The 72,089-nt window shown below is 38.5% G+C and overlaps 3 protein-coding genes across 4 annotated transcripts; all 3 read left to right on the top strand.

The window, feature by feature from the left end:
- Window positions 1–27,754: 27,754 nt before the first annotated feature.
- On the top strand, window positions 27,755–40,079 carry nfe2l3 (nfe2 like bZIP transcription factor 3). Of its 2 annotated transcripts, none has more exons than XM_023959820.2 (5): window positions 27,755–28,728; window positions 31,710–31,787; window positions 32,062–32,169; window positions 37,252–37,726; window positions 37,828–40,079. In XM_023959820.2, the coding sequence occupies exons 1-5, from the start codon at window positions 28,243–28,245 to the stop codon at window positions 38,589–38,591; spliced, it is 1,911 nt and encodes a 636-aa protein (XP_023815588.1). In that variant the 5' UTR covers window positions 27,755–28,242; the 3' UTR covers window positions 38,592–40,079. The 2 variants fall into 2 exon arrangements, with proteins under 2 accessions (XP_023815588.1, XP_078811052.1); XM_078954926.1 differs by having other exon boundaries at window positions 27,755–28,732; window positions 31,714–31,787.
- A 978-nt stretch (window positions 40,080–41,057) lies between these two features.
- On the top strand, window positions 41,058–44,248 carry cbx3a (chromobox homolog 3a (HP1 gamma homolog, Drosophila)). The gene is made up of 5 exons (XM_023959822.2): window positions 41,058–41,229; window positions 41,902–42,055; window positions 42,720–42,876; window positions 42,976–43,070; window positions 43,729–44,248. Exons 2-5 carry the CDS (start codon window positions 41,910–41,912, stop codon window positions 43,853–43,855), a joined length of 525 nt encoding a protein of 174 aa, XP_023815590.1. The 5' UTR covers window positions 41,058–41,229; window positions 41,902–41,909; the 3' UTR covers window positions 43,856–44,248.
- Window positions 44,249–44,400: 152 nt separating this feature from the next.
- On the top strand, window positions 44,401–48,257 carry snx10a (sorting nexin 10a). Its single transcript, XM_023959821.2, has 7 exons — window positions 44,401–45,540; window positions 46,151–46,195; window positions 46,299–46,385; window positions 47,210–47,310; window positions 47,399–47,497; window positions 47,584–47,778; window positions 47,861–48,257. The coding sequence occupies exons 2-7, from the start codon at window positions 46,163–46,165 to the stop codon at window positions 47,940–47,942; spliced, it is 597 nt and encodes a 198-aa protein (XP_023815589.1). The 5' UTR covers window positions 44,401–45,540; window positions 46,151–46,162; the 3' UTR covers window positions 47,943–48,257.
- The last annotated feature ends 23,832 nt before the right edge of the window (window positions 48,258–72,089 follow it).

Here is a 72,089-nt window from a genome sequence, read left to right as displayed (position 1 = left end):
TTAACATAATGTTTTCTGATTAAAATCTCCTTTAAACTCTGTATCATTCCGTTTAACAATCTTTTGTATTAAAATATTTCCAATCACAACAAAAGCCTGTGTTTGGAGGATCAGATTCAAAAGAGAATTTAGCTGTGAATCCCAACAAGAGTCACATTGGATACCTCCTGTCAGGTACTACAGAGAGGAGCCAAAATGCAGGCAACTGGACTTTTTATGGCAAATATAAATAAACCTAAAAAAAAAATTGGAAAACAAAAAGCAGATGACCTGACAATGTAGAACTGAAAACCAGACAGTTCTACTCACTGAAAACAATGAACAGAAATGAAGACAGCTGTGGAGGATTAACATTAACCAGGAGTAATTGACAGGGGATATGACCAAAAACACCACTGAAAGACTGAACTTAAATGCTGAATCCTCACAGCTAGAGTATGAGAATAACATAAAATACTAATGATTTCTGCATTCTGGTGATAAAAGTTGTAGGATGTCTGTGTTTAAAGTATTGCCATCTGTAATAAACTTTGTTCATGTTGATTATGCCTGCAGCACATTGTGCCAACATAAATAGCCTCCAGTGTTTTTTAGCTTTGATGTCTTCCAAGTCTGCGATCAAGTTAACAAACTCATGTTGACAATAATTTGTTTACATAAAATAAAAGACAGTTGTATCACTTGCACCTACAGTAGCTGAGCAGTTGTCCATAATTTTACTTAATTTCCATATTGTTTACAGGACAAAAAAGGTGCTTTCAACTGTCTTTTTTCGGACTTTGAGCCCGTCCCCCTTTTAAAATCCTGTTACGTCCCTGCCTGGGGTCATAACATTCATCCAAACACAGCAAGAATCCAGTTTGTAATTTAAAGTTTTAAAGGCAAGGAGGCAGCAACAGGTAAACAGGCAGCTTTAGTAACAGAATATTAGGTTTGAGTGCAACAGCCCCTGGCCTCAATGGTTCAGAAATTAGGAAAATCTGACAAAGACTATGTGAGTGCAGGCTGTATATAAAGGGCATTTTCCAGGTGATAACCTTAACAAGGACAAGAAAAGGGAGACAAGGTGTTAGAGTACAATGGAGTATAACAAGCCTGCATTCACCTTTTGTATCTTAACCCATTTTCAAGATGACTTACTGGATCACAGATGTGATGCTCCCTTTTCTGATTTGATGCCCAATTCATCAAAACCCATGACAGGAAACTTTACATTTTGGTTTAAATGTGTTTTTTCTGTTGTTACAAGAATGCTCAGTACATACCGTGACACATTCTGTGAGCATTTTTCAGTGCTGGAAACATAAACACCCTAGAGAAGAATAGAATAGAATAGAATAGAATAGAATAGAATAGAATAGAATAGAATAGAATAGAATAGAATAGAATAGAATAGAATAGATTAGATTAGATTAGATTAGATTAGATTAGATTAGAATAGAATAGAATAGAATAGAATAGAATAGAATAGAATAGAATAGAATATAACTTTTCTAATTCTATAAGGGGAAATTCAATTCAGAACAAGATCAAATAGTGGCCCCAGTTACTCAAGTGCCACTGTTGGGAGATAGAATGCCTTGCCAAAACTGTGCTGTTTTATTCGTTTGACTCCACATGAATAAAGGAATTTGGGATTCCACTCCGATTATTTTTTGGTCTGTTGTGAAAGAGTTCCCAGAGTTAATTATATTTATGGTGTTTTTTATCTAAAATTAAAAAAAAGGAAAATTGTGCAGTATTCTAGGACATAATTTCTGCAGAGAGGCAGTAGTTCAATAGAAGCTCAAATGTTACTCTCAGTGACCAGCTGCAACATGTAAATAACTTTGACATCATTGAGGAGTAACTGCATGCTTAAGAAATATTACTTTTGAGTGTCAAGCAGCTGTTAAAATGCTTCACATTGGTGTTTGACGAGGTTGCAGCACAGTGACAGTTTACTTGGCTTTAAGTAAATTAACAAAATTGGTTGTCGTTCTTTTTCTTCTTTGCCTATAAAATAACAAACTTACCTACAAAATTTAACAGTACATATTTATCCTGAAATTATTACAAAGCACAGCAAATGCTGCAGCTATGAAAAGACAGACACATGTGGGCGGCTTACCAACCACCCACTCATGGCAATCATTGCCTCCAAAGGCAATTTGGAGGACAGAAAGGATGCTGATGTGAGCAGAAAGCAACCTTGCCTGCTTTGGTCTCTCAACAGACGCATTATGCTGCTGTTAGGGTGAGGGGTGATAGGTTAGAGGCGAAGGGGAAGGCTGCAAGGCAGGGAGGGTGGCTTGCCTCTGGATGACAGCTCTCTCCCTCATCCGCACACCAGCTGCCTACGAAGCGCGCACACACACATGCTGACATTCATGCATAAACACACTCTTCACATTTAACACACTCAAAGACCACCACCACCCTCCGCTCATTATTTTCAACAAAGGCTTTAAAGCCAGAATTATTCTCCCTGTTTCGTGCAGGTGCTTCATGTTTTTTGCCAGATCTGTCCTCGGGTCAGAGTTTGACATTTAACCAGCGTGGAAAGCTTTCACTGATGGCTGACATGTTTTAAAAGAGCACGGGCCTGTGTTTGATGGAGAAGAAACACAGAACAGGTTTGGTTCTTGCCGCAGCTGAAAGTGGCTGTTTGTTATGTTGACAGGGCACCGTGGAGATGCAGTTGCTGCTGAAAGGGTGGAAGAGGTAGAGGTGGGGCGGATGTTAAACACACTGTGAATCAGGGCAGACAGAGCTCAAGACTACTGTCAGAACCTGACATTCCTGATGGCTGTTACAAATTAAACACAAAGAAAGAAAAGTGTTGAGAAAGGATTTTGTTGTCTCAAAAGAACACAGGTCATCCTTCAAGTTTAGACCTCAAAGTGACAAACATCTGCAAGCTGAATCAAGCCTAATCAAGCTGCAATCAGAGATCTGTAAAAAAAAATGCAACTACATGTTTCGAGGTAAAGAGAACATATTCCTGGTTTCTTTCCTGGGGATTTGATGTAGGTCTGAGCTGTCATGGTGATGGAAATGAGCACAGGCGCTGATCCACAGGCCCGATTGACACATGTGCTGGCCCGTGAGTCCTCTGCAGCCGCCTTTTCCGTCATCCCTCCGTCTCTCCCATGGTTTATTATTACAGCGTAATCGCTTCCATCTGCCAGTCAAGCCACCGGGCAGAGGGAGAACGGGAACAAAAGAGCAGGAGCAAGAAGGAGGGATTTACTCTCCAACACAAACACATCTCCTCCCTCTGCTCTCCTCTCAAAGTCTCTCATCAGAACAAACCAAAACGATGCAGCGTCACTTTTCTCTTTCTGTCTTGGATATTATAATTTAGCAAGACTTCTGGACAGTTTAATGCACAATTAAGAATTCAGCTGCTTTAGGCAAGAAAATGTGATTCACATTAGAGCTGTATTACATTACTGCTTACTCGTGAGCTCTCCTTCCATCTCATACAGATTGCCTCGCCAGTGAACATCCGTAAACAGCAGATTCATGGTGTAGAAGTGCTTTTACGCAAAACAGAAAAAAAACATTTTAAAATCAAGTTGCATCATCAGGGATTTTTTTTAGTAAACTTCAGTTGAGATTATTTCAAAATTTGATACCCAAATTCCACAGCAATGACCGGCAGCAATCATGTGTGTTGCAAACAGATACGTTTGATGTGTACATATTGGGTCAGTGAGGGGGCGAGGGAATACTCACTGTGAAACCACACAGGACCCCCAGCTCTCTGATCTTTAATCAGATTAGTCCATTGGCCCAATTACAGCCAATCACAGCCAATTAAAGCCAATTATGGCCAATTATGCATAATTAGAATGCCTTGGAGATTGATAGCTCAGAGGGATGGGGCATGAGGGTGTCACTTTTGGAAAAATTGTCACTGGCCTTTCACTCCATCACAGTCCAAATCATTGTGTTGGGTCATTTCAGAGGAAGCCTGCAGACTTAAAAAAGACTTCTAGATAAGCCTTGAGTCTTAAGCTACAGACACACTGAGAATGTGATTCACATTCTTGAACACGCATTTAGTCCACGGTGTTCACACTGGACAAGCAGGGAGGGTCTTCTTCTTCTTCTTTTTTCTGCTGTTTACCACCACATGCCCGCCACCTACAGTTGGAAGAGGCTTGGTGCGAAATATTGAAGTGGTGCCAATCTGGTGAATTTGGCTGCAGGCTTTTTCTTTCACAGCTCTATTCTAATATATGAAAGACTCTGTGTCATATGATTCCGGTCTAGCACAGACCTCAATTAGACAATTCACCTTCGTGATCACTGTTCAAGCGGTTGGCACTTCTATGAATTAAAAGGACGCCATTTATACATCACTACAGAATCCAAGTCCCTGACTGGTCTAAGTTCGACCTGGTTTGATTTTAATGCGTGTTCAATGGTCACATGTCTCGTACATAAAGCCAAAAAACCTTAATTGAAACTTGCATAGTCACGTGTGAAAGTTGGGGCTTTGAACATGGAAGCCCAAAATGAGCATTTGATTATATAGATTTTCAATGAAACTGGCTGTCTGAACATGCATTGCCGAGGGCAGTGTGAGCGTAGCTTTAATATACACATGACAACAGGCCTTAGCTGCAATCAAGACTCAGGGATTGACTGCTGAAAAGGGAAAAACTGGATAGAATAACCACAAGTCTTGCTGCAACCACTGCAAGCTCAAGATGGTTTTCCCTCCTGCTTGTCTGTGACACATAATCACTTTGATAGTCAGTCACTTACCACAGAACAATCTTCCCTTTTGGCACTTGGGTATTTTGGTAATGTGGTCTACAAGTCATGAGTGGAAGAAACCAAAGGCTTTCATTCCCTATTTCAGATCACTTCCAAAGTACTGTTCTGAAAAGTATCCATGCCATACTGCTGTATTTTCTGGAGTTCCCTCGTCCTGTGTTTTTGCAACAGTTCAAGCCCTCTCACTGGGTGCTGTGGAATGTTTATGGGCCATGTTATTGTATGGCTTTGAGTTTCGGACTGCATGGGTGTTGGTGTTTGACTTGGGTTTATGCTGGGTTGCTGGACACACATTTCCATCTTTCAAAAGCCGCTCTGGTAACCTGGAAAATGAAGACTAGACTCTGGCTGTCATTCTCATGGCTCTATCAAAAAAAAAAAAAAAACAGTCTGTCCAGAAGTCAACCTCTGACCATGTGTTGTCCCACTTCTTGTTACCACAGAAGTAGTTCAAGCTTCGCTTTTTATTTCTTCTTAGCTTCGTTTTTCATTCCACAAGGCGGTTGATGTTATCTTTTTGATTAAAATCACTGCTCAGATATTCCCCTCTAATAGCTGACAGAGTAATGAGGGCCGCTTTCAGAAAAAGTCCTGCCAAGATAAAGTGCACGAGGTACGTAGCATAGTCTTTTACTCTTTTGAGCATTTTGAGCTTTGAAATAATTGCAACAAAGTGCTCACATAAAAGCTTCCCTCTGTTTGACTCTATCAGATAGAGCCTGCAGGATTTGGGGATTTGAGCAAAAAAAGAACCAAAATAAATTTGACCGCAAAAAACTACAAGGTGACATAACTCTGGATGAAACCCTTCACTGACCATCAGATGAAAGTTTTGGAGGATTTTTTTTCCCTCCCCTGTGGTTCTGTCTCTCGTGGGTTATATAAGTTCCTGTAGTGTGTGTCTGAGTATGTTTGGGGAGGAGGGTTCAAAGGAAACATGGGAGGTAAACAAACAAAGCTGTTGAACCGTGGACGGCTCAGCGGTGATTGCGGGGCTTGGTTGACTTTGCCCCGGTTTATTTGTGTATGTCCCTGAGATAAACATCACGCTAAAGTTTTGTCATGAAAAATGAACCCACAAGAAGATGGACACTGGTGAGCAGAGAGCACTCTCGCATGTAGATTTGCACATGCTTTCATGTGTAACTTGCTCAAATCCTTCTAGAAGTTGATAAACGCATCCACACACAGGCACCCACACACACAGACATGCATTCCTCCATGCCTTTCCTGGCCCCTGCAATGAAGAGACTTCTTTAAGAGCTGTCACTCAGTGCTGGTCACCATGGAGGTGTCTTTAGCTTCCAACAAAGACCTTTAAGAGTTTCTCACAAGGCGAAAAGGAAGGCACACAGAGAAAAACAACAAAGAAGAAGACAGAAACAGACAGCATGAGATTTACTGGGAGACAACATCGACACTCACGAGGCAAAGAGATTGACTGACTGAGCGAGTGAGACACCACACATATGAGGACAGATTGAATGGATGTGATGGACAAATGAGACAGAAACATACTCCGATAAGGAGGACTGAAGGAGAGTTGGCATTGAGATGATAGAAGCAAAACAGAGATAGCAGGCAGATTTATTAAAGGCGCACTCTGATGAAAATTATGTTTTTGGTGTTTATAACATGTTCTTGTGGCAGTTTTCTCATGATGGAGGACAAATATAAACAAAAGTAAGCTTGAATTGCATTTCTGAGTATCTATTTATTGAAATCAATTTGAATCAGGAGCAGACAAAAAAATGCTGTTGGAAAAAGCATCGTAATTGTGCCACAAGCTATCTGCTCACTCTTTTCTGATGCATCCACTTGTCAATGACTAGATCCTCATAGGTCTTTATTTTTGTCATCCAAGCTGACACCTGGCCTAAAATTGCTTGGCTGGATAGCTCAAATATTGCTCGCCATTTTTGTTGCACCGGTAATGTTAGGTTGTGGTTATGAGGTGTTTTGAGCTAATAGGAGAACAGGTAAACAGAGGGATGATGGAAAATGGGGGCTTAGTCCACACCAACAGTTCTGCCCACAACTCAGAGGCTAATTTCTAATGAACTACTGCCGCTCAACATAAACTATGTCCTAGAAAAGAACAGTTTTAAAAATAAAACAATTAATAATAATTAAAGACCAACCGGAATGCTTTTAAAAGAGCTCACAAGATGACCAGAGTGTTACTTAAACTGATTTCTGATGATATACACAACATGAAAATATACGATTTATTTTCAATATAGACGTTTTGCACATTTTTTGAGCGGTGACTGAGGTGGCAAACAGAAAAGCCAGAGGGAGCGTGGGACAGTGGGTCAAGAGGTGATGGGTCAGTGGGCGCAAAAGAGGCCAGGGCAATGGGTCCTGTGCACATGGGTCAAAAAGGGAGTGTGGGCCTGAGGCAGAATGCCAGGCTGAAAGGCACTTGGGTGGGCTCAAACTAAATCTACTGGGAGAAAAACTGTAGATAGGGCCAGGCAAATTTCCTGCCAGCTAAGCACTAAAGTAATCAACCCATGTAATGCTTTTTTAAAAGTGAGTTCACCTGACAATCTTTCCAGAGAGAACGGTGCTTCTCACACAGCACTGTGCCCATTTCAACTGAGTCTCAAGAAGTTTTCCATCCAAGTTCTGACTGAGAGACTCCAATGAGGGCCAACGAAGCCGCTTCTTTTAGAGTTAGTGACAGAGTGACAGAAAGCAGCATAGAACTGTGACAGACGGAGGGGAAGGGGAAAAAGAACAGGGTGCGCTGTTAAAAAAAGTGGAAAAGTACCCACTGAGAGAAAGAAAAAGGCATTTTCAAAAGAGGGCAAGAAGAGAAAAAAAGTCAGAGAGCAACAGAGCATGGGAGGCTGAGGGGAAAGAAGAAAAAGAAAATTGCAGTGATGAAAAAGGAAAAAAGAGCAAGTTAAAGAGATTACTTTCAGGTTCAGAGGTGCTCTTTTTGGCTGTTTACTGGCTGTCAGTCAGTGCTTGGCTCCTAGTGGGGAGGGACGGCTGGCTCTCATTGGTGTCATTCACCTGTCAATCTGCCTGACAGGCAAACCATAGGGCCCCATGTTGTGGTGCGGAAGCTGTCTGTCAGCCATGCAGCAGCTGTAAATGACATCATCTGAGATCAGGCAAAACTGTTCATATGACAAAGAACATACACACATGCAAGTTCAATGTGGAAATTTGGACTGTGGAGCCAGCACAACATCAGAACTTTGAGAGTCGCAACATGACTCCCTGTGAACTGCACACACCAGCTTTGTCAGCCTTTTGGCTCTCCTCCCCTCCACTTTGCACCACAAAAGTCACCTTTTTTCTGGCAAAGAAACAACCTAGGGACATCTGCACAGCAGAGCACACACACACTCATATTCATCAGAACATATGACAGACAGACAGCTAAAGAGGAAAGGCAGATTTGAGCATACATCTTGGCTGCAATTAAGCACACACATAAACAACAGAGATGAAGATAAGTAGGCCTGCAGGAATAAACCCTGTCTGGTTTACCTTGGCACACACATAGCTCGCACAGAGACTGCTTGGCAACAAGACAGTCTCCATCTGTTTACAACTAATTTAACATGGTCTCCCAGACAAAAAAGACAATGTCTCTGCCCTGTTAATACTGATGGAGTGACTATCAGCTGAAAAACACTTCTGGCTCTTCTGTGTATGGTTTACTGTGTCTGTTTCAATTGGTCTATAAAGTTCAATGGAACCTTTTTGTTATCGTCTTTGCAAAAATGCCTGAAACACCTGAGAATCAGTCAGATGTCACCCCTTTCTTTGGGCAAAAACCAGACATGAAAGCACAAGGCTGTTAACTTCTACATTCTGATGATTGTTTTCCAAGCGGCATATACTTCTAAATACAAAACTTTGTATATGTCTGGCATAAAATTTGTTTCATGTTTAGAAAGAGGTTTCCTTAGCACGGCACAATCTTTAATGCATTGGAAGAAAGAGAGCAGACAGAAACCTTCATGCAGCACAATCGTGACTCAGGGATGTTTGATCCATTTCGACATAGTTTTTGTGCCACATGAGAAAAAATGAGAACTAAGATAAAATTAATTTAAGAAGAATTTGACTTTTTTTTTGCAAAAAGTTGTGAATTTAACAATACTTACAGGTGAGATAGTTTACTTGAGGTTACATTTTTATGTACATCATTGCTATATTACATTCCACCTCTTTTATACTTCATGCTGTACATGTAGGTTTAAAACCCATTACATGTAGCTAAATACCCACTCGAATGAAATTGTGCTTTTGATGGTTTCAACATATCTTGTATCATTTTTCCCACAATAAGGGACACATATAAAGAAAATTAAGCTTAAACTTGCGTTTCCTAGTTTTTCTTTATTCATAACACTGTGAATCAGGAGCAGACGAAAAAATGCAGTCGGAAAAATGTGTTGCCATCAAGCTCTCTGCTCCACTCCATTCTTATGCATCCACTTGTAGATGACTAGATCCATGTATGTCTCTGTTTTTCTCATCTGAGCTGAAATCTGCTTCAAAGCTGTCCAACTGTACAGTTGGATAGCTCCAATATTGCTCACCATTTTTGTTGCACCTGTAATTTTGGATTGTGAGGGGCTGTAATAGAACACGTAAACAGAGGGATGATGGAAAATGGGACAGGCTTCCTCCACAGTAACAGTTCCGCCCACAACTCAGATGTGAGTATCTATGAACTCCCGCCACTCTGCAGAAATTATGTCCCAGAAAGCAACACAGATTTTTTTTTTATTATGGCTGAAAACAGAATAATAATAATTAGAAGACCTCTGAGAATGCTTTTAAAATAGATCAAAACAGGATTGGAGTGAGACTTAAAGTTCTAGGGAACATATGCCATTTCTGCAATAAACGAAGATATACTATGGAGGATCAATTTTGACCATTTTATCAATCTAGTTGATAATCTAGTCTATTGGATGAATTTTCTCTAGGCAGTTTAAATGCCCAATATGATGTACTTTTGGAGGAATATCCATAAAGAACAACCTTTTTTCCTGTATCCTAATGAAAACAAAATACTCAATGGCCAACAAAGCTCTTGTGCTTATTCTTGAGCTAAAAAAAATATGTAACAAAAAAAAGCGTACTTTTTTTAAAGTTTCAAAATCATTCCAGGTGATTGAGTAAAATGAAGCAGTAAAAAATCACCTTGACCTGCCTGACGTCTCCATACAAAATTCAAAGACAAAACCTGCAGGTGAACAGGTACACTAAATCAAATTCTTCCTCTATCATGTGACATTGTACTATCAATTTACTATTTATGTACATAGGATGAAAACAAAAAGGCGTCCAATCACAAGCTTGCTTTTCCAAATTGGGTAAATTACAATTGCCGGAGGGAGAACCGCAGACTTTGGGAACCCCATGACCCCGAAAGGGATAGAGAGGGTTAAGAAAATGGATGGATGGATGGATGGATGGATGGATGGATGGATGGATGGATGGATGGATGGATGGATGGATGGATGGATGGATGGATGGATGGAGAACCCCAGTGAGAGATGTGTGCACTGTTGTGTTTTTCCCAGAATTTCAAACAACACCTGAATAAATTAAAATAACACACTTTTTTAACCACAAAGAAGAAACAGTCAAAGAGAGCTAAAATGCAGGTTTAATGTTTGAAGCTTCTTTGAAATTTTAATTTTTGCTGCGTAAACTTAAAAGTTCAAATAAGAAAAAAAATAGTTAAAATGCCAAATGAATGACAAATATGTAGATAATAACCATTTAGGTAAAAGAATTGGACTGTATCGTATTGCCACAAAATTAGGTGAATTTTTTGTTTTGATTCGTGGACCATGTATCAGATGCATATCAAATCAAAATATATACACACCCTATTGTACATGAATCACCAGAATTTAAAAGAAGATTAATTTCTGTTACACTTTCGTTTCAGTATATGCCGTTTTTAGAAAATCATCTTCAATTATAGATTGAAAACTGTAACATGATTTATAAGACTAATAGAATTAAGATGAACTTCAGCAGACTGTGCAGTAAGGTGATCTGGATAAACAACAAAACATTAAAGGCGGCTGAGAAAAATGTAAAAACATAAATTGATGTTTGTATCTTAGGTTTTTTGAAGGTACATTAGGTTTTTATAAATTTCCCATTGTTGAAATAACAATTTATTCTCTAAATAAGTTACAAGCTTTTTTCTTTGCAGCCATAAAATCCGAATTGTGTACACAAAGGCAGGCTTACATCTTCTGTGGAAACACACACAAAGCAAATGGGGAATGGGAACTCTTGAACCATGTCACTGTGACAGCTATTATGACAGATGACTGTATCATCTCAGAAAGGAAATCCATTTCTCTTCAGTTCTTCCCACATGTAATGGATTGTGCGTGTTTTTCTTTATTGAGGTCAAAAGGCAACTTTTTTAGAGATTGTGGAAGAAAAACAGATTTAAACATACTCTTTTAAAATTATCACATTGATGAGTTTCAGTTTTTTTTGTTACTTTTTAAAAACCCTTTAATGATCTGGAATAAATGGTAAAAGGAAATAGAAAAAAAAACATTTGTCACTGTATTATACTTGCCCTAGTGACATAAAAGTATAAATATTGTCTTTGTGTAACCCCACCAAGTTTGCACCATCAACCTGAGCATGCAGACATTCTTTATTGACACCGACGAAGTCTGCTGAATGGCCCCGCATGCGTCTTTGATGCGTTTCCTGCTGACAGCTTTATCCATTGGCAAAACAAGCAGGAGGCTGTTCATACACCATGACAGTCCACAGATTCCTCGAGTGCCTTGCACCAGTGCTCAGACAGCCCAGAATGGTTGCTCTCAGTTACATGTCACTGAGATGTGACTGAGCTGTTGCTCAGGAAGAAGCACTCTGGCTGCTAATTTGCTTCTGCTATTTCAAGTAAGGAAGGGATGTTTGTTAGTACCTATTCATTTCATGCTACGGCGTCTGTGGCCGTCCATAATTAGTGTGATGTTGGTTACATTTATGTGACACGCTTACATGTAATTCTGTGACGGTTGTCTCTGTTTTTAACACAGTGAATGGAGTTAAAGGTTTATTTAGATGTATGGAATTCTAAAAAACCCACATCAGTAATGTTAGGAGCAGAAGGAGCTGAATCATATATTCAATCAACTACCAATTAACTAGCTCTGGTAACTTAAAAATATTGCAACTGTTACTAGGAAACATTGTTTGCGATCAACAAACCAACACATCAAACAATGAATGTAGTGGCTGGAAAGCTCAGTTGGTTAAGCGCTGGGAAACCAGAGTTTGATTCCCAGGGGGCGCAATGAGCTTCATCCAATGTGGGTCCTTAGGCAAGACCCTTCACGCCACTGCCTAACTATGTAAGCTTCAGCCTGTGTTCCCCTGTACCGGTCCCCAGCCCGGATACAGGGTAGCCTCAGGAAGGACATCCAGGAAAAAACTCTCTCCAAAACCACCTGTGGTGATCCCTGAAGGAATATGCAGAAAGGTCAACAACAACATCGAACATTGATAACTCCTGGCACAAGCGTGAATGGCAAATATTAATTTTGTGTACTGTTTTCAATGTGCTTAAGTGATATGAATGTCAGCACTAAACAAATTAAGGAAAAAATCAAGTCAAACACATAATGTCTGATTGTTGTGTTTCTGTTGTTTGAGGCATTCTTGCAGTCTCAGGAGGAATTAGACACCAGCTCAGCACAAAAGAATATCATGCATTTCTTAGACTTCAAGATTGTGATTTCCAACAGGGTAGCAGACATCTTTTGTTCTAGGTACTGCACTTTGTTCTTTTCACAAGTGTTTGTCTCTATTTTTTTAAACAACAAACAGTATTTTTCTTCCTTTATGATGATGTTACTTTTTTTCTTCTTTATATATCTTTTATCTTCTGAATTTTCTCGTGTTAATTTGCTCTATTTTCAGAATATATTGGGAAGAAGAAGAGCATGCCTTTAACCCCTTCATTTCAAATGTTGCTTTTTCACTGCTTATCATTTAATCCAGGACTCTACTTAATTAATAATCTTGAATGGAAAAAACAGGCTTTTTTTAAATGATTGGAAATGAAGTCAGCCATGAATGGGTTGAAGACTCAAGTTTTGTTTTCTCATCACGATAAATATTGACAAATCACCGTACGACTCAGTTTCACAAAGTGGAGGGTTTTTTTCTCTTTGTTTTTTATAAAAGGAGGAAAATGTCTTCAGGGCAAGTTTAGGTGAAATCAGGTCACATCTCAGAGATGTTCTTATGAACTTACCCAATTAAATAAATAATATTTGTGTTTATCTACAGAATTTAAATAGCTAAGACAAACTGCATAAAAACGAATTAGATCATTCATCTTTGGATCTATGACAGAAGCGTTAAGTTCATCGGGAATGTACCTCTCAATAGTGGGCAGAATTGTTGGCATGAAGTCAGCCAGCCCCCATTTCCCATTGTCCCTCTTTTCACGCTCTGTCCTGCTAGCTTACAGCCCCTCACACCCCCAATCTAACATAAACGGTGCAACAAAAATTGCGAGCAATATTGCAGCTATCCAGCCGTACAGTTTCGAGCCAGATGCCAGTTCAGAAAACAAAGACAACATGGATCTATTTGTTGGCAAGTGGATGCATAAGAAAGCTTGTGGCCTGCCCAGCCTATTTTCTATGTCACTACTACAATCTTTTACAAAAGCATTTTTTCGTCTGCTCCTGGAACGATTTAAAAAAACAAATACTCAGACATGGAATTTAAACCTTAATTTTCTTCATATATTTTCTCCATGATGAGAAAATCCCACAAGAACATGATTGTCATCAGAGGGAATCTGATGGGGGAAAGGGAAACTTATAATTATTTGTCACATTAGGTTCAAAATGCTTTGTAGGCCGTAATCAAAGGAATGTGATTTTTTTTTAACTCTTCCTTTAGAAAATGTAAATTTTGGTTGTCAGTTCTTGCAACTATTCTTTAAAAAAACAAAAAAAAAAGAATTGCTATGGTATGATCATGTTACTTTTTTCCTGGAAGCCTGTGAAACTTTTACAGAACTCACAATTTTGGCTAAAAATTATTAAATAGAAATCTGGTGGTGCAGACTTTCTTCTGTACTCTATAGTGACCGGCTGTTTTATTCTTTTTGTTTTTGACTTGTAGAGCATTTCTAAATACCTCAAAAATGCTTTTTAGTGGAAAATAATGAAAATGAGTCAGCATGCGGACATCATTAAATCTGCTCAGATCTTTCAAGCTTCACCAAAAGCATCCTGGCCGAGAGAACAATAATACATCTGTGTGTTCATGCATAAAGGCTCCACATGAATGCCTCTGCCTTCGTGCAGATCTTAGATGTGCAGATTTCAAACACATGTCAATATTTTTTTTTTTTAGAAACATCAATGGGAAATTGTATCTAGCACTAATCCAATTTGTGTTACATCTGGTCTAAAAGCAAGACCACATGAGCACACAACAAGCTGAGACTCGGTGTCTGAAGATGGAAATAGGAAGAAGACAAGTGATATAAGTTTTATATTCCTGCTATTTCAACAGTTTTGTTTCACTCAAACAGATAGTCAGTCTGCACAGCACTGCGTGGATTTCCCTAAATCTGCCTCCAGTGTCCTCGAAACAACGCCCCAACAGCAAAGCTGTCAGCCCGTGAGCCGATGCACTAAAACATGAATACAGCCGAACTGTTTGGTTTTATAGCCAACAACTCCCAGTCACAAGCCCTGTAATGCCCCGTTTAACAAGCTGAAAATCCTCCATTTATTCCCTCTCCATCTCCCTTTAGGAGCTCTTCCATTACTGTTCACAAACAAAGAGGGCCTGAAATACTCTCTGTGGCAGAAAGTCAGACAGCCCAGTGTTGCATGGCTGTTCTGTGATGCTAACGCGATTTCTGTGGGAAACCGCTTGAAGGTGTGCTGTCATTTTTGAAATAGCTCAAATGGAAACTCACAAAAAATGTAAAAAATTGTTCATTTGTATGTCTTTTTTTTTTTTTAAAGCACACAGACCAGTCTTCACAATTTTGTAATTTTCACAGATTTCCTCTTTTCTGATGCTTTGTTATCTGCAGCTCTCTTCAAGCTTTCTGGTCTCTTGACTGTTTGGCCGTGTTTTTAATTTTCTCCCTGTGAAATCTCTGCTGAGCTGAGATCAGGTGGTTAAGATTTTACACTACATTTCATTAGCTTTCATTCATTTAACTCCTGTCTTGACTTACAGTGGCCCTGTACATTTCTAAATGAGTCTGCCTGTATCTGTTTTCTGTCTGACTGTCCATAAAACCATTGACCCAGTCAGGGGAAGCCATGCAGGACATGCACTGCTGTGCTTCCACATGTTTCACAGATGACACTGCTCCAAAACAAATGCTCCAAAAAACAAATCTTTTTATTCCTGTTGTTACAGTTTTCTTACAGTTTATTATGTTCATAACTCTTCGAGCACAGATTTTATCCTTTTTTCCTAATGACATTTTGAAATAAAAGAAAGGATCATGGTAATTCAGAATTCTAAATTTCAGAAATAATAAAGCCTCTGTTATTTTAAAGATTTGTTTTTAAATGATAAGGAAAATATTTACCTTGAATTACTTGTAATTAAACATTATGATCACAGGCATGACAGTTAAAAGGGGAAAAAAAACATTTTTTCTGTTTACTGAGATCATTTCAAAAAAGTATTTGTAACTTTTGTCATTTTTTTTGATGATCTCGATATTTCATTCTGACACATTTCCTTAACCACATATTCAGAGCTTAAAGCAGCCGCCTCCAAACACAAATTACTTAGAACAAAGTAGTACATTTAACGTATTTATTTAATTGATATAAAGAAGTTATAGAAATCACGCAAAAGGGTGAAAGGCTGAAATCTCTTCGTTCTTTTCCAGATTGGATGTATTTATTGTTGTATATTTTGTCTTTTTAAACAATGAATTTCCTAAATTATGGAGAAACCACAGCAGACATCATAGGAGACAAAGATTATGGGTAATAATAAAAAAGACCAAATGATAGCTGGTAAAGTCTGGGAGTGTTTGCTCTCTGCTGTCGTAAACACAGCACTGGATGAAGTCCTCATCGGCGTTAAGCTCTTTCAGTCACAGTCCTGTGAAACCAGCACCCTGCCCTAACCCCCAACACACCCTGCCCCCCCCCCCCCCCCCCCCCCCCCCCCCCTTTTGCGGTGGTTTATCTGGTGAAGGTCGCAGGGAGACGGCATGCTCCATCACGGGCATTAGCCATGGAGATCAGTTGCTTTTACCAGGAGATGTGGGGTTTGCTTTTTTCGCCTATCATATAACAACTGCAGGTAAACACATAGGAAGTTTATATTCACCAGATTGACTTCTCTTTGGAATTGCTTTGCAGAGGCAATTATGTAGCTGGCTGTGTGCTACATCCCCGCCCCCCATTTTCATACATTTCAATCCTCTCCAGTTCTATATCACAGCTATGTTTCATTTTTTATCGCAGGTTTCATCACTCTGTCTGGATGTAACGTGTTCTCTTCACTTCATTTCACTTTACAGCATATCCTGTGGGGTGCTGTTTTACCATCTCTGGGAAGGGAAATTAAATCAGTTTGTGAATGCACAGAACAAAACACCAATGACAACAGAGTATTAAGCAAATCTGGCTTAAGGGTTGGGGTTATTTTTCCAGTCATATGCTGTTTTCTTTTTTACTTTGCTGTGTTCCCACCCAAGTGGAAAATATCTGAGCTGTCAAAATAAGCCCTGATCGGTCTGTGAACTAAACTATTTCTCTCTTAAATCACCAACTGTGTTCTCCCAGATTAGCTTGAAAGATCAGGCCTCATCATCATTAAAGTCTGCGTTTGCTAAATCCAGCTATGATCCACTGTAAGATATTATTCCATCAGTGTGAAAAGTAACTGTGGTGAATGTTAAAGCAGTCTGTCAGCTGTCAAAGTGTAGACATTTTTACTGTGAGCCTGAAGTGCAAATCACACTAACAAATCACTCAATGGAAAAAACATTAAAGATTAAAAAAGAAATACAATTAATAAAAAAAGACAATTCTACAATTTAGAGAACAAAGCCCAATTTAAAAAAATGACACAAAATTAAAATGAAACTTTTTAGAAAACACAAGAAATTTCAAGAAAGTAAAACGAAATGTTTAAAAAAAAACAGATACTATGTGACATGCCTGATTGGATGATGGTGTTTGATTTTTGGCCTTTTTATGCATTTTAAAAAAATGCATATTCATTGTCCACATACTTATAAAAGTTTCATTAGTTTACAGCACATCCAGAATCACTTCATGCCAAAGAACTTGTGGTTGAAATAATGGACAAACGTCATCATCTAAGCAGTGATGTCCCATAGTGCCTACCTTTTCCAGTTTCTTATTGTTTTTCATTTTCGAACACTTTTTTGATTTCTGGAAATAACTTTTGATTTTTTTAATAGTTTTAGTTTTATTTCTTTTTTTTGGAATTGTGTTTTGGTTTCTGGAATTTTTGTTTTGATTTCTAAAATATAATGTATTTTTATCAATTGCTTTGCTTTTTAAATTGTCATGATCATTAGTATGTTTTTGCATTGAGTGATTTGTTGATGTGATTTGCACTTCAAGGCCACCATACATAGTGCATGGAGAAGGAAAAACCATTTAGTAAAATGCGAGTTTTCAACTCTTGAAAGAATTGAGGTATTTTTTTTTTCCACTCACGATTTCCAAGGAGGATCAGCCACGCAAAAAGGTTCACTTACACCTCCAAAGTATTTGCCTTGACCGTGTACTTATAGCAAAGAGCGGACATATTTATGTCTGACAGGGCTGAAATCCTCAAGAGTGCCGTGATGTTGACGGGGAAGCCTGGAACTTTCTCCCTCATAAACATTGTACACATTTTCCCCTCTTCTCACCCAGTTCACTAAGAAAACAGCTTTGACACGATCTGTGCCGCACTGCCAGTAACACGAGAGCGGACGAAGAGGAGTGAGGAATCCGTGCGAAAAATGAATCAACCAATGCTGCTGAAAGCACAGACTCATGGGAGCAGGGCAGCAAAAACTGAAAAAAAAACCAGCAACTAATGTGATTTGTAGTGACATCAGTCAAATGTAGGATGCTTTTCTAAATGGAGGCAAAATTCTGCTGTCTTCTCATGGTCACTAAAGTCCAGCCATGCCTCTGTACACATCTGTCAGCCATTGCCTCCCTACTTTCACCCCTCCTCTTCATGCCCTAGCAGTTCAGCCTGCCCTCTGACCCCCAGCAGAAGAAAGAACAACTGTGACTTTCTGCCAGAAATCTAGCAAAGCCTTCAGTTATTTGACAACTACCTCAAAATGGGAGAAAGATTTAGCTGCATGGCTGTATATGGAGAAATCTCTGTTATCATAATAGTGTTACTTGTTTGGCTCATGATTCAAAGCTCAGGAAAGAGGACTTAAGAGACTACAGCTGGATGAGAGCTGATTACAGCAGAATGCTGCAAAATGAAAAACCCCTGAGGTGGTTTGGCCTTTTCAACTGTTTAAATACTTCACAAAATGCCCCAAATTGTTGACACAGACAGGAATACCTGTTTGCCCATTATGACTGAGGCATTATTTAATTCTTCAATGCACATGTGAACACAATTTTGTTTTGCTTTTTCCTGTTCATTTAACCAGTTTGACCAACTTTTCATGCAGTTTGCGCAGTTAAATCTGAGATCTAACATCACAACAACCACTCTAACTTCCACGTCGCACAGATCAGAATCACCATGATTTGTATGACCACTTTAAATCAAATAAATAATTGTGTGAAATGGTTCTTCTCCCCACTGTCACCCTGTAGGATCCCCTTTGGTGCCTTCCAAACCGGGCTCCCAGCAGCCCCCGCAGGCCACAGATCTATGACCCCCCAGGGTTACCCAGTCGGGAAGGCAGAGGTCACTCACCCCACTGCTAACCCAGGCATCTCTCAGAAGTTTCCAGCCTTCACGTCCACAGCCCTGCGGCTGAAGCCCATCCAATCAGGGGAACCAGAAAAGGCCCAGTCGTTTGTGATTAGTGAGCAAATCACTTCAGCGCTTTTTGGGTTCAGTTGTTGTCTTTGTCTGTCAATCGCAAGGTTTGTATTAAGATATACAACATTCATATATCTTGGAGGATTTTTACCCAAACTGAGGTTTAACAGAACTAAAGCCAAACTGATTTTTTTCAGTTTAATCCACATTCTATAAAAATGTATTTGTTAAAAGTTTGGTCCTGCTTGTTTTGACTGGAATCATACAAGTTCATCAAGGTGATGTCAATTTAATTAAAAAAAAGGGAAATATTTCTGTGTTTTTAAGTTCTGCATTAAACTAATAGATTATTGGCTTTTTTTGTTTCATCTCTGTGCCACACATCAATTTTTTTAATGATCTTAAGTTATAAGTTGGCAAACATTTATTGATTTTTTTTATGATTTACAGTGATTTGGTGGCATTTCTCTGATTTTTATTATTGGGAAACATAAAATTTTATATTTGAAACCAGTAATTCAATTCTGCGTTTTTCTTTTATTTTTTTTAAACATTGTTCAAATGAAATATTGATTCTTGTTTTCTGTTGTTTCACAGGCACAAAAACTGTTTTTATATTCAAAGAAAAACATTATCTTTGAAATGTTAAATCCACACATTAAAGTGGACTAAATTGTGCAATTAAATTAAATTATTAACTAGTACTTATAATATAATGAGTTAGTACAAACGTTTTAAAGCAAATCTTTAAAAGGGTTCAGTTGTTTTTTTTAATGTAACATAATTATATTTCTTTTCTGATTGGCAAAGAGATTTACATCAGTTTAGAATGTCACATTAGAATTCAAACTGGAGTTGCTTGAAGAAAATAGTGTTTATACCGAAGGGAAAATATATCTACACTGGTGTTTGGGTGTTAACAATACTTAAAGAGCACATCCTGCTGAATCCCTTTAGAATGGCCCCTGATCAAACCAAACACTAAATGAGGAGAACATTGTCAGAGTCTTCCTGATCTCCCCATGAAAGGCCAGCAGTCAAAGTCTGCATCGCACAAACAGTTACAATAAACAGCAAATTAATGGCTTGGATCGATTTGTTGACAATTGACTTTTGACATGAAATTCTCCTTGCAAAGCAAAGAAGAGCTGTGTTTCTATCGCAGATTCTAGACTCCGTGGTATCAATATCAGACACATTATCTCTAATGGGTAAATCAGAGGGAGCAGGGGAGGGGAGGCACACTGAGGCAGCACGTGGATGGTATCTCTATTGATTCACTCAGAAAGGACCTCCACTCCAGCCACTCCTGTTCAGACATATGGGGTAATGAGGACCACTCTTCCATGCTACCCCACCTCTCCTCTCTTTCTCCCCCCTCAGCTCAACTAGAAAGCCTTTTAATCAGCCCCCGTGGGGATACATGGATATGATATGGGAGAAAAAGAAGGGAAAGGAGACCGGGTGAGAGGAGTCCATTAGTGAAGCAGACACAATAGCTCCAAAAAAGAAAATGAACCGACAGAAAAATGTTTCACACAAACACTGGCCAAAACATGCAAGACATTCTTTAGGTTTTCAGAGATGCCTTGAAGACACATTTCAAACATCTTTTGATCCGTGGTAAAAGTGTCCCCAGTGGTTTTTGTTTGTACCGTTTTTAGCCAAAACCAAAAAACCTGTCATTTCCTGTCATTTCTGTGGAGCGGCAAGTGTTCATCAGAAATTTTCCTCTGAGTTGTGGCAAGGACTGATTGAGGAAGCCCGCGTCACTTCCCATCATCCTTTTGTTTACGGTCTCTACTCCTAGCTTAAACCCCCGTACAACCCAATTTGAACATTACTGGTGAAATAAAACATAAAATAACCCCCCATAACAGTTCAGATCCAGATTCCAGCTCAGACGAGGAAAGCAAAGACATTCATGGATCTATTTGACTACAGGTGGATGCATCAGAATAGGGCAGAGCAGGGGGCTTGGGGCTTGCCGTAGTCGTTTCTAAATCACTTCTTCAAGCTTTTTCCAACAGCATTCTTTGTCTCCCATGAAGTCACAACAATTTCAATAAAGAAAAACTCAGAAATGTAATTTGAGGCTTCATTTTCGTTATATATGTCCTCCATCCTGAGATAAATGCCACAAAAAACATGTTTTCCGTAAGTGGATCTTAAAAATGCACATCTTTGAGTCTTAGCCCATAAAGATGTACATGTGTTTCTTTAACATGCATCAGAGCTAATCCTGTTCAAGAATTTCCATGTCGACTCATACAGGGGTGTTTTTTGAACGGGGCCACGGCCATTTTCTTCTATTTATGTTGGGCCTTTTTGTTTTCTTTTCCAAGAAGGAGGATGCCAATCTCAGCCAGCCAGACCAACTTTATCAAAGCAGCCATCTCAGACTCTGACATCAAATCCGCAACTGTGCTTCATGCTGAAAGGACATGAAAAAAACTGTCAGCGCCTCACCCTTCCACCGGCCTCTGAGTCTCTGGACTCTGAAGAAGTGGTGAGACTCATAAAACGAGAAGATACACATGTGGACATAAATCAAACAAATAAAAAAACTATATATTTATTTGTTTATTATGAGTTTTTCAATATTTGGGGTTTTAACTTTCAATGTAGCAAAGTAGTTTTTATCAGCTGTTGAAGTGAAAACTGAGCCACACTCGGTAAATACTTCAAGAGCAAGAAAACGTTGTCAGCAGCGCCCTCTCGTGGTCAATATTATTTTCCACGATATAAAAACAGAAATCAACATCTTTGAAGAAAGTGTTAACAATTGAGAATTATTTGACTCACGTTTTTTAAATAATAAATGTGCAACGGCAGTCCCATAATACTATCAATAAAAGATGTATTACCGCTGGTAAGGGACCACTTCTAAACGGAAAGCAGTTGCAGCTCCATAACCAGAGGGACACATTATTTAAAACAGTCTGGTAAGCCTGTCAACATTAACACAGAACATGCATTGAAAGGAGGAAGAAATAAAAACATGGACAAAGAAACGCATTCTTCAGTCAAAACGACTCCGTCTGCAAACTGCCCCAAGAATGAAATTCTTTCCATGTGTCCCCACTGAGTGGCGCCACAGACACCGCAACAACTGTCCAGAGTCTTATTTATATTTTATTCTTATGAAGTATTATTTTCAAAAGGTCAAAACAATTTTTATTCTGTATTCAGAACTGTGTTGTATTGTTATAAATGTCGTATTTTTGTATTGTATTGTGCAAATGTGCAATTAAAAAATATGTCCGCAGCCACGGGTTGGGTTCAGGCGTCGTGATTGGCCGATGACGTTTCAAAAGTCGACCAATAGAAAACCAGAATATTGTAGTGCTACATTGATTGGACAAGACGAGGTGTCAATCAATCTCAGAGTAGGACTGGAAGCGCCAGCCCGTCAGTCGGTTGTTTTGCTCTCTGGAGGACGGAGCTCCGCCAGGGAGATCATCTAACACACGTTAGCGGCACGTACATACACACACATAGACACACACGTTATTCAAGAAAATAATTAATAAAAGAAAACAGCAGAAAAATATCCTACATGAATGTCCTTAAGTATAAAATATGTTATTTTAATAGCTTAAAAATAAAATTGTGTGTGGGCAGATTTTTGTTACATTGTATTGTTATGTTTGTGTGTGTTTCATTTATTACTACAAAGACATTTATTTTTATAATTATTTCTGTCATTTCATTAGACACTGGTTTAATAAAATATTTTGTTTATTAAATTAAATATAGGAAAGGGGGGACTAATGTGTGCTTTGAAAAGATATAAAAAGAAAATGGTAAATTGAATACTTACTAAGCCTATAGAATGATGTACTACTGTATGTTGAACGTTTACAGCAGTAGATTATAACTTTTTAAGTAAGAAAACTATATCAAGTCTCAAACAACTATTGCTGCAAAAGTACAGCTCATACCAAACAATTAAATATCCTTTAATTAATATTATTATTACTTTTTTTTTTTTTGCTTTACTTTTAGTCTCCATTTGGAAATTGTAAAACCAATAATTCAAACGTCTCGCGCTCATAAAACGTGAAAATTTGACAGAAGTTCAGAGGCTTTTCGCAGAGAAAGCACAGAAACGGCACATGGAGCTCTCGCTGCTTCTTCATTTGCTCCATTCTCAGGATGACGGTTTTCCGCATGCGCACTGGTTTATCATACGTCACTGATCTCTCGTCCAATCAGCTCTCTCGTTAAGGAGTTGAGGGATGATTTAAGGGATCCCCCACAGTGAATCTGTCAGAACGTCACAAAGTACATTTAAAATCGTTTCAGGTGTTTACACTATTTAGGGATTTAAGACTTGACTTCACTTTAGAATTGGTTCAACTGGAGTTGACTATTTTTTATTTTTTTTAAATAAATATTCGAAGATTTGGGGACTTTCGGACTTGGTTAGTAACGTTTCCGTGTGAGGGAACAGCAACGCAATCATCTTTGTTTTTACATTTGTTCTGTTTGCACTCTAGCTAACCTAATTTTCAGTTTATAGGATTGAATAACAAATGCTGCCTAGGCTGGATGCTATGTCTCTGCAATGGTTTGTTGTAAACAGTTCATTGTCAGGATTTTTTTTACGACATAACCAATCGAGTGGCCAGCGGTGTGTGTTTACTCTTTCAGAAAAGCTGTTATGAATAAAACAATTGTTTTTCTTGGATAATCTAATTTTTTTTGTTAGTCTACATTTAGTCAAACAGTGTTTTTCTTTGTTTTCTTCTTTTGTCCTTCCTTTGTTTTCTTTGATTTAGCAGTAAAACGTGTCCATGATGAAAAGCACAGATTTTTTAAATTGAAGAAAATTTTAAATCCAGCTCACAATGACTTGATGGATTAATTTGTTCTCACACAATGTCTTTTAAGAGTCTATTCAGAAATTCTACATTCAAACAAGTAAGCTTTGTATTAAAATAGTTAATTTTCATTTATGCCTCACTTTTTTTTTTTTTAATTTTTCTTAGCTTTACGTAAGTTTAGTTTGTGCATTATGTTTGAACTAAATATAATTATAATAAACAACACATGGTAAAAATGTATTTTGTTGTCTAATATAATTGTTTTATTTCTTCTGCACTTAATTTTTATATTTATGATTTGTTGTGAATTGCTTCGCTTTTATTAAAATGTGTGTGAAAGTGAAAGAATCATCGAGCATTACCACTTTACACCAGCAGGTGTCGCAGTGTGATTAAAAAAGGACTTCCTGCCAGTCTGCACACTGCAGCCAGGGGTAGTTGTCACGAGAGGCTGTGAAAAACATCTCCGGCAGCTAGAGTTGCTTTACAAAAAGAAATTGAATCTGCATTAATACAAATGATTTACAAGTTTCATTCTCTTGCTTTGATAGTGTTTAAAAGAAAAAGGGAAAACATAACAATGTTTCCATTTTTGTAAATTGATCAACATTTTAGACGACACATAATTCTATTTAACATGACTTTTGAACATCACATTATACTAAAATTTAAATATTGAAAAGTGCAGCTTAAAAGTGACTGAGAGTACAATGAAATCCCTGCAGCTGGTCAATAAATAGATGAGACAAATGAAGCATCATTTAATTTAAGTAGCACAGATTTTTCAGAAATGACAAAAGGACAAAAATAAACAAATGTGTAATTTTCCAAATATTTTAAATAACATGTCACACAGATCAAACACTTAGTTGCCTTCTGCATCTTTTTTGAACAAATAAGTTCTCTATGCCAAAAGAAGTGTCTGTCAGTCACAGATTCTGCAAGTTGTCCTTCTTATAAGGATTAGTTCTGTGATTTTCATCATAGTCTACACTCGACCTGTGAGAGACAGAATGTTAAAAAAAATCCAGGAAATCCCATTAATTTATCTTTAAAAAATTACTTTTTTATAATGCTGCAGAAAATTAGTTTATGGTCAATTTTAAACGTTCACATGACTACATATAGCGAGCCTGGTTGACAATGACAGAGGTCAAATGTCTTCTGCAGGTTTCCAAACACTGTAGGTGCTATTTGGTTCCTCCGTTTCTTAATCCAGGTAAGTCGTCTTGTTGCCATTGCAGGAATTTAGTCTTAAAATATGATGTTTCCACCCCTATCCTTCACAGTGTGGTGGTCTTCGGATATAATTCTCCCCCCCTCCAACCATGGCAAGTGGCATTTATACCAAAGAGTTCTGTTTTGGCTTTATCTGGTCACATGATATTCTCCCAACCCTCCTCTGGATCCTCCAGGTGGTCTCTGGAGAACTTAAAACAGTTCTGTCATGTACTGGTTTAAGCAGACGGACCTTTGGGGCTCTGCGGGTTGTGAATCCTCGACGATGTAGTGTGTTACTTTCGTTACTATGGTCCGAGCTCTCTTCAGGTCATTGACCAGTTTCCCCACAAGTAGGCTTGGACCATTTTCTCACCGTTCTCAAGATCATTTGTTCCATCTGGTGAGATCTCACATAAAACTCTAGCTGGAAGGAGATTGTCAGTGATCTTGTATTTCTTCCGTTTTCTAATAATTTCTCTAATAATTGGTCTCTTCTCTCCAAGCTGCATGCTAAGTGTTGCCTGGTTCATTCCAGTCTTGTTCAGTTCTACATTCTTGTCCCTGGTGTCCTTTGACAGCTCTTTGGTCTTGGTCATGGTGGAGAGGTTGCAGTCTGACTGTTTAAGGGTGTGGACAGTTTAAACAGGTGACATTAATACATAAGGAGTGGAGGGTTGAAGAGCTTTCAACAAATGTGTAAAGAAATTTGTGTAACATGAGTACAAAAAGTGTTTCAAAAATAAAGTTTGATTTGATGAAGTTTGATCTTTAAAGAAGAAGTAACAGGTCTGTGAAGCACATAATTCTTGATTAAACATTGGTGCTAAATAATTATTTTCTGCACCATTAAGCAATTTTTTAAATCATACAATGTGATTTTTTGGATTTTTTTTCATATCCTGTCTCTCACAGTTGAAGTGTATCTATGATGAATTACAAATGTCCCCTTTTTCAGTTGGACAACTTGCAGAATCAGTGACTGCCAGTTATTTCCCCCACTGTATTCTGCATGCTTTTGGAACAACTTGATGCTATTAACATTTCCACGTCCATGACACATTCAAATTAACCTCAGCTATACACTTCATTTAACATACCAAGAACCATTATTAATAAGACATCATTAATAAAACAACCAACAACAGAAACATTCTTGTAGGTTCATTGGTGAGTAAAATCTTAAGTTGCAGTTTCCGTTTTACTCAATACTGTTTGTTAAACTCTCTGAAGGCCGTTTCTGGACAGAATGCTCACACAGGCCTGGTTTGGCCTTGGATAAGGCAGTGTCCATGAGCAAGTGTGACTCTGACTAGACTGAGTGTCTCTTTGCATATCAAGAATTATACAAAAGTTTATTATTGTCCCAAAAACAATGTGAAAGACTTTGTTTGTCACATGTCCTGTTTATGACAGACATAGCAACTTATTGAAAGGTTTCACAATCAGGCTAGAAGAACTTCACTATTTCCTAACTTTTTTTGAATAAATAAATAATTGTCTTTTTATATATTTTTTTAGGTAAGTAGAGATGCCGCCATTCTCAATCAAAAACTGAACATTATGTTATAGCAATATATAAACCCAATCATGGGGAAAGTGAACCGCTGCATCCCTATCGGATAACATTACGCCTACAATGAATGTGTCAAACAACTGTTGTGCTAAATTTAAGGAGGATTTATTATCTATTGTTTTACTACATTGCACCAGTCATAGTATGAGCCACTGGAAATATTTGTCTTTAGTGTAACTTCCCTATCAGCAAATTCAAAAAGGATTTTTCCAAATTTTTCGTTTTTTTGTTACTTTTTTGTAATACACAAATCATATGTTAAACCAAAACAAAACTGCATCCAAAAAAATCTAGATTTTAACCAAATTGTGGGGAAAGTGAACCTTTGCATCCCTCTGGGTAATCATCTTAAAGGACTTGCAATGACTGGGCACCAGAACATGGTTCCTAAACTAATAATGTCATCCTAAAACGGGATTTTATTACTGGTATTTTTGACATACTTCAGATTTTTTCTTCATGAGTTAAATCCTAGAGAATACGAATACCATAATATGACATTCACACTGCCACCATGTAAGAGACCTCTCTGGGATTAAAATAAGTTTTACATTGACTGGCAGTCAACACTTGCTTTCGCAACACTAATTTTCCCAAATGGAGTAAAAGCAGCTTGCCACTTCATACTACACCAGGTATATAATAGATGTTTTTCTGGTGCAAGTAAATCTCTTAAAAAGAGACAAAATAAAACTTTTTTTCTTGTTTTGCTCTGGATACACAGTATTTTAGATCTGATGCATGGTGAAATGATTGTTAAAACGTTTCCACATAAAATGCTGTTTTGTTGACCTTGTACAGGTTGAAACAAAGTAGTCTGGACTAACTTTTTGAAAAACATTTTTTGTTTCAACACTTTCATTAATTGTATGTGGGGGGAAAGTCACGTTGATGGCACTCAAAATTAGCTTACTCAGAACAGAAGAAATACATTTAAGAACATTGAAGATGCCCAAAATTACAATAATCGTGTTTGGATCTGAAAGTATTTCCATTCTCAAATGTGCAGACAGTGTTGACAGGGTATTTGGAATGTGAAATATTGACAACTGATGTATTAGCAAAAGAAGATACGTTTGTAGAAAAAAAAGGTTAAAATGAATCTCAAGGCAAGATTAATACAGAGTTGGATTGCAAATGAAGTTATCCACAAAAATTTGAATTTAGATCACAATTTAACTATCATCTGACAAATGTCATTTATTTTATGTAGAATTGGCCACGTTGTTTTTAAATCTCTTCCAAATGTCTGACATTCTTAGCGAGTTTCACCTCAGAAACAGCTGACGTTTTTTTTCTTCTCTTGCTGTTCTTAAAGGAAACTCATTTGACCGTTGTGGTTGGGGTGGAGGCTGCCTGTGTCCGTTTTTCTTTTCTGATTGGTTAGTATTTTGAGTGACAGTCACATCGACCAATCATATTCTACTGTCCCAGACTGTTGATCCAATGTTAAAGAACTATGTCAATTCCAAAAAGAGTACCAGCATTGTGCGGTGACAGCATTTATTTCTTGGCGTGTTTCATTTTCACTTTAGATCCTAAAGTCTGAATTATTGGATAGCTTGGTCTCGTGAACAAGTCACATTTGGCTCACAAGGTAACGAAGAGGAACTCGTCAGCTATGGTTCAGTCCCAAGATTCCTATTAGCCGGTAATTGAAGCTAGTAGCTAACTGCTAAGCGTTAGCTCAGAGCTTTTCGCCGGTACAGGCGAGCCTCTTTGTCTGACAGGAGAAGGCGTGCTCTTTTGTTAGCCTTTTCCCCACTCAGAAAACAGCATTTATCGGGTTCTATTTTCACTGATATCTGCAATTCTGAGCGTTTTTGGAAAATGCAGATCGGGAAAAAATACTTAACAGAAGGCCTAATTCAGTTAACGATCCTGCTTAGTTTTATAGGAGTTCGAGTAGACGTCGACAGCTACCTAAGTGGCTACTATCCGCCTCTGACAGAAATCAACTTGGGTCCTAGCTCAGCTTACACCCAAACACCCTTCCACATTTTGAGAGACACTCTTGACGGGTACGGCGTTCATCCAAAATGTCCCGAGTTGGACTATTTCTTCGCAAGTCGTCGGCTTCTGGAGGAGGTGAGGACTCTAGGCTCGCCGCGGTTTCACACCCAGCTGAACGCGTGGCTGGTGCACCAGGTGTCTGCCACCGACGAGGCCGAGCATGGGCCTTCCACCAGCAGCGGAACGGACACCGACAGTGTGTTGGAAAGTTCCGGAGACTCAGGCGAACACCTTTCGGAAAGTGGACAGGAAGTGCGAAGAAGGGCGAACCCTGAACTGGGACAAGGGCCTTGTCACACAGAGGCAAGTGTGTATAATAATCACATAGAAAGCAAACACATCACACAATGCTGGATCACCTAGTAGTAAAATTGGTGTGGTCATTCTAACTGACAAATATTACTGACCTTAAATTGGATTCAGCCAGCTAGTGTTTGATTCCCTGTGAACCAGGAAACAACTGAAGTTACATGATAAACATGATAAGTTGTGTGCAAAAGGTGAAATTTCCCATTAGGTCTGGCACCGACTCATATTTTTTTAACAACTTGCAAACACCTTGTTTGTTTTTTATTAATAACATTTAAGTTTTTTTTATTTATTTTTTTAATTCGCCACCTTTAAGCCTCAACCACATCTTACCTAACCGGTCAAAGCACTAGTTTAAAAAACCAAAACAAAAAGTCAGTTAAAAATGCACTTTGGCACCACAGGTGTTCAGGTAAATTTCCATGTGCACCTGTTCACTTCCTACATTAAAGCAACCAATAGTGGTGACCATTGAGTTACCTCAGAACATTTGCTGACCAGGAAGCTGCATGACCTTTTATTCTTTTCACTTAAGTGAATTAAAAATAAATAAATATTGTAGCTCCTTTCATGTAAAAAGTTAAAGACGAGTAAAAGTGTTTTCCGGAGCCAGAAGACTGACTCTACTACCTTTTCTTTCTAATTATCTTAAAAATCCAGTTGTCTAACCTAAAGTAGAAATGTCAGCATGCTTGACGTTTTGTCCTGGGGTTATTTTATAATTATGGGTATGTGCTTCGGTTGAGTTATCCTTTAGCTGTGGGCCTTGTGAAGTTGAGTAATAAGCTCAGGTCCACACCTTTGTTGGCTCTTAAAACCTCTATTGCTACCAAATTTTGGACAAGTCGTGTTTAAAGATTGCTGTGACTTGTGGAAATTCGCTATCTCAAGCGAGTGGTCAGTAGTCGTGCTGCTACCTGTAATTCTAACCAAAAAAAAAAAAAAGTTTAATAAAAGCTGTGAAGAAAGCAGCCGTGAAAGAAGGGCAAACTATAAATAAAAGGGTCTACTCCCAATAGCCCACTTTTCCTCTCTTGTTTTTGTAGAAAGGCATTTATAAAGAACTAGCTGCCATTCTTACTGGATGTATTTGATGTTATCTCTGGCACAACTGTTCCACCTGCCAGCTTAAACATAGAGGTGTGATGGTGTGGGATTTTTGATCACCGCTGTGATGAACCAGCAGGGGGCGCGGTGTCGCAGTATTCTTTATTAACAAATAACAGTGACGACTAACTATCTAACTAATGAACTAACTATATAGGTGTTGTAGAATGACTGTATGTGTGTGTCAGCGCGCAGTGTGTAGGAGGAAGGAGGGCGCACAAGTGTGTTGGGGGTGTGTGTTGATTCTTCTGCAGCGGACCGCTCTCGAGCTGCACGCGAGTTTCACCTGTGCTCTCTGGTACAGACATCTTCTCAGAATATTATGTATTGCTCAGTAATAAACAAGACTGCAGACACTTTGTCACCTTTCCGGTAGCCATGAAGCCTGACACCCATGAAGAACACGGGGCAGGAGGCTCTGCCTTTGTTTATACCGACACGTAAAAAACAGTTCCCAAACAAAACCTGTAACGGAATTTCCGGGCTATAGAGCGCACCTAATTACAAGCCGCATGTTATGGCGACTCAGTTGGTACGTCACTGATTACCTTGACCTGAATACTGAGAGACCACAGCAGTCTCAGAGAGGGAGGAGTAACCAGTAGTTTAGCCTATTTATTTGAACACACCCATATCTGCCAAACGGCATGGATCTCACTTCAGCTAACGGCTCCCTCAGTTGTGTTGTGGAACTTCACGCTCAGATTCCCTACTTCCCATGAGTCTTAGGGGTTTAAGGCGGTGCTAACCCCCGGTTCACCACACTGTGTTGTAGATTGAGGATGTATATGTGCTGAAACCGTGTGTGTGTTTAAGAAGGAGCAGGGAGCGGCAGCGGAACGCGAGAGCAGCTCTCCCCTCCTTCTGGCAGTAACACGGCAGCAATGTGGAAATAACAGGGCTGGTTAAAAAAAAACGCCAGTAAAAGAGAGCAGCAGTGACTTATAAGCGCGCACGGCACACGTTCTACGTGGCTCTGCGCGGCGCGAGCGCCTCGGCGACTCCTTCCACAACAGTGAAGGGATTTTTGATCACCGCTGTGATGTCGGGACTCTTGCGACCCCCCCCCCCCCCCCCCCCCCCCCAACACAAAATCTTCCGGCGGGCGGCTGTGTCGCGAACTCAAGAACGCACGCAGCTTGTAATGGAAATGAGTACAATGGAAATTAATAATTAGAACGCAGTAAATGTGTTGTATTTCCTCGCGAGACGTGAACTTCTGTTGTAGAATGGGGATGTGTATGCGCTGCTGAAACCGCACGTGTGTGTGTAAGTAGAGGGAGCGTGTGCAGCGTAGAGGGAGTGGGAGGCGTGGCGTACGGAGTGAAGGAGAACAGTAATAAAAGGTTTCCCCCAGAAGCCCTTGAAGTCTGAACACAGGTCTAGCAGAAAAAGTAAATTATCAGCAAAGATGAATGTGTTTAATGTGTTTAATATAGTTCCAATCACGCACCATATGCCGAACTTTAAAAAAAAAACTTTAAAAAAAAGAAACGTGGGGTCACACCTCTACTTAAACATACCTTTTCTTGAAAAATGTATCAAAGTCTAATCATTGTAGTGATAGCAATGTTTTTCCTTATTCTCCAAAGAGGACGTTGATTGCAGGCATCATGTGTTGATGAATCAGAATCAGGAAGGATATGGTATAGCAACACCAAACATTTTGGCAGCACAACAGAAGGGGTCTTGAAATGACTTGCTTTAAAAAGGAAAGGGATTATAAATGCAAAGACAATTGAAGGTTTTTCTATATCAGCTTACAAGTTAGTTTCCCCTTTCCCCTTCTTCCTGTTATCAGTTTTGTTTAAGCACTTTCACAGTTTTGTAATCTTAGTGTGTCCTTCTGCCTTTCTTTGCCAATCCAGGAAGATGAAGCTCAAGTCACAGAGGAGGATCCAGTTGCCCCTGCACAGCTTGCTCACAGTTCCTTTCTTGAACAGGAGGTACCGTTCTTTTTCTTTTTTCCCCCAAAATATCGGGTTGACCGTTTCAGAAATGCATTATTATTTAAGCTGTTTTTTTCTTGGTTTGTTATTAAACCAAGAGTACTTAAAACATACATTTCTATTAAAACATTAGCAGCAAAATGAACCGAATGAATTATGCAAATCCTGCTTAAAGCTGAAAATTCTTCCTGAATTGATTCATAATTTGATTCTTTAGAAATGGGCAACAAAGCCAGCTTTGTTATATATTTTGTGTTTTTCTCTTTCACAGAGTTTACTTGAAGGCAGCACTACACTGTCCAATCCAGGGCGTTGCCATCCACCTTTTCCCACTCCTGATATTGACTGGAGCAATTTCCTCTCTCTTACAGAACTCGATGTAAGTGTTCTTCACCTGTTTCCAGCATTAAAAATCTGTTGATGTCCTTCTTGAATCACATTTCTATCTATGTTCAAAGCCTTCCCAGGGTTCTTTTAATTATGGTTATGGCATTTTTAGCCAAATTACAAAAAATACGTAATTTTCTTGGACCTAATTTCTGCAGAGTGGCAGTAGGTTATTAGAAATTCCCCTCTGAGTTGTGGGTAGGACCGTTGGCAGAGCAACCCCACCCCTGCTTTCTCCTGCTAACGTTCACCCCTAATCTAATATAATTTAAAACGGTGAGCAATGTTGGAGCTATCCGGCCGTATATTTTTGAGCCAGATCCCAGGATAGGGAAGACGTGCTTGGATTTAGTTGTCTACAAGCGGATGCATAAGAATGCAGGGAGCTTTTGGCTTGCTGTTGTATCTCCTATGTGACGCCTACTAGGGTTGGGCGATGTCCCTTAAATTGGCCGTTGACGATGTTTGCTGTCAACCATCGGAATGGACGATGATATCGTCGTGGGGGGGGGGCTTTTTTAATATTTCGGTCTTATATAATTGCTATTCGTTATTTTACTTTATTACTTTATTTATTTTAATTCCCAACTAATGACTCATCCGCGATTATCCAGTATAAACTGAGGGAAGTAACAAACAAACTAGAAAAGAAATGGTCCGCTCCCGCACTTAACTAGTCAAGTGGACCGGCGGAGCGCGGACTTACAGCATTGTGTTTGAGTGGAAGTGGGGGGGGGGGTGCTTTGAGTTTTAGAACTGCGATCCGTTCCGCAGCTCTAGGGGAACGGGCTACCGAACTCAGAACCGGGTCTAAAAGTGTGTGTCTGAGCAGAGGATCGTGAGCACACACACAGCGCTTTGGGGCGGTGTAAGCTTCAAAGCAGAAAGGCCGCTCAGTCCTTAGAAATCGTTCAAACAATCACGTGGATTTGTGTTTCGAGTCGTGTCCCGACTAAATAAAGGCTGATGTTATTCCCACATCTTTAAATGCAGCCAGGATGCAGATTGCAGCACCACCCAAAGCTAATGTTGTTAGACCGTGTTAGCATTCTGCTAATTCTGGCTTCTTTCCGGCTCAGTTTTCAACTGTCAGTCTGCCCCAAGGCAGCTGTGGCTACAACCGTAGCTTACCGTCACCAAGTATGAATGAGGAGTGAATGAATAATGGACACACTGTAAGCACTTTGAGTGTCTTGAAAAGCGCAGATAAATCCAATCCATTATTATTATTATTAACAGAAAAAGCACTGACCACACGGATTAAAAATAAAACGATGAGCGAACAGGCGTTTCATAATAATCGTAACATTATTAAAAGCACGTTTAGAAGATCGTCTTGTATATTACCGAGCTGACATGTCAATGTATAAAGTCGCTCGGCAACATTGTTTTGTATTGAATTGTTACATTCAATAAAGTTTGAGAAAAAAATAGCCGCTCGGCGGAACTGATATGTGCTTCCAGTTTTCAAACCCTACTGCGCATGTGCGAATGATTTATTCCGACCAAAAGTGTGAGCCATGTGAACGTTTGTTATATTCTGAAAACATTTTTCTGGAACCATGTACACGATTGGATTCTACTCCGACCATTGATCCGGTCAAGATATTTTTCACATGTAACTGCGGCTTATGGTGTCGACTCGCAGCGTGGCGGGGGCGTGGCATCACAATGGTGTCTCTCCATCGGGATGTCAGTCACCCATCACGATGGACGATGGTATCGTCCATCGGCACAACCCTAACGCCAACAAGATTTCTCAAACAACACTTTTTTTGGTCTTCTCCTGATTCACTGCGATTTGCATTAAGAAATACTCTGTCCAGTGGGACTTTATTTCTTTTCTATCTTCTTCTTAATGTAGATACTTTAATAGTATCTCAAAGCCTCTAATGTACATATGTGACTTATCATTACAAATGAAAATTGCAAAAGTGATTTACAACCTACAGACCTGTTTTTCTTCTTCCGCAATTCTCAGAAATTGTAGAAAAATATTCAATGATAAATTAGTTACATTTATTGATAAATATGACATTATAAATGAAGACCAATATGGTTTTAGAGAAAACAGATCAACCGATTGGCTATCATTGATGCTGTAGAGGAAATCACAAATGCTCTGGATGAAAAGAAATATGCAGCTGGAATTTCCATTGACTTAAAAAAAAGCATTTGACACTCTCAATCATGACATCCTACTTGACAAACTGGAAGTATATTGGATAAGAGGACTAGCGCTAACTTGGGTCAAAAGCTATTTAACAGGAAGAAAATAATTTTTCAAGATTGATGAATTTACATCAGAAACCATAGAGATAAGTTGTGGTGTCCCACAAGGATCAATTCTGGGCCCGCTGCTATTCAATATTTACATAAATGATCTATTCAATGTTTCAAAGCTCATGAAACTCATTACTTGCTGATGACACAAACATATTCTATTCTACAGACAATCATAGGGAACTTATCAATGTGGTAAACACAGAGTTAAACAAAATAAAATTATGGATGGATGACAACAAATTATCTTTGAACCTAGATAAAACCAAAGTGATGTTTTTTGGTAACTACAAAGCCAATACCGAGCTCTCAATTGAAATAAATAATATCCTAATTGAAAGTGTTACAGAAATCAAATTCTTAGGGGTTTTCAACGATGACATATTAAATTGGAAGCAACACATCAGACACATACAAACTAAAGTCTCAAAAGGTATTTCAATCATAAATAAATCTAAACATATATTAGAATAGAGCAGTAGATATTTATTGTACTGCTCCTTAACATTACCATATTTCACCTACTGTATAGAAATTTGGGGGAATAATTACAAGAGCTCACTACATCCTCTCTTTTTACTTCAAAAACAAGCCATCAGAATTGTACATGAAGCCGGATATCTTGATCATACAAGCAACTTATTTTATCAATCTGGACTTTTAAAACTGTATGACCTTGCTGATTTTTACACTGCACAACTTTTATACAGTCAGTGGGAAATCGTTACCATTCAATATCCAAAAACAGTTTGTAGGAACTTTAAGATCAAACTGATAAGAACCACAAAGAAAAGTTTCTGTGTGTCGGTGTGTGGCACTTAACTTTGGAACGGGTTAAGTAATGAGCTCAAACAATGTTCAAATATTCAAGAAAAGCTATAAAGAAACTCTGATTTCACAATATAAAGATAAAGGGAGTTAATAATCAATAGGTGTTTGAATAATTCCAAATTATTTCCAAAAATGTGTGAACTTGATTGGTGAAATAATCAAAGCTCTTTTAATTACAATCAATGATTATTACATTGTAATGTGCAATAATTCTTACTGAAATGTTTAAATTACAATCAATAAGCTATTGATTTTCTTTACTTGATCTGCAATGTGTAGCAATAATTACTGGTTTATTGTGATGATGTGTTCTAATAATAATCAATTATTATTACATAATGTTGACCGATACTGTTTACTGAAATCATAAATGAATGTTTTCCGAAGAAAATCAATCATTTTGTTACTTGAAAAGAATCTATTCGGATCAGAACCGGATTACAAAAACTGTAAAACTATAAAATGAATGAATTCAGTAGGGGTGAGATTTAGGGTTGTGCCGATGGACGATATCATCGTCCATCGTGATGGGTGACTGACATCCCGATGGAGAGACCACCATCGTGATGCCACGCCCCCGCCACGTTGCGCGTCGACACCATAAGCCGCTGTTACATGTACAAAATATCTTGATGGGATCAATGGTCAGATTAGAATCCAACCGTGTACATGGGCCCAGAAAAATGTTTTCAGAATATAAAAACGTTCACTAAGGTCACACTTTCGGTCGGAATAAATCATTCGCACATGCGCAGTAGGGTTTGAAAAACGGAAGGATATAAACTCCGCCGAGCGGCTTTTTTTTTCAAACTTTATTGTATGTAACAATTCAATACAAAACATTGTTAAACAGCGCCGAGCGGCTATATATATTGACATGTCAGCTCGGTAAAATACGAGATTATCTTCTAAACCTGCTTTTAATAAACCTGTTCGCTCATCATTTGAATTTTAATCCGTGTGGTCAGTGCTTTTTCTGAACGAAGCCAGGATTAGCAGTATGCTAACACGGGCTAACAACATTAGCTTTGGGTGGTGCTGCTTGCTGGCTGCACGTAAACATGTAAGAATAACATCAGCCTTTATTTAGTCGGGACACGACTGGAAACACAAATCCACGTGATTGATTGAATGTTTTCTAAGGACTGAGCGACATTTCTGCTTTGAAGCTCAAACCGCTGTGTGTGCTGACGATCCGAGCTGTGCTCAGACACACACTTTTAGACCCGGTTCTGAGTTCGGTTGCTTGTACCCCTAGAGCTGCGGGACGGATCGCAGTCTTAAATCTCCCACACATACCGCTCATGTACCCCCCCCCCCCCCCCCTTCCCATCAAACACAAAGCTGTAAGTCCGCACTCCCCCGGAAGTGCGGGAGCGGACTACTTCTTTTCTATTTTGTTTGTTACTTTTTTTGTTAAAGTCACTTACCTCAGTTTATACTGGATCATCGCGGATTAGTCATCAGTTGGGAAATAAAATGAAAAAAGCAAAAAAACGAATAGCAGTTATATAAGAACCAAAAATGTAACCCCCCCCCCCCCCCGACGATGTCATCGTCCATCCCGATGGTTGACAGCAAACATCGTCAACGGCCAATTTAGGGGACATCGCCCAACCTTAGTGAGATTATATAAGTTTGCTTCTTCCCACTCCTTTTCAAGCAATAAATCAAGCTCTACTTGACTTTAGTTAATGATCACTGTATTTAATTAAGCAAAGTGTGATTTAAGTGACTTTTTTGTTTTGTTTTATTTTATTTTCTGTCCTTTTAAACTATGCATTTCAACATTTCTGTAATGAGTTTGATAAATATGTGTAAATCCTTTATTGCTTTGACTAAAATGCTTGAAATAAATTGATCAAATCAAATCAAAAATCAAAGTAACACAAGCAAAACCTGCTTTTCAGGAGAATGAGATGAATTCCATCTAAAAAGACACCATATGTCTCCTGTTTAGGACCTGGATTGTCTTGTTTCTGGTCGTCTGCCAGACCTCAACACTGACATCATAGGCGCCATCAGCCAGAATGTCAGTTTGCACGATGCTATGGTAACCAGTTCTGGAATATGCGGTGAGTCATCGTCTGAAGGAACTGAGCCCAGGAGCAGTGCTCAACAGCAAAGAAACCTCCTGAGGCTGGACTCCACGGGATCTTCTGACACTTCGCCTGAGATGGCTCTGGGCCTTGCTGCACTTCCTTTTGCCTCAGTGTGCAATATGACACCAAGTGCTACACCACAAGGTACACTGAATGACTGTCTGGATGAAGCTGTGTTTGACCAGATCAATCAGCTTGGCTTGGATGGCCTCGAGACAATAAATAACCAGCTGTTGGGCAGCCTGGGGTGCATAGAGCCCCATGCCCTTGAAGACTTGGACTCCGACTCTGGTCTTTCCTTGGAGAGCAGCTCTGGCAGTCCACTATCCCCAGGTTTGTTGTGACTTTTCTATCTTCAGCCTCGCCCACTGAGACTAGAAAACATAAACCTTTTCTGACTCGCAACCACATTCATGATTTTGTTATTCCCCCAGGTTCATCAGAGATTTCATCATCTTCCAGTTCATACTGTGAGGATGAGTGTGGAGCCACAGGCTACAGCAGTGAGGTAGAATCTGTCCTCTCAAAGGGAATAACGGACTACAGCACGACATGGCCACCGACTCATCCCAATGAGAATATCTGGCATGACCACAGCTACGCATCCGCTGCTCTCTTCAACAAGGCAGCAATAACGCTGCCCCATAAAATCGAGGAGCCTTTTAGCGATGATGTCTGCTCAGACTTGGAAGAACAGGAGCTGAGCCGGGATGAGCTGCGAGCTCGCGCCATGTGCATTCCATTTTCCGCTCTGCAAATCGTCAATATGCCCGTAGAAGAGTTCATGGAGGTTCTGGATAGCTACGGTTTCTCATCGGAGCAGGTAACTCTTCTGAGGGACATCCGCAGACGTGGGAAGAACAAACTAGCAGCTCAAAATTGCCGCAAACGCAAACTAGACGCCATCACAGGGCTCCAGGAGGAGGTGGAGATGTTGCAAGCTCAGCGGGACAGGCTCCTGAGAGATAAACAGCTTACAGCCAAGACGATGGGTGCCGTGGGGCATCAGATAAGGCAGCTGACCAGAGATGTGTTGGCGCGGCTGAGGGATCGTTCAGGACAGCCCTTGAACCCAGAGAGATACACTCTGCAGTGTGGCGCTAATGGGAGGGTTGTAGTCCAGCACATCAGACAACCTGCTGTCTCCACATCTGCCAGCAACAAGACAGACAAGAGGAAAAAAGACAAAAAGCAGTGATGATCGTTTACACACCGAAACTTAGGATTTACCTTTTCTGGGCATATTACTATGCTGAATGGCTTGACTCTGGTTTTGGGATGCCTTCTTTTTTGTTAGTGTATATGGATCCAAAAGCTGCAAAAATAGACATTCATAAAGATAAAATCCTAAAAAGAATATCTGTAAATATTGAGAAAGTTGTAGCTTTCACACTGGACTTTGGCAAAACAAATGGTGCACTTATGGGAACAGCTTAGTGTGTGGCAACTGTACCGGTCTCTTTGTCCCTGCTAAGTTCTAAGACTTTGTGATGGTTACTGCTTAGAGATCACACAAGTGTTGATTCTGTTAGTTTCTATTTACGTTTTGCCTTTTTTTTTTAACCATATCGAAGAAGAGGAAGAAGTAAAAGATTGTATTTATTAAAGTTTTGTCAAAGAGCTCAAAGTGAATATATACACGATGAGACTGTCCAGGACGGTGTCTTTTTATTATAACTTAATCTAAGTGAGCAGACAATTGAAATTTCAACAATCGGATATTGGAGAACACTTTATATTAGATTGATAATTACTATTTAACGATTGGCATTTGACAAAACAAGCGTTTGAGTTTTTGCCTCACTTGTCTTTATGACAGACAGAAAAAAACTGGTAAGATTGACCAAATCATAAAATTGATTTACTTTTGTAAGATAATGAGCATTGTTAGAGGTTACAATAACAAATCTTTTTTAGGTTTTTCCTATTTTCTTGCTAAATAAGTTGTTTGTGGGTATGCAAAAGTGTGCCTTTGATCTAATGACTTTTTTTTTTTTTTTTTAAGTTTGCTGAAGTTGACATTTTCGTGAAAAAATTACAATCACAAACTCTCGGTTTAAATGTTGTTGATTTGGTTTCATGTGCTTTCTGTGACATTTCTATCTGTTTCTGCCATTTCCTGTGTGAGCACATTGCTACATATCTGTTTACTTCAGGATAAAAAAAATACTCCCAAGTTTTCCACTTGATTTATTTAAACTTACATTTCAAAAACCTTTTCCATTTTTTTAAATGAAATTCTACCTCAGGTTTATTTTTTTTTCCTAATCCCTTTTTGACTAATTTGAAAGGTTTGGTGAACTTAAGTGTACTTGTATAATAAAATATTCATTATTACTGTGACCCCAAACAGATAAGCTGTCCAGTTACTTAAAAAATCTATCAGCAAGGCAAGATGTAACCCTTTAAATATTTGTCATTATGCAAAGGGATTGCTATGAAAACTATGGGTTCACAGCTTTACAAAGTCAGCCAAGTGTGTGAAATAATTGTGGAGTGCATGAAGTGACATTTTTCTTTTCCTGGTTTAGCTTAAAGTTTACTTTTCTGTCTCTAAGTTTCGCAAATGTGTGTCTTTCTTGTTTTTTGATTGTTTGCTTGTTGATTGCTGATAGTATGGTTTTTCTTGAAGAATTTAGGCGCTTTTGGGGGATTTGTTTACTCTGAATAAAAAAAGAAAGTGGCATTCTTGTTGTTTTTTCTGATAAATATAAGATTATTGTTCACATTTTATGTGTACCTTTAAGTCTAAGCATTTTTTAAAGTGGGGTGAATGTCTTTCTCCTAACTTAAGTACTTTGCTAGTGCTTTAAGTTTTTATTATTATTATTAATCCAAGTACAACTCAAATCACACCATTTGGCCAGTGCTGTAGTTATTTGGTATTGTCAAAAATGGTAAAGAAGACATTTTGACAAAATTACAATTTTTCTAGCAGAGAATTTTTTACTAACTCGGTTCACTTGGTGTAGAAGATATTGTTCACTATTGCAAATAAAAATAAAAAAATAGAAACATTTGGATTGCAAAAGTGTAGACTGAAGCACAGATCATTTTATTTCGCCTTCACACTTATAGCAAAGGTATTGCTTTAGTGTAACTAAATTTAACAGACAACCTTATATTTATCAAGTAAAGATTACTGAAAATGAATCACTTTACATTTGATAATCACATTGAGACAGTAAATAATTTTCACAGCTTTAAACACTGATACTTAATTTTTTTCACACTCAATCAATACAACTGCACTGACACAATATTGTTTTGTGTATTTGTTATTTTATTTAGGGCTTTATTATTAGGATTCTATGCACCCAAATTCTGTAGATCATTCTATAGCAGGTAAGTTGGTTTGCATAAAATAAACATTTTTTGTAGTATTCTTTAGTAACACGAGTTTATTTTAGCTCAGAAGTCATTTGTAAGCGTCAATATCAAAAAAACTCAAGACATACAGAATATTTAAAACACAAAAACAACTATAAGCTGTTCCTTTATTAGTGAAAACGATAGAAATGTGTCAATGTTTTAAACATGCTGCAAAGCTTTACTCGTGTATTCTCATTTTTCATTTAAAATGAAAAAACATATTTTAAAGATTGTGAGATAAACCGTTATATAAACTGAGAAAAAATAAATGACGTAAAAATAAACTAACAGGACACCGTAGAGTCACAAGTGCTCTAAAGCAAATTGTTTCCTTACGGGCTTCCGTAGCCTACTCGCCTTTTGCGTTTGGCGCGCACCCTCCTTTCTTCATCTGTACATAAAGACAGGCAGTGACCGCGTGGTTGAATAAGTCGTCACCGAGGTCATTTTCTAGGCTTTACAAGGTATGTAAGCTACGTTTACCGGTATTAAATGCTGCATCTCATCTCTTTGTTTTTGAACTTTTTTTCTTAAATAACTAAGACGTAAGGAGTAATTTAAGCTAACTTCTTCATCATAGAAATGAATGCAATGAACCGAACAGAATTTGTATTTGACTCTTCACAGCTCAAGCTTTTTAAGTTTATCAAGCCCGAGTGTTGTATGAATAGTATACTTTTAGTTTTAGACTGTTGATTGTCTCGTTTTGCTATTGCTATTAACTTAACACTAGCACGAACAATCTTTCGTTTTTTTGTTGGGTGTCGATATTGCTGTATTGTTGTAATTATTTGAGGCGTTAAGGTAAGATCTAAAGAAAACACGTTTTTGTAGCATGTTGATGTTCCTTTTTAGTAAAAAGATATAAACAATGGTACCATGGCCTCAAACTGTTTTGGCTACGTTAGCATGTTGGCTAACCCAAAGGACGCTAGTACCATTTACGGAAAACTTGCGGAGTGAACGTGGCCGAGTCGCGTCCGTCGTAAAAAGTTGGAAAAACTAAACACACACATGCTGTACACCTTTATATTTACGGTACAAGCCTTTCTGCTAAATGTGGGTCCTACAGGTGAAGTGGAAAAGGGCAGTTGCGTGATACATCGGCAATTGACTCTCCTTCCTCTTGGTTTTAGAGGCCAGAATGGGCAAGAAGCAGAATACAAAGAGTAAGAAGGACTCACAGGACACGCAGGAAGAGCCAGAAGAATTTGTTGTGGAAAAAGTACTCGACCAGCGTCTCGTCAATGGGAAAGTAGAGTTCTACTTGAAGTGGAAAGGATTTACAGAGTGAGTTAACTGGAGCCTCTCCAGCTAGTTCTTTAGAATGGGGAAGGGGGGTTGGCCTGTTTACTCTGTTACCACATTTTTATGTGGTTAAGGAATCAGACATTTACAATAGATTAGCATGAGCCTTAGATCCAATTTTAAAGTTTTTGTACATTTATACTATGATTCTTAATTTGACCCCTCCCCCTCCTTTAACTTGAGCTTTCATTTAGCTAAAATTAGCCAAATTTTTGGCCTCGATTTTCCTTCTGGCTTATGGGTATACAAAATGGGCTGAATACTTCAGGAAAAGAACAAGACAATTGGCTCGAATGTGGCAAGCATCTGCCCTTTTTCTTTGTTTTCCACTCACGCTGTAACTACCCATATAACGTAAACCAAAATTACAAATAGTTCATTTACATGCAAGAAGACACCAGATTATATGCTTTAGACAATTTTCTCATAACTTGACCAGTCTTGTTATTTTTTAAAGAACACCAGATTGCCCTGATCACTTGATAACCCAGATCATTTGGATCTGATTGGTTTCAGATTGTTCTGAACATGTAGTAAAGTCATTTTTGCATGAAGCTGCTAGTGTTCTCCGCATCCTGTTAGCTTTACATTTTTTTTAAAAGTCATGATTTATATGCAATTGATCACAGCCCTCTTAACTATTTAGTGCTGACAACACCTGGGAGCCGGAGGAGAACCTGGACTGTCCTGAGCTGATTTCTGCATTTTTGGAATCACAAAAGAATATTAAGGAGAAGCCTGCTGCTGTTAAAAGGAAAGCCTCCACAGATGAGCCAGAGACAGAGCCCAAGAAGAAAGACATGGTATGTCACAATGTCATTGCAGTACTTTGAGCTCAGTTCTAATTAGTCATTCTTCCATTTTAAAACTGTTTTCTGAATGTTCATGTGCTTCCACTTTAGGCTGAGAAACCACGTGGCTTTGCCAGAAACCTGGAGCCAGAGCGAATTATTGGAGCAACTGACAGTAGCGGGGAGTTAATGTTTCTGATGAAATGGTACATTTTTATAGAATGTCTCTGACTGTCTACTAGACAGAACCTTTAAAAGATGTTTATGAAATGAAAAAAATTATAAGATAAACATCCCACTTTAAAATCTGGTTCATAGGATTATCATTGTAAAACTCCTCACTACACACTTTATACACTTTTCTCAGACAAACAAACATTTTCACACTTTTCTCTCTTGTTTAAACTCTCAAATAAGACAATAAGTCCAATATTTTAGAAAGCAGACAAAAATCTGGTCACAATGGAAGATGTTTGTAATGGGCAAGCTAAACGCATTTGTACAGGAGACATGGGAGGGAGGAGATGGATGACATGGTCATCAACCAATCAGGATCCAGAGGGCAATCAAAATAAACATGCAAAGATATTTATAAAAATTTGAAGCAGCGATAGATAAACCACAGCATAGGGAGGGGTTAATGTAAAACTTGTTTTAGGTGAGCAGTACAATTTGGCCCAGAATGAAAACTTCTAGTTTGAACGTTGTTCACATTTTCTCTTAACTTCATTGGTTGGTTCACAAAAGAAACATTGTGGAAAGATGTTATTTATTGTGGAATATCATATGACTAATTTTTTTAAAGTAGTTTTATGTTGAATGTTTTTTTTTTCCATTTGTGTAACGCTGTTTAATTTTTTACAGGAAAGACTCCGACGAAGCGGATTTGGTCCCGGCCCGTGAAGCCAACACTCGCTGCCCTCAGGTAGTCATATCCTTCTATGAGGAGCGACTGACGTGGCATTCCTGTCCAGAAGATGAAGCTCAGTAACTGTTGTAGTTTGTGCTGTTCTTTGCATTACCTCTGCTCCTTTCTCAGGACGTTCTGTGCTCCTGTTTCCTGCCTTATCCTTCTAGTTACATGAATTACATAGATTTTTTTTTTTTTTACGCTTGTGTGGTTTTCAATGAGCTTTAAGGTTGTATATACTGGTTCAAAGCTTTTTGAGCTGTCAAAGGTTTTGCAATGTATGATCATTGAAGTCTTCCAAAGTATCTCATATTAAGGACCACTAAGTGTCATACATGTCATAACAACTCTAATTGTTAACAGTTTTAGTGCCTGCACTCATTCTTCCTGTTTGCCTGCTTTTTTCCCCAAAAACATTTTGTCAACAGTCTGTAAATGTTGTTTCAATTTGTAATAAAAGTTTTATGCAGCCAACTTCTTCTTTTTATCCTTTAACCATTGTTTTTTTTTTTGTTCAATTTCTTGTATTGTGGCATTTCTGCTAAGGTTGTCTTCCCCGTAACTAACAGGTAGTTTTAATAAGTGAAGATGCTCATAAAAGCTCTGGATGCAGTGATCACTCTATAGTGATTAGTGTGTCGAGCATGAGACATGAACTTTGGATATTCCTTTCTTTTTCTGTCAAAACATTTGAGCAAACCATATATAAGCACTAAGCAGTGTTGGTGACCCTTTATTTGTAATGAGTGAATTAACGAAATCCTGGAAAATCCTATGCTTTCGCCCTTACATTTTCAGATTTGATTTGTTTGGAAAAGGGAATTGATAGAAATCTCTTTTACTCTTTAGTTCAATAAATGTTTTTCTATTTCAAAATCTCACCAATGACCCTTTGGTGTATGAAACAAAGTTTATTACATGTGTAGTCTAACTTTTTATTTAAATTCTTCAGCTATCTTACTGTAAAAGGTGACCGTCAACCAAGAAGCTCATCCAGGAGAACACGTAAATGGAAACATTCTTGGTAAATTTAGCATATTAAGGTTTTTTTTATAAAGCCCTGGACATATTTGAAAAAAAATTGTTCTTTCACATTCATAATTTGTGTCCACATTTTAGTATTTTTTGTGCACAAATTAGTAGTTGGAATTAACAATGCTAAATTTGTGACCACAAGTGAGTAATTTAAGGGAACAATTAGTTTTTTACATCATGTTCAGTGCTATGTATCCTTTAACAAAAAGCAATAAACAAAACATGTAGTGGTCCAGATTGTTAATAGGTTAACAAATTATTTTTCTCGTGAAGTTGCATCTTTGTGTTCCAAAGCTTCCTTTTATCTATGGAAAACCTTTTTATTATTTAAAATAATGTGATGTTTTTTGTCATTTGTTGTGAAACACTGAGGTCTAATACCCTTAGGATCCGTTTTAATTTGGACTTTTAATCGAACCACTAAGAAACAGGTTCGCAATGACGCAACGCTTAAGCGCCCGGATTTTGCGCACACCTGGGTCGGATGAGCAATCAAGAAAAAGTCTTTTTTGTTTGTTTTTAATCTAGCGCATGGCGTGTGGGTTTGTTTTAATGTTATATCCATATGTCTACTTGCATTGGCCTCCCCCAAAGCACGGAAGGGTCCCACTGAGCAGCTTACTTACATAACTTCTGTGCACACGAGCTAAACTCTGAACTACAGCCCTGAGCCGGACCAGTTGGTTTAAAGAACAGATTTGTTTTCCACACGCAGCCCTCAGAGAAGAACGGTAAGCGCAAATGACAAAACATCAATTTAAGTGTTTAAAATGTCCTTCAGAAATACAAATTTTTCTTAAAGAGTGCTATTCAATTGTTCAATAAAAAGTTAATATTGTAAGCATAGAGGCAAACATCTCTTTGGCTTTTGTTTTTCCTTAAGTTTAAGTCTTATTGATTGTAAATCCAAATTAACCTCAGTGTGCCCACTTATCTTTTATTTTTTTTATTTTAATAATTGTATTTTATTGACTGATTTAGTAAACGATGACTTCTTGTGAAGCTGAAAGGTCTGACATTAAGGAGGAAGTTCAGTGAGTTACTATGATTTCATGTGATGATGGAAGCACAGTGCTGCTTCAACCTGCTTGCTTTTATTATTTATCTGTTAGTGTAAGTGGGATTTCTTATAGCATTTGAGGACGAGTTCATGTGCTGCAGGCAACTGCATAGGCAAAAGAACCAGAATCTTCAGCAAGTCTTAATTTTTTGGTTAATTATTTTTTTTTTGCTTGAGGTAGGCCTCTTGTTTGTTTAAAATAAATTTTACTATACTGCACTTAATCTTTTTATACTTTTATATAGACTGATTTTGAGTTAATGTTATACCTGTCTTTGCAGAGTTAACCTAATATGAGCCGTGTTCTGAATAACTTCAGAAAATCTGTAAGTCCTGCATTTGCTCATTATTCTTAAGTTTATTAGCAAATGTAAAACATTACTACAACACGAAGGGTAAAATCATGCATCTCTGTTTGAATTTTTGCAGGAATTTATTAGCATTTCAGTTCAAGATCCAAAACTCCACAAAGAAGACATCTGGAATACATATGTTGACTATGAGATCTGTCTACAAGTATGTATCCATGGGGAAAATGTGTCCTAGGTGTAAGAATGGGAGGGCTTGATCCAGTGCTGATATTTGTATTTCTGCCCATTTTCCATGATCACCTTTTACTTGAAGAATTGTTTAAATTGAGAGGGGAAAAATAATGCAAGAAGACTGATTTGAATAGAAAAAAGGAGTTTGCTCCTATACTTCTTTTACAGTTAGTGATGAAGGGCAGAGGTCTGCAGAACTGTCAGCTTCCAAACGTATTAGCATAACTTTAGCTGAACTTGCATGTTTGAAATGCAGCCAATGGCCTCAAGCACATTTCCTGTTGAACACAGAGGTAAACATAATTTTAGGGCGATTCTTTAGGAAGGTGATGGGACAACTGCCCATTATCGAGAGTGATGGTTCAAATTTTGGATGATACCCTCCTACCTACTCATCTAATCAAAGGGTGACGTTATGGTTGCTCCAGCATGGAAGTGACCCGCAAAACGGGTCCTCAAGAAAAATCACTGTCATGTAGGAGCCAAATGGTCAAGTTGCCTATACTGTTGCTGAGACATCTTAAGCTGGAGATATTTTGTGAAAATGGATGGATGGATGGATGGATGGGCGGGGTATTTCTTGTGAGCAAATGTGGCCAACAACTCATCAGAAATGCTTGTTTTTTCCCATTGGGGAAAACTTTTTAGGAAATATTTTGCTTAGATTCTTGCACTCATTGTTCATATGGATCTGTAACGGGCTGCTTCCATATTTGGTGGGTGTGTGTATAAAAATAATCTGAGCATGCTATTTATTTCCCTCATTGTGCCAAACTTTTTTTTTTTTTTTTTTTGCAGACCAATAGCATGTGTTTTCGAAAGACGAGGTCTTGCGTTAGGAGGCGATACAGTGAGTTTGTCTGGCTGCGTCATTGCCTGGAGCAGAACGCCCTCGTCTTGTACGTTAGACTTCTCCCCTTTTTAATAAACCTAAGTTTGGCTCTCTTTTTTTAAACTAACACATTAAGTTTGCTCTTTTTTGTTTAGAAATGTGCCCAAACTGCCATCCTGGAACCCCTTTTTTAATCTGAAGAACGAAGACCAAGTTACCAAGAGGATGAAAGGTCTGCAGGAATTTCTTGAGAAGTGGGTTTTTATTTTTTTCATTTTCGGTCCATCCTGGCACTCCCATTTTGTCTTTGGATGTTCCTGATCAAAATGGTCGTTTCCAGTGCTCTCCAGGTTCCCTTGCTGTTATCTGACAGCAGGCTACATCTGTTCCTGCAGTCAGGTCTCAGTATTACAAAGATTATGAAGTGCTCTCTTGGTAAGACAAAGTACACAGTGGCTGAAGCCATACAGCGTTCCAGCAGTGATTGCATTAAAAGTTTAGAGGACAAAGCTACTTATGACTCGGATTGTGAAAGGTACGACATGAAAACAAAGTTCCGCTCTGTTTTTTTGTGAACACTCGTTTTTGGACTGATGCAGTTTCTCTTGTTTTGGCAGTTCCTCATCATCGGGGCTAGGATTGAGTATTGAGACTCAGGTTCGAGAAGATCCCCTCAGTTTCGCTGAAAGGGTCTTGTAGCTGTTTAGATGTCCTTCACAGAGCCTGACTGTTTTTTAGTAGATGCCAGCGACATTGTTCCACTAATGTTTTAAAATGTGCTTGTTCATCCGATGTAAAGTTTCCAGCCTTTAAGTTTGTGTAGTGTATTTTCTTTTCTTATTTTTGAAGAAAACTGTATAGTAAACTTGTTTCTTAAATCTGTACCAAGTTCAATGGACATTTTATTTCTCCAAAGCGACAGAGGTGAAGATGTTTTGGATTGCAGAAAGCTATTTTTCTTTTTAAATATAATTGTACTTTTAATGCTAAAATATAAATAAATTGTATTTTTGAGCAGACTTGTAATTTATTTGTACTGTTGCACATTTTTCTATAGATTCAATGTGATGCTTGGATATTCCTGCACTCTGCTAACATTCCAGTAGAGGGAGTATAGACATAACACCTGAGCTTTAAAGAAATCTCCTTGGGTGGACTTGTATTGATTACAAATTTAACTTTTGTGTGGTGTTCTGTTGAACATCTGATTATGAAAATATGACAAATAATATCTTCTTTCCTGGTTACCTGATCTGAAGGAAGAAAATGTAGATTTTAATTACTGGAAAGGAAGAAAGCTTCAATGTGTACCCTTTTATTTGGATTGTTGAAAGCTGGAAAATGCAAAGGTTCAAAGATGACATTTGTCTGCTCGGTCTCCTAATGAACCACGGAAGTGATCTGCAGCCACCCCGGTGTTAAACCTGGCCTGTCCTGTCTGTCCTCTATTCCCTGGATGGTGCTGTCTTGTGCACACCAGCTATAATGAAGCTGTCATCAACTTCACACACCAGCCACTGCGCTGCTTTCTTACGCCAAATATGTGTGTGCACACGGTGACACCTCTGAAAACAGACTGTAGTGAGTGCACACATGAATGAACATTTTCCCTCTCATCTTGTCATTTTGAGTCCCACCGGTTTGTGGTTGCAGCTCTCCATCTCAGTTTGCGTTACGGTTGACCTTATCAACATACCCACACGACAAGCATACAGCATGACATACAAATACCCTGATGGGTTGAGAGCAGGTCAGATTTCCAATGAAATGCATCTGCAAGTGACTCAATTCTGGGTTTATGCACCCATATGCTGTTTTAAATGGGAAAACACTGAATATTTAGATATTGAGCATTCATGGTACATGTCTATTTCAGCTTGGTAATTTATAACTCAATTTCCAGTGTGCATCGATGCGCTTCATACCTTCAAAACACCAAACAAAGCCCAAACCCAATTGTATTTCAAAGCAATTAGGCTGTCCACTGAGTTGTGAACGGTCCACGTTGCGATGGCTCTGGGCCCGTGTGATATTTTTAATTGTTAATTTTCTATCACATTAGTCAACTCTGGTGCTTTTGGACAGGTGACCAAGTCCCTGTAGCCAGCACATAAAATGATGCAGAACATATTCTCAGCTTTTTAATGCGTCACATTAGATGTACTTAAATGTTTAAAGGGGAAAGGTGCTGCTAAATGTGATGAGTTAAATGACAAGAATGTACATCATATTTACAACTATTTTATTGTTAGGATCTTTCTAATGCTTTTCAATATATGTGGTGACGGTCAATATTGGTTTAGCTTTATGAGTTTAAATTATTAGCTCATTTAGACTTTCACCTGACGCCACCACAGGGAATGGCTTTACTGTGCAAAAGCCAGCAAAGGTAAAATCCATACAAGCAATTAGCCTGAATGGCTCTCACCCTGCCCTTTCACTATTTTCCTATTTTGTTTTTGTCACTCCTGTGCTTCACTCTGTTTTCCGGCCCTCATCCTCTCCATAGGCTGATAAGTTACTTACCTGTCTGCTTTGGTAGATGACCAATTCCCTTTTTTAATTTTTTATTTTTTTTATTTTTTGATGACACTGCAGCCGCTGGGAAACCAAGCCCCATCTAACAGTGGCGGGTTTGGGTCTTGACCTTCCAACCTCCTTTTAACTTGAGACAGCAGTGATCTTCTGCTGTAGTTTTTTAGGCTCCAAATGTACAGTTGATGTTCCTCTCATCGCAAACCCAGCAATGCCTGACATGCAGACATTTTGCATGCACTCGGCACATCAGTGGCCATTTAACAGTTAAAATATGACCCATGCACAGATAAATGTCACAGGGCAATCTATCTGCAAGTGTTAAAAGTCGGCTAATGGAGATGACATATTAGCAGTCCAAATGACTGCCATAAAAGCTCCTGCCATACCTTGGGGCGCTGCCTGGCCACTGTGACTGCAATGGGATATGGTGCTGGCGCTGCAGGGGTGTTGACAGAAACGGGGTGATATCATACGTGGGTGGAGTTCTTCTGAAACAATAAATCCAGAAGGTTTTGTGAAAAGCTGGGCTTGTGAGAGCAAGATCTTCAGGATTGATGTGGCATATTTACTATGGACTATATACCCCCAAAGCGTGTTACACACTCTGTATAAAACTTCTGATGTAATACTATTGACCTCTCACCTTTGACCACTCGTTAAGTAATTATGAGCTAGGTCAACTTTACTGGTAACCATTTGTGCCAATAGTAAAGCTAGCTTTACAATCAATACACACTCTTCAGTCCCACTCGATCCTCCACAGGTTTGTGATCTAGCCCTCCTTTATTCCCTCTTTTCTCTTTATTAATTACCCTTCTCTATCCAGGCGTGTCTTTCTCTCTCTGAGCGAATGGAGCAGTTGTAATTGCTTCTCTCCAGAGCAGTTAGAAGCAGCACAAAGGAACCGTATAGAAACCACATTTGCATTTGAGATGAGCCGTGATGGAGGGATGGAGGGAGGGAAGAAGCAATGCACTGCTGCCCTGCACTGAACAGCTCCACTTGCTCTCTATCCTCACCTCCTCTCATCTATTGTCTCCCTCCATCTTATCTCCCCCGCCCTGTACCTTTCTCAGCATGGGTCCCCTTGCATTGTCTTTCCTGTGGGTTCCAAGGTCGACAGCAGCTTGCTCATCAGAGCGGGTATTGTAAGCTTAGTGAAGGTATGGATGAGCTAATTTGTGTGAGGGAGCGTGTGTGTCCTGAGGCCTGCATATGTGAGGTTGTAATTTGTGTGGCTGTATTTCTAATGGCTGCTAAAGAAGCAGTTAAGGATGGGAGGCTGTAATTAATAACTCAGAAGCTCAGAATTGCAATTTTTTACAACTACCAATATCTCACCATGGCTCCAACCTCTGGCATCACCCCCTCTCCCATGAAGCGTGCACACTTTAACTCCCAAGGGCTCTCCTTTTTTCAGCTTCATAAGCATTTCTCGTTTGTTTCAGTGTTTTGATCAATACAGTTAAAACGCCAAAGCAAGCATAATTAGCCATTGAGATGACTCCCGCAGTGTCTGAATAGGCTTCACCTGGGGAGGTGCTCACTATTATCATCATTACTCAGTGTGTGTGTGTGTGTGCTGCGTGTTCATTCCACACCCAGCATGATCTAATAGAATTGACAAAGTGCGCATCAGGACGTAGATCAAAGGAGAACTTGGGAGCTGTGGGTTAATTCCAGCAGGTGATGGACTCTCCTGTTCGTGGAGCCTTCACTCACCTCCATCTTCATTCCCATGATCATTTGGACAACCTTAACAATGTCTCTCTGCTGCCTTGGTTCATTTCAATATGTTGCAGGCCACCTAAATCATTTTTTATGGGTTTATTTACTCAGAGTGACACAAAGATGGGGGCCAGAGTGATCATAAATTTTCCACATTTACCATGATGCACAGCACTGACTCTCCATCCATTTATCTTGGAAACTGGTTTCAAGTGTTCATTTAAGATGTTTTGCTTTTTAATCTTTACACATTTGACATGATGTGGCAACTAGAACCGACATTTTTCAGAGGAACTAAGTGTCAGAAATTATTGTTTGCTGTAAGAGTCCACATTGGTTTAAGAAAGCATTAGCCTCATATTTTAGGGGTGTAATGATTCATTTTTAAAAATTCGATTAATATTCTAATTTGTGGTTGCTGATACAATTCAGAGCCGATATTGGTTCATTTTGCACGATCCGATTCACTGACCTAAATAGGATGCAGGACATCTTTAGCCAAAACCTCAGCCAGTGTGACCCAGAGATAAATACCTGGTAAAGAACAGTGCAGGTGAGGTTTTTCCAGATTCCTAGTATTTCTTTAAGATAATGAAGTGTAAATTAAATGTATGTACTAACAAACAAATATTAATATCAAATCCATTTACATTTTAGTTTCCTAAAGTTCAGTTCACTATTGTTTTTCCACATCCAAATAATCCAAAGGGAACATTATTAGAACATTCTACCAGACTGTATGGTCACATGTTTGCTAAATTCAAAGTTTTTCGACACATGGACTGGAATGATGGATTGAACAGTTTTTGCTGCATCACGTGTGTTGTCCGCTGTGATGCACTTGGTCGTTTTTATGTTATAGTAAAATAAACCTACCATGTCTCAAACCAAATGGTATTTTCCTATTTCAATCCAATCAATTTATTTCATTTTAAACTAATTTTACAATTTTATAAGTCAACTTAACAACTTGTAGATCAATCTGGTTGGAATATAAATCAATTAATCAATTAAGTCAATTAATTGTTACACCGTCATTATATTTACAGCTGGTTTTCTTCTTTTGTGCTCTAAAAGTGGGTTACAGCGTCTGTGCAGCCGCTTCCCTTCAGAAAAGGTGGGAGACAGCAGCGTTGGGTTACAGTTTTAAGCTCAGACTATGCCTTTAACGGCGAGGTGACGTCTCAATTCCCCTCACAGCCAACAAAGAGCTTAATATGATATGTGGCAGAATTTGTTTGGAGGGCTGTGCAGGTGTCTGCAAGGAAGAGAGCAAGATCCAAATGGCTGCTGTTTGGGGGAATAATTTTAGAGTAAAACTCAATGTTGTGCATGTGTATGTGTCTACAAGCAATGTGTGTGTGTAGGTGTGTGTGTGTGTGCAGAAGGGAGGAAGCAGGGTGGGAGGAGGATTTAGACCCATCATAAAGGAATTCTCCCCCCTAGCCCGTAGCTCATCCCGACATTTTTATGCCTTTTTATTTTCAGGCCCATTGCAGCCAAGCCCAGAGATGTGATTTATACTGCCTGGCAGCATGGGCACTGCAGCAAGAAAGACAGATGGAAGGAGGGAGGAGAGGAGGGTTAGTGGGAGCTGCCGAGGGAAAGAGGGGATAGGGATCTGTTTGGATGGGTGTGTGTGTGGGATGGCTCTTATTAAAAGAGAGGCATGTGGAGGACTGGAAAAGAGAAAAAAAGAAAAGGCAGAAAGGAGGAAAAAAGTAAAGAGGGAATACGAGGGTGCTCTCCTCTACATCTCTCTCCCTTTAATGAGTTATTGGCCCTGTCTGACTCTGGAAGAGGAGCCCCGTCTTTACACGGCACTGCTTTCCTGACAACCTAACCCTCTCCATCCACCCCCCACCCCCCACCCCCAGACCATCAAGACACACCTCTTTTTCCTGTTTGCCTGGTCCCTGCCTGGGGAGTGTGAAATATTCATGGGGCTCCCATTGATTGGGATGGGAAATATTGGGAGGAGGGGGTGAGGGTTTGACAGGCTGAGCTCTGACACATGGAAGGAAAAAAGGCAGCTGCCGCCCACAAAGAGACAGCTCACTTACAGGGAACATGGGTTGGGTGAGGGTTGGGGGTGGGGTGGGGGGGATAGGTAGACAAAGGTGATGAACATGGATGAAGGGGTTAGGAGATGGGGGGTGGGGTCTACAGTGCCTCTGAAGTGCAAATCACTCAATGCAGAAACATAATAAAACTCCACTCCAGTGAAAATGGTCTTTTTTGTGTTCTTAAAATGTTCTTGTGACATATGTTAAGAAAATTTTACTGAGTATTTATTTATCCAAATTGTTGTGAATCAGGGGCATATGAAAAAATGCTTTTTTTTTAAATAAACAGCTTATTTGAAACATAGATACAAGCTCTCTGCTCAAATTCATTCCGATGCAAAACACTTGTTGACAAATGGATCCATGAAAGTCTTTGTTTTCCTCGTCTGAGCTGGAATCTGGCTCAAAACGATGCGACTGGAGAGCTCCAATATTGCTCACCATTTTTGTTGCACCATTAATGTTAGGTTTGGGGTGTGAGGGGCTGTAAATTAGCAAACTGTAAACTAATGATGGAAAATTGAGGAGGGCTGTCACCTCTTAGGGCCAAATTTGTAATGAACTCCTAGAAACTATGTCCTAGAAAATGAAAAAGCTTTTGATTTAGCCACAAACCGCATATTTCGAATTAAAAGACCACTGTGAACACTTTTACAATTGATCAAAAGATGATCGAGTGGGACTTTTAAAATTGCAACAACAATTTTAAAAAGTAAAACAAATAATAAAAAAACAATACTACATTTTAGAAAACCAAAGTAAATTCCAGAAACCAAAAAAGAAAAAAACATTCGGAAAACAAAAATAATTTCCAGGAATCAAAATGAAATGGTAAGAAATGAAACAAAGTACAAAACGTTTGAGTTTTGAAAAAGAGTGAAAGTAGAAGAATGTTTTAGCTGAACTGTGGTAAGGAATTGATTAAGCAATCACAACTTTTGCATTGACTGTGGCCAGAAGCTTAAAGAAATATTGTCCTTCAGAAGGTATTGTTATGCCACAAAACCTCTAGTTGAAAAGTTGAACAAACGTCAGCATCCATCTATCAGTGCTGTCCCACTATCCCTACATTTTCCCGTTTCTTATTATTTTGTTCAGTTTTTAACGTTTCATTTTGATTTCTGGAAATTATTTTTGTTTTCTGATTTTTTTTTTTTGGTTTCTGAAGTTTTGTTTGGTTTTCTAAAATTTAGTATTTTTTTTAATTATTTTTTGTTTTGCTTTTAAAATTGTTGTTGCAATTTTTAAAGTCCCATTCTAATCATCTTTAGAGCTATTGTAAAAGTGTTTGCGGTCTTTTAATTGGGATCAAGCGGTTTGTGGCAATATCAAACAAAATAAAACATGTCCTGTTTTACTCAGATTTCTGAAATCCTTATTTTTTTACTTGTTTTGATTTTTTAATTGTTATGATCTTTAAAAGGTTTTTGCGTTATTTGTTGATGCGATTTGCACTTCAGGGCCACCGTAGAGGGCTTCCACGCTCACTAGTCCTCTGCCTCCTTCCTTGCGGCTAACATACAGTCTCAGGGGGCTGGATTCGGGATGGAAGCCTCCATGCATAGTGAGAAGCTTTCGTGTCTTAACATCCGTGGTCTGTATCTCTTCCTTTGGCCATCTTATTATTCCTGCAGGGTATCTGATAACTGGCAGTGCGTAGCTGTTTCTTGCCCGGGTCTTGTTCTTGCTGAGCTGGTTTCTCAGGACTTGCCTTACCCGTTGGAGGTATTTAGCTGTTGCAGCTTTCCTTGTTGCCTGCTCCAGGTTGCCATTTGCCTGTGGGGTTCCAAGATATTGAACTGACGTTGGAGCTGGAGGCATCCTGTTTTCTTTGAGTGATGTCGCACTCACTAGGTCCAGTTCTCTTATATAGTCAATGCTCCAAACATCATGATCATGTGACTCCAGTGACTTCCTGTTTATATTGGGAATCAGTTGGCGATCTTTGTTTTTCAGAGTCTGAACAAGAGCATGAAAGATGCTTCAGATTTTTTATGACAACAACTGAAAATGTGGGGGACAGTTTACTCGTTTAAATTCATGTTCATGTTACTGATATTTAGTATTTTAAAGTCATAATATTTTTTTGCCACTCTTTGATTTTATTTGTTTATGGTTTATAACTTGAGCTTAATAAATAAATAAAACAATTTAAAAACGTTTTTCTTTATTGCAGTTTCTGGCATTTTTACTCAAAATCTGTTCAGTTCATATGTGTGTATGTGTGTATGTGTGTGTGTGTGGGGGGGGGGTGCTCGTGCCAGAGACACCTACCTGCCTGTGTTGCAGTTGTACTGTCTCAGTGTTGTAACATCTCTCTCTGTCAACCTGCTGCCTGAGAGGAGATGAGCTGCCATGCCGACCGTTGTTCATCCATCACAACAGACAACACACACACACTTACACACATTCTCCCTAAGAAACTAAGCTATGACTTTATTTTTAATGTTCATATATACACTTCCAAATTGATAAAGCACGCTTTCAGACTTTCTACACACATTTCTCTCTCTCTCAGTAAATGCCTCGACTCCATCCACAAACAGTATCTGTCAAAAAAAGCACTTAAGAGAAGTGACTGCCTCCCAAAATTAAGTCTAAATGAGAGCAGCAACTGCTGTTTTATTGCCTTCAAATTTAAAATGTGAGCTCTGTCTGATTCAAAATATTCTGTGTGATTTCAAAAGACAAATGTACCGTTATCAGGAGCACTGCTGCACATTGGTATGATCTTTTTCACAACAAGGGTCAGTTGTAACATCAGCAGAGGTTAATTATAACAATAATAAAGAATGTTCACTTTCTAATTAAATGCTAATTACTTTTCTCATCAATTTTAATGGGGTCATTTATAATGTCTCAACAACAAAAGCGTAAACGCTGCATGCCACTGTGGGGATGGGAAAAATAAAAACATGAACGTGAATGAATGTGCATGCGTGTATTTCCCTGGTGATGGCAGGGATAGCTGCAAAACCAGCAGCGCGGTGAGACCCGGGGGCCAGAGAGACACAGCTCTGGTATTAACTGTGGTTAAAGTACTGTTAAGAAAGACCCACTCCGATGAAATTAATGTTTTTGGTGTTTGTAGCATGTTCTTGTAGCATTTTTCTGATGATGGAAGACGTATATAAAGAAAATTAAGGGTGTATTCAGACTGGACCCATTTGGTTCGCATAAAGTGAACCCGAGTTTGTTTTCCTTGGTAATCAGGAACAAATTTTCAGTCTGAAGATACCCAAGTTCGGACCTGACCCATCTTTGGAGGTGGTCTCGGTTTGTTGCCAATCGGACTGAGCTTTAGTTCACTCTGAGATTCCTCAGTCTGAAAACAATCATCCTCTGAGCGGAACAACTGAGCCAAAGCGGCCACCGTAGCCGACATAAACAGAGTATGAATGAAGCAACAAATGAGCCACGGACAAATATAAAGCAACGATTGTCATGTTATTAAAGAGAAAAAAAGGATCCAACTGCTTATTTGTCAGAGTGGTTGTTTTAACACAGCTGAAAATGCATTTTACATCCTTTTCTGTGTCTTGTTACGCGGCACGCACTGCTGTGACGTCATCCTAAATTTGAAATGACAAATTTCAAATTTGTTTGAAACCTCAGCTGTGTACACTGACTCCTGCAGAGTCAAATTTTAATGTTATTTTCTTATTTGCTGCTTGTTTTACTTGAACTCTTTCTTGTCTTTATTTAAATAAGTTTCAGCATGATTCTTGGTTTATACTCTATTTAGTTCTGGCTTTCTTTGCCTCTTTTAGCACAGTGTGTGTCTTATCATTTCATTTTCTTTTCATGTTCCTTGTTTTTCATAAAAACATGCATTGACTCCTCAGCAAAAGCAAAGACACTGCTGTGCCAGACTTGTCTTAAATGCAGCTGCCTTACTCCATTTATGCTGGGTGTATAACATGACGTGTTGATGTTTCCCAGCATGAGTAAAAGTCAGGATACTTTTCTGAAAAAAACACCCAAACATCATTAGATTTCTTATTATGTAAAAAAGACTTTAAAGACCCACTCCATTGAAAATGCTACTTTTGGTGTTTTTAACATGTTCTAATGGCATTTTTCTGTTGATGGTGGACAGATGTATATAAAGAAAATAAAGCTTAATATTTATGAGTATTTTTGTTCAAATTGTTGGGAATCAGGAGCAGACTAATAAATGCTACTGGAAAAAGTTTGTAGCATTGACGTAGGTGCTCCAGTCGGCGGGCCACAAGCTCCCTGGTCCGATCTCATACATCTATTTGCTGACCTCAAGATCCATGTAGGCCTTCGTTTTCCTCGTCTGAGTTGAAATATGGTTCAAAATTGGACGGTTGGATAGCCCCAACACTGCTCGCCATTTTTGTTGCACCAGTCATGTCAGGTTGGGGGAGTGAGGGGTTGTAAGCTAACGGGAGAGAGTGTAAAGAACGGGATTATGGGAAGTAAGGGTGGGCTTACCAACTCAGAACTCAGGTGAATTTCTAATGAATTACTGCTGCTCTGCAGAAACTATCCCCTTGAAAACGACAGTTTTTTGGGGGGGCTAAAAGCGGCATGATCATGTTTTGAAAGACCACTGGGAACTCTTTTAAAATGGATCAAAAGATAGTTGGAGTGGGTCTTTATGTGAACTAGTTTCGGCCTATTTTGCTGCTAAATCAAAAATGTATTTTTGTCCGCTCCTGCTTTTTAATTGATCATTTGATTCAGTTGATGCTAAAACAGGGTAAAGTGAAGGGTACTCTTATTTACATATTTAAAATTGCTCAGAATCATCAGCTCAAATTTCAAGTTCATTCTCAAGAAGCAAATAGAGTTTTTCAAGAATCAACTTAAGTTTAAAGTTCATGCACCCCTTCACATCAGGGGACACAGACATCTCTCTCAGTGACCCTATGCCCTCAAACTGCAAGAACTCAATCTTAAGGTGCATGTACTCTTGTTTTAAGATAAAAGCTTGTACTATCTGTCTTGCAAGAAAAATAATCCCAACTAGAACGTTTTCCAACAGTAAATCATGTCTAATTTGTGACCAGATTTTTTATGACTATTTTTTGGGAGATTTTTTTAAAGAAAAAGAAAATTTGCCTGCCAGAGGGGTAAGATTTATTTTTATTTCTGGGGGGCTGTTTTGCACTTTTGTGGAAAAGGTAAACTTGACCTCAGACAGTTCTCGTTTGTTCCTGGTGAACATTAAAACCAAAGCTTAAACAGAGGAATGTGGTCCAGCGGGCTCATAAACAGCTGATCCCAAACAAGTAAAATCCTACCGAGTAAATACATTTTAATCACTGCTTATGTTTACACAGAGGCTTCTTTGAATTACTTATTTATTATAGGTTTTAATTTGCAAGCCAGTTTGGGCATTGAGCTTTATTTAACCATAACAGTCCATTTGCTCTGGAGTGGTTTCATCTTGGCAAAATTTATGATCACTCTAATTGGTCACCGGCTCCAAGTATCTTTGAGCGAACAAACACGTGCTGCTCTGTTTCTTCAGCCGCTCATAGTCCTAGGCCTAACAACCCTTACTGGCACGATGAATTTGATAAATATCCTTATCGCCCCAGGAGACAATTAAAGCGCGTGTGACAGGGGTCCCTATCTCCTTTCTCCTCCTGTAGCGCTTCATTTAGAAGCCATTTGTCTCCACTATGGATTTCCTATTTTTAATGGCGCGGGTATGCAGGGGTCGAGGCTGTGCTGAATTATAGATGCTTTTCACTGCTTCTCTTTTTTTCCCCTTTTATCCCCTCTCACGTTCATTTCCTCATGGTCAGGGCCCACGGGAAGGTGTAGGTGTCACTCTGGGAACCAAGTTGCTCTGCCGCTGGCGCTCTCCAGGTTCTGGCAGGAGGCTATTTGCTATAAAGGGGCGACGGCTTTTGGTGGAAGCCAGCAGTAGACAGTGAACTGATATCACTGGGCACACGTTAACCCTCAGCCAACCCCTCCTCTCCTTCCTCCTCAGCTAAGGACGTTTATCACAGAAAGCGGGGCTGCTGCGCAGTGAGGTGATATATCGCCCTGGCCGAGTGTGAATGAATAGACTAGTAATTATCCCGTTAAAAGGGTGGCCAGACAAAGAGAGAGCCGTGCTATAATTTAAATTGTTTTGTTTCCCCCACAGTCGAAGCCTGGCTTGCTGACTGACATTAGGGAATGGGAAAAGTGAGCCTATTTATAGCATGAGACGTTCAGCTAATTGTGGAGTTTAATTTGGTTTCTGGAAGAGTAGATTTGCTGAAAGGCAAAGGCCTACACCTCCTCTCAACACTGTCCTTATATCTCTTTTTGAAGGAGATGTATCGTCAGATCTTTACTCTCAGCATCCTTATTTAATGCTTCCAGCTTCTTTCTTTCCTTTTGACCTGACCTCTCCCCCAAAACTTCCGACAATGCCTTGATTTTTCTTCCCCTCCCTTGTTCTGTTATCTCCTATCACATAAAATTGGCGTTACACTAATGTGGTGCTCAGTCTGACTGTGTGACTCTGATTGTGTGATTCTCAACATGTCACACTGGTTTAAGGTGTGCAAGGATTTGTGTGTGTCTCCATGATTATAGCCAAAGTGTGTGTGTGTGTGAGCCTGAGGTCTCGTCTGGTGTGTGAGACAGGGGTAATTGAGCTCAGAGGGTTTTCTGTCTTTGGTGGCAGAGGGGAAATTGGAATCTTCAGAACCCATTAGAGAGGGCCTCTCGTGGTGTTCAGGGTTTTGTGTGTCTGCTTCATCGGTGTGTGCGCCATGTCTGCATGTTTAGCAGTGAAGAGGCATGGAGGAAGAAGTGTGCCGAGGGGCAATGAAGTAACGATACAGAGGATCTACGGCATCGATATAAAAACTTCTTAAGTTTCAAATTTGCTTAAATTGTGAAGTTCTCACCTGCTTGTGTATATGTGGAGCCCCCCTGAGTGAATGTGCTGGTTTTCTGACACTAACTGACTGAATGCCGTCACAGGCTGCAGGGGAAATGAAGAGGAAGAAGGGAGAGAAGGTGAGCGTAGCGAGAAGGGGAACAGCAGGTAGCCAACAGCAGATGGTCTCACGCTTCCTCCCTGCAGAGCTATCACTCTCCTCCTCTTTCTCTGTGCACTCTTGCCTCATGTTGTTTCCTGAATCACACGTCGCATAATGTATCATCTCACCTCAGTGTCCTTGGTCACGTACGTTTTTACTGTCTTGCATTTAACCTATTGCTAAACAGCCTTCTGTCGATGGGCTTATGTTGAATTGTCACAGGAGGATGCTTAAAGATGACACAAAGTTGACATATTTTGTGTAAAATACTTCTTCTTTTGTTAAAAAAGAAATAAATAACAACGACAAATCCAACTTGATATTTGAGTATTTCCATAGAAACAATTCAACCGTGACATTTTTATTTATTTCTTTTCTTAAATTTGAAAAAAGACTGAAACTGTTTTTATTACCAATTCGACGTCCACATCATCATTCTAAAACATGTAAGTCGACGGAGATGGAGTCCTCACAGCTGTGATGTTCACTCATTTACAAATTAAAAATAAAGACAGCATTCATTTAGAATTACAATTGTTAACTTGCTCACTTTATAGTTTTTCTTGTGCTTTCAACTGATTCTGGCGTTATTCAGACATTTGTTATCTGCTGCTCCTTTCACACAGTTCTGCATCTTTTGCTTTACATTGAATGAATACAAGTTTTATGATAAAAAAAACAACAACGTTTATACTCCAAAAGTTCTTGCTTATGACTTCTATCATATTAAGTTAAAAAAAAAAACAGCCAGACCAAAAAAAAAAAAAGACTCCCAGTTGACAATTGCCTGTGGGATTCTTCACATTCATTAAACTTTTACCATTACTTGCCAAACATATTTTTAATTAAGTGTTGGTGGTGTAAAAAAAAACTATAAACTGTGTCTCAGTGTCCCAAAGTGATTGAATATTTACTTGAAAATGTATTTTTTTCCTTAGGATATCTTAATGTGAATTAAATTTGATTTGAGCACGTCTGATGATAAAGGCTTAACACAGAAAAATTGATAAAGTAATTGATTGGTAACTAGTTAAATTCTAGCTGAAATAGTTTGCTTGCACAACTGTTATTAAGGACAATGTTAGTAATTCTGTGATGTTAAAGGCTTCTGCTTATAACGTTGATTTAGCTCAAACATCAGTCAGGGTGGACATGCATTTATTTCAGCTTTTTGTAATTCCATTAGCTTTGAGTTGTGTCTTTCACTGACAAACTGAAATTAGGTCTCATTACTCTTTTTTTATTTATTTTAAAACTACTTTTTAAAATGATTTGTTTTTTTTATATTTCTAACCTCTGAGATAAATGTCTTTTATAGACTGAAGAGTTTGTCTTTGGGCAGCAAGGACTCATGAAATATTTTACCTATTTATTAGCCAAACTAATAAAAGAATTGTACTGAAGGATTGGATCAAGCTGTGAATCAATGAAAAACTTTTATTCTCTGCTTTAAAGAGACGTCCAGGCAGTGGCAGTTCTGGCACAAATGACACCCTGGGTGAGCCACACCAGTAGCACCCCTCTGAACCCCCCAATTACGACCCAGAAAGTACAATTGCTTATTATGGTTTACTTTATTGTTCAAATATTTAACAAATAAAAATTAAATGTTTGCATGAGTTTTAAAATGACGGTAGGATGATGACCCTGGTGCAATGTACAACATTATGCGTTTCAAAATAAAATCCCAAAGTACTTCTTAATTCATCTCTCCGCCTGTTTCATTGAAGCATTGCTATAATATTACAGAAAGGAAATACTGAATAATTATATTCCCTCGTCCGTGTCGCCCCGGAAAATTCCTCCCCGGGTGATGGTCCATATCGCCTATTTCAAAGACCGCCACTGCGTCCAGGTAATGCAACATTACTACAGTTGATTACAGGTAAAAAAAAATCAAAATAAAGTCTTTTAGAAAGACAAGATGTAGCCCAGCAGTCATCAGCCTGTAGTTCCATTTGGCTTAAACTTTTGACACAGATGATGAAAAGTTTTGATTAATACATTAGCATGAAAATGTTCATAAGTTTTCAGTTGTTGAGTAAAACTTTGCAAACATTTTTTGATGACTTATCAAGTCACATGGATATATCTCAGACGATATCATCTGAAGCTCAGCATGGACCAACCAGTCATGATCTAGGATTGAAATCTGCCTCATCAAACTGGCAATGACAGTTAACAGACACTTGAAGGTTTTGCTACTCCATTATTTTTTTCTGCTCCTTTAGTCATGGTCGTTTTTATTTTAGATTTTCATAATTCTGCAGAGGTTCACATTTAAATATACTTTACTCACACAAACACACACACACACACACGCATGCACACACACACACACACACACACACACACACACACAACCTCTCACACACACACAGACATATTTACTGACAGGATGGTAATGGGGAACAAACTATACATTGTCGTGGTGAATAAAGAACAGAGGAAAGCCGTTGTGGCAGTGCCAAGCGATGGAAAAATCAAGAAGAAGGAACATCATGAGATACTGGAGAAATACCAGGGACTCAGAGAAGTACTGGAGAAATCATGGAACGTTAAGGTGATCCATCTATCTATCAATCTATCTATCTATCTATCTATCTATCTATCTATCTATCTATCTATCTATCTATCTATCTATCTATCTATCTATCTATCTATCTATCTATCTATCTATCTATCTATCTATCTATCTATCTATCTATCTATCTATCTATCTATCTATCTGTCTGTCTGTCTGTCTGTCTGTCTATCTATCTATCTATCTATCTATCTATCTATCTATCTATCTATCTATCTATCTATCTATCTATCTATCTATCTATCTATCTATCTATCTATCTATCTATCTATCTATCTATCTATCTATCTATCTATCTATCTATCTATCTATCTATCTATCTATCTATCTATCTATCTATCTATCTATCTATCTATCTATCTATCTATCTATCTATCTATCTATCTAGCTCGTCTTTTACTTTGATACAGGGCAGACATATGGGGTGGGTGAGGGGCAGCTATCTGAAGCTTCATTCTCTTTACTTGTCCCTTTCCCAATATTTTGGGTCAATATTATTATTGACAAAGATTAAGCATTCATCAATACAAGCTCAGCTAAAAACTTCAGTTTAAATAACAGTTATATTAATAATAGTGTTTGTCATAAGTATTTTTGATCCTTTCATTTTTAATGGCCGTCATCTCTGCTGTTTTTTCAAATAAAATGCTGTAGTTCCACCACTGCTTTTATGTAAAAAAGAAAAAAACTATTGTTCACAAAATTACAAAAATATGTTTGACAATTTTTTTTGTCACCAGTGATCACCGATACTGATTTTGATGATTTTGTGAATGATATCAACTGATGTAGAGTGAAGAAACACTGTTAACAGTTTTGTGGAAAGTGTGGTGGGATGACATGTGTGTTTGTGTTTTCAGACATGGCATTGTGTGTTCTGAAGTCTTTTTTGTGTGTGTGCTGAAAATGGCATGAAACTACACAGACACATGCATATGTATGTGTTTTAGTATACTGAATGTGTGTGTTGATCTGTACTGGAGGGTGTGTGTGTGTGTGTGTGTGTGTGTGTGGGTGTGTGTGTGTGTGTGTGTGTGTATATACTGGGAGTGTGTGTGTATAATGATTAGCCTTCTCTTAATGGGAAAATAACGTCAGAGCCACTGGGACGTTTAATCCATCTGAGCTGATTCTGTTTCCATCACAGCTATTGATCAACTCCAGGGACAAATCAACAGGGGGTTTACTGGTGTGTTTGTGTGTGTACATGTCTTTGTGTTTGTGTAGTTTAGAACACCTTAAACAGCATTTTGCCATGTCACAAACCGAATGCAAAACACAGCAGTAGACTCCAATAAGGTGTTTTCCTGTTCCTTTGTTCTTGCTTTCAATTTTTCTCTGTCTCACTCTATTTATTCTCCATTTTTTTCTTGTTTTGTGGTCTTTTCATCTTCTCATCATGTAAACATCCCACCTCTCCTCCCTTATCCTTCCCTTCCTGCATTTCTCCGGTCTTTTAGTGGTATTGGCTTTAAAGGGGCAGCAAATCAGTTGCTGATTAATACTGAATTTTTGGGGCCATTTGTCTGCACCATTGCCCCTGTCTGTGACCCCTCCCCTTCTTTCCTTCTTTGTACCTCTTCTTGCTCTCTACCACACCTCTTGTTCTCCTTCCTTCAGCGGTGATGAATGACTGGCTGATTGCCGAGGGATTAGAGTCGTCACGGTTACCTGTGCCTTGACAAAGTGGTCCTGATTGGTGACTGAAAAGGTCTATGGGGTGGGTTGTCATATCTCAGAATGGACTGGAGTGGTTATAAGCATAGGTGGTCAGTTTTAGCTAAACTTACTCGAGCTAGTGGTTGTATTCAGGTGTGTTGCATGCAGTTTGTCATGTTCCTCCAGTAATGAAGGGAAGGTCCTCACTGCACGTGTGCAGATGCCTTTTGAATGGGTCAGGTGAAGCTCCTTCATTCTCAGATGCTGATTCTGTGTGACAGAGATTTGCGAGCTTCCGGCAGCAATGTGACCACACTGACACCCGAGAACCCAGTAAATGGGCGCTAGTAGACACTGATGAATCGGCACTTAGAGGAATCGAACAGAGGCCTAATCAGTGCATGGATCGTCATGCAGCAACATTTTTCAGTTTTGTCGAGCCTTATCAGTTGAAGGCTATCAGCTTTGTCAAAGCATATTGGTCCAGCTCCTCTGTCACTCAGACTCAATGATAATTAAAGCCGCAAGCGGCGTTGTATGGCCCGCAGACGCAACCCGCCGTCCACGCCCAACTCTACGCACCACCGCCCTCACCGCCCACTTTTGATGAAGGCTAGTCAAAACTGCATATGCTAATTATGCTAACTATGCTAGCTATGCTAATGTGGCTAAAAGTGCTAGCATAGCGATCAGCATCATCAAGTGACTCAGAAAAACACATTACCTAAAATGCTAATTATGCTAACTATGCTAGCTATGCTAACATAGCTAAAAGTGCTAACATAGCGATCAGCATCATCAACTGACTCAGAAAAACACATTACCTAAAATGCTAATTATGCTAACTATGCTAGCTATGCTAATTAGGCTAAAAGTGATAGCATAGCGATCAGCATCATTAACTGACTCAGAAAAACACATTACCTAAAATGCTAATTATGCTAACTATGCTAGCTATGCTAACATAGCTAAAAGTGCTAGCATAGCGATCAGCATCATCAACTGACTCAGAAAAACACATTATCTAATATGCTAATTATGCTAACTATGCTAGCTATGCTAATGTGGCTAAAAGTGCTAGCATAGCGATCAGCATCATTAACTGACTCAGAAAAACACATCACCTAAAATGCTAATTATGCTAACTATGCTAGCTATGCTAATGTGGCTCAAAGTGCTAGCATAGCGATCAACATCATCAACTGACTCAGAAAAACACATTACCTAAAATGCTAATTATGCTAACTATGCTAAATATGCTAACATAGCTAAAAGTGCTAGCATAGCGATCAGCGTCATCAACTGACTCAGAAAAACACATTCCTCCATTGGTGAGAGCTATATGTCATAAGTTGATAAAAAAGCCACTTTTTCCAAAATGGCGGCTTTTCTGTTGATTTTATCTCCATAGCAACCATTTTATGTTTTGGTCCCCTTGAGAAGACGAACACATTGACGTCAGTTTCGGACAAATCGGTAAAAGTAAACTTTTTGTCGTCCTTAGCAACAGTGGTTTTATGCTAACCACGCCCACTTTCCTTATATGTCCATATCCAGTGTTTTTCAATGTATTCAGTTTCAGGCATGAATGCATGCATTCAATTTTCACTGTATTGTATTGAAAGGCATGGGAGTTATAACAGTGCGCCACTTTGCTAGCTCGCCACACGCACGCCGTTCAAAATCTACAACTTCTAATTCCAACATTTTTTCCACAGTAGCTTGCCATTGATGCCCAAAAAGTTTCGGGACGATCGGTAAAAATTCCAACGACAAGTTTACGTTTGAATCCAATGGCAAAGGTGTTTTTTATAGAAAATTCAAGATGGCCGCCTTTTCCCGAGGTCAAAGGTTGACGAAACTCCAGAGGTAATTGTACACTTATGCTACGGACATGCGAGTCAAATTTCGTGAAAATCGCTCAAAAAAAAGTTCCTTTTTCCATACTGTGTAAAAACGCGAAAAACTCAAAATGGCAGATTTTGGCACAAAATGGCCGCCAAACCGTAGGTCGTGTCGCCATCACGTAATGATTTCAAAACTTTGTTTGGATATACCCGAATAAGTTAACTGGGTTTCGCTTGCCGATTCATAAAAAAAAAATCCGAATTTTTTTTTTTTAGCCGAGTCAGCACTTTTTTTTGCGATCGTTTTTTGTTTACCACGGCCACATTCCTTTATCGATTTTGTCGTATCTGACATCGTTTTGTTCAGTGTGGGCCAAGGAATCGTATATTTCATTTTCACGACATTCCGATAAAATATGAGCAAGCTAGCTAAAATGGCGACGGTTGCGAATTCGCCACGCGCACGCGTTTCAAAATCTACAACTTCTAATTCCAACATTTTGTCCACAATTGATTGCCATTAATGCCCAAAAAGTTTCAAAAAGATCGATGAAAATTCCTAGGACGAGTTTTCGTTTGAATACCTTACTAAAGGTGCTTTTTTATGAAAATTCAAGATGGCCGCCCCTTCCCAAGGTCAAAGGTCAACAAAACTTCTTTGGTAGTTGTAGAATCGTGTTTGTGGCATGTGTGTGCAATTTCGTGAAAATCGCTTGAACAAAAGTGTCGTTTTCCCATATTGTGAAAAAACACGAAAATCGCCATTTCTCTGAGTTCGCCACAAAATGGCCGCCAAGCCATAAGTCGTGTGGCCATCCCATAATGATTTCATAACTTCTTTGGGATATCTCCAACACGCGTGTTTTGGTTTTGTAACTGTATTTCAAAATTTTTTTTTTTGGCCCCATAAGCAATTTTCGGCCCATTCATTTTTTTTACGGGAACGCTCGCCGTGATGTCATCGTCGTGGGGGGGGTGACGTTCTGTTTGCCGAAAATTCATTTTCAATTTATCCCAGGTGTGTGCCAATTTTGGTGAGTTTTCGGGTATGTGGCGGGGGTCAAATTTGAGCTCAAAGTGGAAGAAAGAAAGTAGAAGAAAAATAATAATGAAACAAAGCAGAAACAATATAGAAGTTTTTGCAGTCAGGTGGCCTATGTATTTCAATGCGGCCTGTCTTTTACTATAGGTTGGGCATGTCTTTTTGGCTTTAAACCCGTTCTTTGAGGGCTTTTTGGGGCTTTTTTGGCTTTTTGTCGTCATTTTTGCGACTACAATTTTGACGTTTGTGCGTTGGTGTTGTGCGTGTGTGTGTGTATTTTTGTTGCGTTACACAATTGTCGTGTCGTTGTGTGCTTTGGGCGACTTTTGACCCCATTTTTTTGCGTTTTGACGCGTTTTTTTGACATTTTGGACCTTTTTGAGTGTTCGACCCTCGTACCAGTTACAATATGGTCCTTGCACTCTGTGAGTGCTGCGGGCCATAATTAGTTGCTGTGCAGATTATTGAAAACAAACTACCTGGTATGAACTTAAGTCACCTACATTCATTGTAACTCCTCTCGAAAATGGAGTAACTTTTGCACACATTTTGTTCCTCCTTGTATCTTTTACTACTGTCAGCATTGCTTCTTTTTCTTTCCATTTCTATATCCTTTAACACACTCTACTGAAGTTTTTTGACCACGACAATGTCAAGATGCTTACAGACTGCTTATCTGAATCTGATAGACTGACTGTGTCCATAGTTCTCATTTAGATTTGTGGATTTCCTCCCATAATTTCCCTCAATGTTAGTTGAACCCACGTTTATGTGTTCAGCTGTCTGTGGATCATTTTCAAGATTTTCTTTGTTTTTGCAGCACACTTAGAATCTCAATAAATATAGATGGAACAACAAAACCTTTTGTACTTAAGATAACACATGGTCATTGAAATACCAATGTCATGCTCATTCACTCACCTTTTAAAATGCATAGAAGGATGAACTCGACAATTTTACTTGCAACACGAGGCGGAAATCGCTACACAGACTTTGGGAAACCAAATAGTTAAAAGATACACATTCCTCCAAAACTATACCATAAAATTAAACTAAATCATATTTTGAAAGTGCATTTTTATGAAAATGGTCACACGTTACAAAAAATATTTTAGTGATAGTGAGCAGAGATGAGCAGAAAAAAGTAAGTTAGAGAAAAAAAGTAAAAGGGAAAAATATGTACGCAGGTACAGAAGCAGTTCAAACATTCCTGATTAATGACGTAAAATATAAGAAATGGGTAAAAAAAAGAAAAATACAAGTTCAATTATAATGATTAGACCAATGAATGAATAATAAATTGAAAGGAACTTCCCTTGTTTTTTTTTGTTCTTTTTTTCCAATGACACAGTTTTTACTGATATATAAGTTAAAGTGGGTTTGCATGATTGTTGTTTTTTGCAGAAATCCAATCTATCAATTCAATGCAAGAGAATCTTGATCATTAATATTTAATCCTTTCTGTTCCTTTGTGGAAGACATAATACCAAGTCTTCCCTAATTTTAAATGAATAAACTTCTTTTGTTTTAAAAAACATATTTTTTCTTTTTGCTAATCCATTCATCACCGGTGCTTTATAAACATTATCAACAGCAATAGCAATAGCTGGAGCTGAAAGTAAGTCATTTTCATTGGGTGACGTCATTCTCACTATGTCCACTTCTCTACAGTCAATTGTTGGAACCTTGAAAAGAACTTCCAGTCAAAAAAATCTCAGATTCTATTTTTTTTATTTTTCTAAAAGGACCTTCAACAGGCTGCAAAACATAAACAGAGTACTTTGTGTTAAACTTGAATGACTTTTAACTTTTATCAGGAATGTTTTTCTGGATAAGCTAGTAAATTTTTGTATTACATTTTATTTTTGGAGAAGCTGTCAGACAGTTGGCTCAGCTTCTCTTTTGTATCGCCAGACTAGAAGGAGTCATAGAATGAAGAGACAGAAATATGAAGGGATGTTTAGTTTGGCTGTAAGACGATAATGTCAGGGCAGTAGAGGCTGAGGTGGAGCTTTGAATAATTACAGTCATCTATTATGGGCACAATTAAAACCTGGGTAATTTACGGCAGCTCGACACACACACCTTGCTGATTTGTACAAAAACTCAATGACACCCAGAGGACAGACACACACATGACCAAACGCATTTACATGAAGCTTCAACTGACACTTCTGAAACTTTCTTCTACAAGCAGCACTGAAAAGGTAAAAAAAAAGGATAAATTCAATGCTGACAACGGAAAAATTAAGGTTTTAAGTGTTCCTAATAAATTCTCATTGTACATTTGGAGCGTTTTTGCCCAAATGTGTGCTGGCCAATGTCTTGACATCAATGACTTTTCAGTGAATACTATACTTGAAAAATACTTCAATTTTTATTGAACCTAACATATTGCAGAAAAGAATCCTTTTGAAATCCTTTATTTTAATTGTTTATTGGCTATTGGCTGGTTGCATTCCTTTCAGAAGGCTTCTTTGTCTCCTTTGCAACTCTTTGTGGAAAAGAATATAAAAATGGAGAATTTTGCAGAAAGAAAAAAGCAGTGAATAAATTGCACATTATGAAGGATACATGTTGTGAGAGCTATTTGTAAAGAAATGAGTGGGCATAAGTCACTCATCCTATGATGAAAACAAGCTCGTTAAAAGAACAAAATGAAAAATGCAGTCGCTAAAATAATCAGTAACTTTTCTGCAATCTGCTGCATACAATTTTAGAGGTTAAAACAATGTAAATGCAAAGAAATGCAGATTTTTCTTTTTGTATGCTATTTGTGTCAAATGCTGAATTTTGATAATCACATAAACAGTAAAAAAAACAAGCCTAATCTGAATTTTACATGTGGAAGTTGAGAAGTCTGTCATCAATTTTAATGCAACAAGTTTGGTACCATAAACATAGGAAAAACGTCAGGACCAGGATACATTTTCTGCCTATATTGATATAAATATATTGTTGTTCCATATATTTAATACCAGGCTGGTCAATACTGCAGCAAGCTAGCAAAGTTGGTCCAATCCCAGATAAACCTATCTGATGACAGTCCTGATGAACTCAATTTAAAATGTCTAAATATTGCTTTAAAGTCATCACAAAAGATCCACTTGAATTCAGTCCAGGTCTTTGCATATTGTCTTTTTAAATCTATAATGATTGTCCAGATTCAAAAATATTATGTATGAGTATTTATGGAAAACAAGTTTAATGGAACTTTCAGTTTTTTTCCCTTTTTTATAAACCCATGCCTTTATGTCCTTTGACACTCTGTATCTGTCACATGTTGTGTTATAACATACCAAGTTTTCATTTAAAAGTTTAAAGATAGATAGATAGATAGATAGATAGATAGATAGATAGATAGATAGATAGATAGATAGATAGATAGATAGATAGATAGATAGATAGATAGATAGATAGATAGATAGATAGATAGATAGATAGATAGATAGATAGATAGATAGATAGATAGATAGATAGATAGATAGATAGATAGATAGATAGATAGATAGATAGATAGATAGATGACTTTATTAATCCCACGATGGGGAAATTTCATTTATCTGTAGCAGCAACAACGACATTCAGAAATAATATATATAATATAACATCAAAAAAGGACATCAAAAATGACATTCATATTCGATTATTAAAGATTATTATTAAAATTATTATTAAAAATGACATTCGTATAAAATAAATAAATATTAAATAAATACACCTGCGAAAGTGTAAAAAACATGTGATCAACTGCAAACGTGATTAACTGTAAAAAACATGTCAAACTTTTTTTTTTTTTAAATACAAAAATAAGTAAGTTATAAAGTTCACACCAAAGGAACCCGTTTATTGATGCAGCAGTGCAATTTTATGTTTTTCAGATCCCCTTTTTATGAATAAAAATATGTGGGATGAGGCTATGAGACTCAAATCTGTAAATGGGAATGATGATTAAATCTAAAATAAATTTGTACAACCTATATGCATAACAGAATTATTATTTATACAGCACTTTTCTTGTTACATAAAATAATAGTAAATAGTGTTCATAATAAAATCTCCTTAGCACATGTACACATTGCATTAAAACAAACAAACAAGGAAAACCGTCTATAACAGTCAAAAAAAAAAAAAACTCCACAGTGGATGAAGCCCTCACATCCTCTGGCAGGCAGTTCCACAGGCGAGGCCCATAGAGCTGGAATGTGACCTCAACGTGCGTTTTTGTTCTGTCCTTTACAAACTAAGTTGAAACATGACAAAGCATTGGGTACCAATTTGGGTGAAACGAATATGTTCCAGACGAGGAAAACTTTGACAGAGACTGAGACGATTAAAGGACTACGGTATATAAACTGAG

The sequence above is a fragment of the Oryzias latipes genome, chromosome 11, assembly GCF_053564925.1.
Source record: "Oryzias latipes strain Hd-rR chromosome 11, Olatipes_Hd-rR_3.1".
Lineage (NCBI taxonomy): Eukaryota > Metazoa > Chordata > Actinopteri > Beloniformes > Adrianichthyidae > Oryzias > Oryzias latipes.
The sequence above is the reverse complement of the archived record's forward strand: the minus strand, read 5'-3'. Positions and strand labels throughout refer to the sequence as shown.

Coding starts and splice junctions, on each gene's coding strand:
- cbx3a (XM_023959822.2), top strand. CDS start 41,910: ATGGGCAAGAAGCAGAATACAAAGAGTAAGAAGGACTCACAGGACACG. Junction 42,056..42,719: donor AAGTGGAAAGGATTTACAGA/GTGAGTTAACTG, acceptor TTAACTATTTAG/TGCTGACAACACCTGGGAGC. Junction 43,071..43,728: donor TTAATGTTTCTGATGAAATG/GTACATTTTTAT, acceptor AATTTTTTACAG/GAAAGACTCCGACGAAGCGG.
- snx10a (XM_023959821.2), top strand. CDS start 46,163: ATGAGCCGTGTTCTGAATAACTTCAGAAAATCT. Junction 46,196..46,298: donor TGAATAACTTCAGAAAATCT/GTAAGTCCTGCA, acceptor GAATTTTTGCAG/GAATTTATTAGCATTTCAGT. Junction 47,311..47,398: donor GAGCAGAACGCCCTCGTCTT/GTACGTTAGACT, acceptor TTTTTTGTTTAG/AAATGTGCCCAAACTGCCAT.
- nfe2l3 (XM_023959820.2), top strand. CDS start 28,243: ATGCAGATCGGGAAAAAATACTTAACAGAAGGCCTAATTCAGTTAACG. Junction 28,729..31,709: donor AAGGGCCTTGTCACACAGAG/GCAAGTGTGTAT, acceptor TTGCCAATCCAG/GAAGATGAAGCTCAAGTCAC. Junction 32,170..37,251: donor TCTCTCTTACAGAACTCGAT/GTAAGTGTTCTT, acceptor TCTCCTGTTTAG/GACCTGGATTGTCTTGTTTC.